At 50.1% G+C, this 69,043-nt stretch overlaps 3 protein-coding genes across 3 annotated transcripts in view; 2 read left to right on the top strand and 1 right to left on the bottom strand.

The window, feature by feature from the left end:
- Positions 1–5,942, top strand: part of P2RX1 (purinergic receptor P2X 1) — a 7,487-nt gene extending 1,545 nt beyond the window's left edge. Inside the window, exons 3-12 of the mRNA XM_026050191.1 lie at positions 227–298; positions 783–852; positions 1,350–1,446; positions 1,782–1,862; positions 3,141–3,282; positions 3,948–4,078; positions 4,300–4,390; positions 4,767–4,832; positions 5,468–5,560; positions 5,898–5,942. Of these exons, the coding sequence (XP_025905976.1) occupies positions 227–298; positions 783–852; positions 1,350–1,446; positions 1,782–1,862; positions 3,141–3,282; positions 3,948–4,078; positions 4,300–4,390; positions 4,767–4,832; positions 5,468–5,560; positions 5,898–5,942 (888 nt within the window). The remainder of the gene's footprint in view (positions 1–226; positions 299–782; positions 853–1,349; positions 1,447–1,781; positions 1,863–3,140; positions 3,283–3,947; positions 4,079–4,299; positions 4,391–4,766; positions 4,833–5,467; positions 5,561–5,897) is intronic.
- Positions 5,943–8,665: 2,723 nt separating this feature from the next.
- On the top strand, positions 8,666–58,005 carry CAMKK1 (calcium/calmodulin dependent protein kinase kinase 1). The gene is made up of 16 exons (XM_026050177.1): positions 8,666–8,706; positions 30,103–30,650; positions 34,320–34,367; positions 34,990–35,043; positions 37,258–37,309; positions 38,034–38,167; positions 38,869–38,905; positions 39,736–39,757; positions 39,939–40,027; positions 46,305–46,504; positions 46,850–46,903; positions 48,028–48,101; positions 51,874–51,961; positions 52,930–53,058; positions 53,479–53,582; positions 57,833–58,005. The coding sequence occupies exons 2-16, from the start codon at positions 30,204–30,206 to the stop codon at positions 57,903–57,905; spliced, it is 1,605 nt and encodes a 534-aa protein (XP_025905962.1). The 5' UTR covers positions 8,666–8,706; positions 30,103–30,203; the 3' UTR covers positions 57,906–58,005.
- Positions 58,006–67,127: 9,122 nt separating this feature from the next.
- Positions 67,128–68,732, bottom strand: MIS12 (MIS12, kinetochore complex component). The gene has a single exon (XM_026050192.1). The coding sequence runs from the start codon at positions 68,634–68,636 to the stop codon at positions 68,004–68,006; it is 633 nt and encodes a 210-aa protein (XP_025905977.1). The 5' UTR covers positions 68,637–68,732; the 3' UTR covers positions 67,128–68,003.
- Positions 68,733–69,043: the final 311 nt, after the last annotated feature.

Genomic DNA, 69,043 nt, shown 5'->3' with positions numbered 1-69,043 from the left:
TGTCCCTGTGGCCGCGAGCGGGTCGGGTCCACAGCCACATCTCAGGGCCAGGGTGGTGGGTGCCTGCAGAGACCATCCTTGTCCTTGGGAGCTGTTGATGCGTCTCCCGCTGCTCAGGGACAGCTCCCTAGGGCCACCTGCCAGCGGCTTTCGGAGCTGCACCCAAAGGCAGGCGGGAGAGGAAAAGCCCGTGCCAGGTCCCAGCTGGGCCCGTTTGTCTCTGCAGGGCGACAACTCTTTTGTGGTGATGACCAACTTCATTATCACCCCTGGACAGAAGCAAGGAACATGCCCTGAGGTAGCTGCCGTTACTTCCATCCTAGGTCTCAGCTTCCTGTGCTTGCGGTCAGGCAGTGGCGTGGAGGAAGGAGCTGGCTTCACTGCTCTTATTCTCAACAAGAAGTTTAGGGAGGGTCTGAGCCAGGCACCATGCTGCTGGTTGTGGCTGGAAAGTGCAATGTGTCGGCGTCTGTTCTGCTGAGAATGGCCAGAATCCACTTTCATTTCCCTCCGTTCTGGAGATGAAGGAGCAGGGCAGGCTCAAGGCCATGGCCAACCTGGAAAAAGGCATCCTCCAGGGCATTAAAAAAAAAAAACACCTTTTCCTTAGTCAGTGTGGCCTTGGGAAGCCGAGCACAGACATGGCTCTGGCTGCAGCCAAGCAAGGTTTCCCCTGGGTGCTGGTGGTGAGCGGCCAGCCATGCTGTGGGGTTGGGGTGGGAGGCAGAGCCCCAGCGAACGTGGGCCGATGGGGAGCCACGTCTGCTTGCTTGTCCCCACAGCTGCCGGAGGCTGGGCTCTGCGAGCGGGACAGCGACTGCAGCCAGGGCAAGTACAGCCGCCAGGGACAAGGTAGGTGGCCACATCTCAGCAGGGTCCCCGCGTCTCTGGTCTTGGAGGCCTGGGGTCAGTAGCTGATGGAGTTTACTCAGCATCCCCGGTGTGGATCGTACCTGGCTGGCCTTGCTTTTTTCTTCCTAAAGATATCTAATCTGAAAAACCTCTTCCCAATAAAAAAATTAAGCCAGACTAAATCCACATTCGCACAAAGCTGGTATAATTCTAATGGCAAAGCATTTTTGAGGTGTTTTCTAGCAAGAAACATGTCCAGTTGCTCCCATGTACAATGATGGTGCAAGAGAAGTTCCTGCTCCAAATCAAGAGGGCAGAATTAGATACCCTTCTTATGAAAGGGTGCCAAAACACCAGGTACTTTGTGCCTTGATGTCTGTGATGGGGTTAGTACTGCAACCATAAATCCCATGAATCCCACATTTGACCCGTTAAAAGGTATTACATTGGGATTTTCCAGTATCCAGAGTGTGAGCAGTTGCCTGTCTTCTCTGCAGGGCTCATGACTGGCAAGTGTGTGAGTTTCAACAACTCTGTGAAGACCTGCGAGATCTTTGGCTGGTGTCCTGTCGAAGTAGACTATCACGTTCCTAAGTAAGAAATTATGTAGTTGCCTCCTATTTTCCAGCCCAGAGATGGCACCAGCAGCACATACCATAGGGCAGAGCAAAGTCAGACCTTTTCCTTTGCTCACCGTGCATTTGGGGTTTCTCAACCCCACCAAAATTCCTCTCTGTCCTCCAGCAGGCACTTCTGTCCTTTTTGGGTGTCTCTCAGGGGATCTTCTACTTAGAAATGGCAGAAGCAAGATCACCAGTTTTGCTGGGTTCTGCCTGCCCTGGTTTTTTAATATATCTCCACCAAATAGGCCCTTTCCTAGAGGCTGGAGAGATGGGTGATGGACATGTGTCAACGCTTGTGTTTTTCAGCCCTGCCTTGCTGATGGAAGCAGAAAATTTCACCTTATTCATCAAGAACAGCATCACCTTCCCCAAGTTTAAGGTGTCCAGGTAAGGGGAGATTTGGGAGGCACAGCTTCTGCCCCAGCTGTAGCCCTAGGAGGAAAACCACAGAATCACACAATGGTTGAGGTTGGAAGTGACCTCTAGAGATCATCTAGTCCAACCCCCCTGCTCAAGCAGGGATACCTAAAATGGCTCAGGTAGTTGGGAGATGCAGTGCCTTATCAGCAAACTCAGGAGCCAAACCAGCTGATAGAAACTGAGATATTCCCTCAGTGCCCTCTCCCTGAAACCCATCCTACTTTAGTTGGTGGCTGCGCCTACAAGAAACAGAGTTTGTGTCATTATGTTCCCTTGAGTTTCCTCATATGATACACACAATAATACAGTTTTTCTCCTACTTTTCTTCTCCTTTCTCCCCTACCGAAAATAGTAAAATACCCAATATGACAGTGGGAGAGAGCAGACTTGGTTTGCATGGGTCAGCTGGAGAGTTGGGCTGCAAATTCCTGCGCTCTGGGGCCTCTTTGCACCAGGCTGAGCACCCACCCATCAGGACCAGGGGAAACTTCCTGCTTTTGATCACAGCTGCTAATTAACTGCTGAGCACAAATGATGGGATGGGGCTGACTGAGGCACAAGGCTTTCATTGAGGCCAGGGAGGCTTCACAGAGGACTATTTTTAGGTGAAAGTGCAGAAGAGGGCAGCTGGCAAGAAACTATCCTTTCCTTTTCATCTTTTCTGGACAAGATAGCGAAAAAATTCTACAAGTTGAAGCTCTAAGATGCATTATCTTTGAGCCGTTCCAAATTAAAACAATTTGTATATGAAGCAACATATGGCAGATCCCATGGAGGAGCCGACAGACAAACCAGTGATGCAGCTGGAAAGGATGGCAGAGGCCACAGGAGGGCTTGCAGACTTGGGGGAGGAAAGGGGATCTGTGAGAATCAGAATGCAGACATGGGCAGCAGCCAAAATAGCAAGCTGAAAGCAGGAAGAGAGACTTAGGGGAGGGAAAACTCAGTAGCGACGTTTTCTCTGCATGAGGACATTCAGGAAGGTTTCAAGATGCTGGTGACACAGGAGAAATCAGAGAAGAGCAGGGTGTCCCACCCAGAGGAGATAGACTCGCATGGATGGAGACCCTGCTGTTCACTTGAGCAATGTCCAAACCACAAGGACAGAGCAATCTCACCCAGCTGTGACGTTGCCCTGCTTTGAGCCATAGGCTGGACTGGAGACCTCCAGATGCTCTTTCTGACCCAAAATACTCCGCTGGTCTGTGATTCAGACTCACTCTCTCACACTATTTTCCTTCACAGGCGCAACTTAGTTGAGAGCGTCACCAAGCAGTACCTGAAGAAATGCACATACCACAAAGTCACGGACTCCTTATGTCCCGTGTTTGACCTGGGATACATAGTGAAAGAATCGGGGCAAAATTTCACCCTCCTGGCTGTTAAGGTACTCACATTTCAGTGGATGTTTCTTGCTGACATGGGAAAGGGCTAGTGGAGGAATCACCCCTGGGCTGCTGAGCTGAGAGGGATCTGGCTGTTCAGGGATTTGTGTGGCAATGTCTGAATTAAGTTTTAAAGATAATGAATTTCCTTGGACATGCCTAATATTTAAGCCTTTCTGGGAAACTCCCCTGTTAGACTGATAGATCTGGCCTGCTGACAGGAAATCCAGGATTTGGTTTGTTTTAATTTGTGTAACTAATGAGTAGAGTTGCCTGGCCAAATCCTCTTTGTTTGAATTCTGAGATCTCAGCCAAAAAGTCAAATATCGGTCATGGCACGGCGCGAGCTCCACAGCATCCCTCCAGGCTCAAAACCGAAACTCTGCCCGACATTTCTCATGCATTTCTCCTATATGCAAGAACAGCAGCTTCTCACAACCTTAAGCCCACTCTGTCAAACATTAAACTATATCAGAGACTTGCATGGATTAAAGATACATAAGGAAAACCTCCACGGTGTAGTTAGTACCTACAGCAGTTCATGCATATGCCTGGACATGGGAAGATGAGCCAGGAGCAAGAGGGTGGGATTCGGAGGTCCATGCGGGAGCAAGCCTGGCCACTCGGGGACAAAGCTGGGATGTGATGTGGCCTCTCTTCACTGCAGGGAGGCGTTGTGGGCATCACCATAGACTGGAACTGTGACCTCGACTGGCCCATCCGCCACTGCAAGCCCATCTATCAGTTCCACGGCCTCTACAACGACGACAGCAACGTCTCTCCTGGCTTCAACTTCAGGTCAGGGATTGTCTTTCCAGCCAGGAGGTGACAACTTGATGGGGTGTAAACAGATTTGCCACGGGAAATGCGTCTCCAAGTGCCAGTGGAGGCATGGGAGGATGACGTGCCTGCAGCCAAGGCTCCTTGGAGGGCATGGAAGGGGACAGGACTGTGGGTACTGGGGTCCTGTCCTGCTCCATGGCCAGCAAGCTTGTAAAACTGCTTGTCCAATTGGGTAGATACGCCAAATACTACAAGGAGGATGGAATGGACAAGAGGACTCTGTACAAGGTCTTCGGGATCCGCTTTGACATCCTGGTGAACGGCAAGGTGAGGGTGGGGGCACGGGTGCCGGTGAGGACCTTGTGTGGGTGCCTGCACCCTTAGGGCTCTTGATGGCCACTAGGGAGGAGGGAGAGGGGAGTCCTGTTTTATGGGTCACATTGACCTGCAGTTTGGTCTGCAGTTCTGCCCCAGGATAGGGAGGAACTGTTGGGGTCTGCCCAAAACCCAGACAATCTAAACTTTTCTATTAGATCAACAAGCTCCAAACCAGCCCTCCACTAGCTCCGGTCCATCTCTGTGCAGTGGTTGATTTTGTGGTGTGAGCTGCTCTTTAGCTGAGCTCCCATCTGCACCTATTGGCACATTTCATTTTCCTTGGCTGATTCTGACATATCGCCTCTTTCCTCTGGCTTTTTTTCAGGCAGGAAAATTTGATATTATCCCAACCATGACCACAATCGGCTCTGGAATTGGTATTTTTGGAGTGGTAAGTTCAGATATTTCCAGACTCAAAAAAGGAAACTTATTAAGAATTTTTAATGTGACGTGTCCCTGAATCCATCAAAATACCAGTTCTTGCTCAGGCAGCAAGGGACATGAAAAGTAACAAGGGAACTGCTCTTTCATCTTGTGTTGCTCAGGGCAATAGGTGTCCACTGATGACAGTCCCATATGAAGTCTGCTTAGCATGAGCTGCTTGAGCTTGAAGGCTTTCACGGGAGAGCCATGTTTTGGTACATACTCAATGGCTTCTGAGGTATTGGGGTGCTTTGAATGATTTTTGGAGGTGAGGGACAGCATTTTACACCAGACAAAAACCAAGGTACAGTTATGGCTACTGAAGACAAAAGACCAAAGTGTGCTGGGCTCTGGATAGACCTAAAGTTGACCTAAATCTCCTGGCGTTGAATCCATCATGCTTCCCTCTGTACACGCTCTCGGCACTTGGCTGTACCATTGGGCTCTTGGGCTGTGCATGCCCAAGCAGTGCCCAAGCCAGGGGTCTTAAGCAGAAACACTCAAATTTCAGGGACAAATTGGAATTTTGGGAATGAGGCTGGGAGGCATAAGATAAGACCAGCCCTAACCTATGCTTTGATTTGTGCCCTGCTTCAATTTAAGGCCTCTGTCCTCTGCGACCTGCTGCTGTTGCATTTCCTGCAAGGACGGGATTACTACAAGCAGAAGAAATTCAAATATGCAGAAAAGGAGCCGGTGAGTAACAATTCAGGCCGCCTGTGTGTGTCGATGCGCAGCGGCCAGGATGCCACAACAGGCACAATGTTTACCCTGAGGGGGACTGGGCACCATCTCCAAGCTAGATGTCCCCTGCGATTGCCAGGGGCTGGAACCCATGAACCTCCTGTCCAGAATTACACAGACCTTCCACATGAGCTGGTATTAATTGCAACAGCTCCTGCGTTTTCATCCAAAACGATGCATAGACCCTGTGGATTAGAAGTGGCTCCTCTGTGGCCATTTTCACTGCTGATAGTAAAAGAAAGGAAAAAAAAAATAAAAGAAATTAATATTTTCTCTCATTTGATCCCAGTCAAAGTCACATAAGAAGGAGAAGCAGCTGGACAACCAGCAGTGAGAGCTGAGCAGAGCTGCCCTTGCCCTGTCACCCACCGTGGGACATTATGGCCCCTGGCGGACCCTCCTCCTCCTCTCCCAAACTCATCATCCCCTTCGGCAGCACCGGAGCCCCCGCAGGGAGAGCGTTGCGGGTGCCTGGGACAGCTCTGACCTGAGGAAAAGTGGAAAACGACGCGGCCAGAGCCGCCCGCTGAGTCGGCTGCCGGCCAGAGCCCCTCAGAGCCACCGCGCGTGGCCACTCACCATGTGGACGTGTCACCTCCTGGGCATCCGCTGCGCCGGCTGCCGCTGCGCCTCCTCCTCCTGGCGCGGCCGTGAAAAAAGAGTATTTTGTAAGAGCGTATTTTACTAAAAAATAAATAAACTTTTAATTTTTCTACAACGTGCCCCTGGGGCGTGGTGCTTGTCGCGGGTGCCAGCGGTGCCGGGCGCTGCAGCACAGGACGTGCCAAGCGTCCGGCTTCCCCGTGCGCTGCCTCTGCCACCACCCACCGCCCGCCTCCGCGCCTGCCTCCGCACCCTCCGGAGGAAACTTTGCCACTTGGGAACTGGCTTGTTCCCACCCTCGAGAGGTCGGAGAAGAGGCTGCAGGGGCTGCATTGCTGTCACCAAAATGCAGGTGATGCTGGTGGGGAGCTGGAACCGTGGTACCCGTGTGCAGGTGCGGCAGGGAGGACACCTGCACCATGCACCCGTGCGGGCGGAATTCAGAGGGGCGTCCAGAAAGCGACCTGGAGCTCAGCCAGCCGGTTTTGTGCCACCTTTGCGGTCACGCAAGAGGCCTGCAGTGCCAAGGAGCAGTGGCCATGCGGAGGGAAGGCTCCCTGCGGCCACCAGAGGGGACTGGAAGACCGCAGCTCTCGTCCTCCGTTCAAAACCGCTGCCCGGAGCAGAGGCAGCAGGGCCAGAGGTTGAGGGATCCCTTGGCCTCCACTTAAACCGCTCCAGGAACAGCGCTGGGGTTGCTGCCTCCCGCTTAATCCTTCAAGCTGCTTGTAGTGCAAAGCCCCCCTTCCCTCCTGGGAGAGAATTAAAAGTAGGAATTTAGGAAAGACGCTATTTGAAAATGATCCTTTGTAGTTGTTATTCTAAACTGCTGAGCGGGAATCCCTAAAAATCCCTAGGGATGCTTAAAAAAAAAAAAAAAAAAAAAAAGAGGAAATAAAAAAGAAGGTTTATTTTCATTTTTTTCCCTGTTTTTCAAAATACCTAGTCTTTTGGTTTTCTGGTTTTCTTTTCATTCATCAACCATTTCTGCAGCCAGCAAAGAGCGAAGCGAGAGGATGTAATTTAATTCTTTAACCAGCAAAATCATCACCCTGTCCCTGCCCCAGGGCTGGGCATGCAGAGTGACACCATGCAGGGTGACAGCTTTTAGAGGCTACTCAGCAGCTGCCTGATTTTAATACCTGCTATCCCCTCCTCACCTAGTAAGAACATTTATTATTCAGCTGCACAACTGGCAGCTCTTGATTTATGCTCGTCTGTAAGGGTTACCACACTGCACCTTAAGTAAATACATCTTTTTGTCCCCTCAGGCTCAGTTACTCTGAAGGAAAGTGAGTGGTGCAGGTATTTTGGAAGAGCGATTGCAGGAAACCTTATTCTGCAGTAATTTGCTCTTTGTGCATAGTCCCCAGCACAAGGAGCCCTGGTTTCCACCTGGCACTTCCAGACACTGTAACAGTGCAAATTAAAAATTAATACGTTTGAAGAATTCTCAGCTCATTTTCACCCAGAAAGCACTCTGGAAATGTTAACAGCCAACTCTGCCTAGACAGAGGAATAGCAGGATCTTATGTGAATGTTGCTGCAGCATCATGGTCTAGGTGTCCAAGAGAAGCGTTCTCCAGGACTCGCCCTGCCCTCATCACAGTACTTTGTGGGATCATTACTCGTGTTTCATGGGAAAGGAACTTGGGACAATTTTGGTTTTTGATTTTTGGCCCAATTCTTACTCTGCATCCAGTGACTGTCTGTGCTGGAGGACGGTTCAGACCCTGGTCCCGTTGCTCATCCTGTGCCTTGTCCGAAACAATCCTTGTCCGAAACAAGCCCTGGAGTCTCCTGCCTCCTCCCATCAGTCATGCAAGATTTTTCATGGGAAAAAAAGTATATTTTACAGCTGCTGGTGGCTTCTCTTGTCAAAAAACATGTTTAGGGAGGGGATGTGAAGCAAAGTTTATGGTAAACTGCGAGCTGCAGCATTAATCTGAGTCCCCTTGAGATGTGGGAGCCACCCCCAACCTGCGCCTGCCGAGTGCCACGGGGTCCCCCCGGCCTGTCCCCAAAGCCCCTATTCCCGAAGCCCTGTCCCCAAAGCCCCTGTCCCCATAGCCAGGCCCATGACCCCCTGCCCAGCCAGCAGCCCTAGGCTGCCAACATCCCCCTGGTATAGTCAGCTATAAATTTTATTGATTTATTATTATTATTATTATTGGCATTATTAATAGGAGTATGTTGTTAATATAGTAATTAATATATGCAGTCCATATATAATAATAGCATTAATAATGATTGCAACAATAAGAATAACAATAACCCCCGGAGCGGGGCGGGGCTCGGGCGGCCGCAGCCAATGGGCGCGCGCGCGCGGGGGAATATTTACCCGCTGCGGAGCCGCTCCCTGCTCCGCCAATGGGGGCCGAGCTGGGCGGCGCGGGGCGCGCTGATAGGCCGAGGCCCGGGCAGTTTCGCCGGGAGCAGCGCCGGAGCGGAGCGGAGAATCCGGAGCAACCGGAGCCGGAGCAGCCCGAGCCCAGGTGAGCGCGGGCAGCTTGGGGCGCCCCCAGGGCCTCCTCCTCCCCGCCGGGCAGCGCCGGGGGAGCCCCCGTGGGAGCCGCTCGTAGCGCGGCACGAGGGTAAATACCGAGGGATTCAACTTGCCCCCGCAGGAGGGATGGGAGTTGCTGCGTGCGGAGCTCTGTGCATGGGGATTTGTGTATTTGTTGTGATGGCAGCAGCTCGTGGAGCTGGGAGAGAGCCTGGAGAGCTGGGTCACAGAGGCTGTTGGTGGTGCAGCTGCTCCGGATGCTGATCCAGGTGTCGTTTGCAGCCTCTCTGCTGCACTGCTGCAACCGGAGCATGGACCCTCCTAGGGAGCCTTCCAGCACCTGCGTGGCCTCCGCTCCCTTGTGGAGGGAACATCCTCCCATCCTGGCGTGCTCCGGGCCCGGGGAGGCTCCGGGGGGATGCGGCAGCGCTCTGGGCGCGGGAGGAAGGAGGTAACTCGCTGCAGGAGCTCGTGTGGCTCAGAGCTTGGCTGGCTGAGAGAGGTGGCAGCGTGTCCAGCTCATCACCCTGCACTTCAGCCAGGGCACAGTGTCCCCTCCACATGCTGCCCTTGAAGTTAAGGAAGGGAATGTGGAGCTGGTCACTTGTGCCAGCCCCTGTTGGACAGGGAGCATCCTGTCTGCAGGATGACTCTTCCCTGAAGCTTCAGTGCTGACCATGGAGGAGCCTTTGCAAACTCATCTCTCTAGTGGATCAGAGGCAGGAAGGAAGAACAAACCTCTTTTACAGGGGGTTTTAGGGAGCGTGTCTCTAAGGGGCTGAGGTGCTAGGGTGGTTTGGGGCTCCAGAGCACTTCTCAAGCTTGTGGAGGGGAAGGGATGTGCTGGTGGGGAGCTCTGTGTGAGGATGAGGTCTATGCTGGAGCTGTGGAGGCAGCTTGTCTGATACCAGCTGAAATCAATACCAGCAATTACTGTGCCTTGCTGAGAACCTGCCCTTTACACCTGAAAACCCAGATGAGGAACCATGGGCAGCATGTGTCCAGCAGCTCAAAACCCTGGGAAGCAGGACAGGGGAGGCAGGACCTGGTGTGAGCAGCGCCTGGCGTTGGGGTTGGAGGAGGAAACTAGATGTGTGTTTGTCCTCAGACTTCCTCCTCTTGGATCTTTCTGTTCATGGCTTCGACCCCCTCTTCTGCAGCTCTGATCTTCAGTCTCTGATTTTCTAGTGTTGGCTGCCACTTGCTGTGAGGAGCAGGTGCCCAACGGGCAGGAACGTGACCCAGTCCCCAGCAAACACGTGGTTAAGGGAACCCACGGGGACACCTGGCTGCAGAGGCAGTGAGGATGCTGGCAGCCAACAGAAGTAGCTATTGACTTAACCCAGGTCACATCTCCAGCTCAGCATTTAGTGATCTTTATGGTAGATAAGGCATGAAAGAATTGGGGACAGCAGATAAATGAATGGTATCAAATAATGCCAGGTAATCAAGTGAGTGCTTCAATTAAGTCAGCAGCCAAGCTTGGTGTGCTTGAGAAGGACAGCCTGGAATGCTCTAAACGGAAGGAATATTCCCAAGTGATAAATGGGGAGGGGGTACCAGCTCGAGAGAGAAAGATGGAAACTGCTGCGGCTTTGTGGATGTGTGGAAGAGGGGTGATTTGGGGTGATGTGTCCATATGTTCCTGCCTCACCCGTTTCCTGGTCTCTGGAAAGCTGGGTGTTTTTGATTTGTGTAGTTAAGCTACAGTGATGGTTTCGAGGCTTGTATCTTTGGACTGGAGGAATGAGGCATCTGCATCAACCAAGGAGGTCGGAGGTGTCGTGTGCTCGGAGGTGTGCAGGCTCAGTTCCCTGCTCACGTTTCCTCCTAGGCCAAGTCTTCAGAAACTCTTCTGTTCCAACTCGCTCTTCAGTTTTATTTTTGGCGTGGGTGATACGGGCAGAAACAGAGAGAGCAGTATAAATATTTGTCATGCATAGCACCAGGGAGCTTCTCATTATCCCAGAAACCTGCAGACATAGGGAGTGGACCTGCTCAGGAATGAATCCCTCTCTTTTATTTGTTGATGGCAACAGGCTCCTGGGCTGACTCATGCCTTATGATAAAGGTGCGGTTTGTCAAGAGCTTGTTTCTGTTGGGTTATTGCCCTGGGCAGGCCTTATTTTAGGATCAGTTCCTCTCAGGGAGATGTTCTTTTTGCTGGGAGGCCTGTGGGACTGACTTAGCAACTCTCTGGGGCTGCCTCGGCGCTTCCTGCAAATTGGTGGCTGCTTTCAGGGGAGGCTGTGAGGCCTCAGGGGAGGCTGTGAACTGCGGCATGATTAATTCTTCAGGATTGTTCAGAGTTTACAGTGGAGTTGTTAGCTAGTTAACAGTAACTGCTCTAATTACACGGGTGCGAGTGTAAACAGCGAGGCTGCGAGGTGCCGCTGCCCGCCGGAGACGCACGGGAATGTGCATCCTCCGGAGATGGAGGCAACGTTCCCCTTGCTCCTGTTCCCACGCTGCGCTCTGCAGAGCTTGCTGGGCAGCAGGAAAACCACTAAAGCCCAGCTCTCCTGCTTGCTGATCCCCGTGTCAAGTGGCAACCGCCAAATTACACATGAACTCAGTATTGCACTGAATTTTGTGCAGCCTCCTGCAATTGCTTGTCTCTACTCGCTCATGCCTTGCAGAGGGACCTTACAGGGACAAGGCTTGAATGGCAGTGCCTGGTGGCCCTGGAGGCTGCTGCAGGCTGAGACTCCCATCTCTGGGAGTATTAATAAATACTGCAATCTCTGCAGTATTTTCCTAACTGCAGAGGAAGAAATTCTTGGCGCTGGTGGTGTTGCTTTCCTTGCTCCTCGGAGCACGCTGATCAGGAGCGGTGCCTTTAGGGGAGAAGGATGACCCAGTGCCCAGGCTGCGCAATTAGCGCGAGGAAGAGCAATTCAGCTGCTTCCCCTGCTGCAGATTTCCTTGGTAACCTTGAACTGCTTGACCTCCAATTTACGGAGAGGCCCAGGCACTGAGAGTTTAGCAAGGGTGTTAAACTAGAAGCAGGCTTGGTCATAGTGGGAAAGGGAAGGAGAAAGTGCTGTGGGGATCCAGGCTGAATAACAGCTTCTGTGGGGATAACAGTTGGATTATCAACTGCTGGTGACTGGTGCTAATTTCTCCTGCCCATGAGTGTGAGGTTATACTCTGGTGATCTGGATTTTAGCACTAAACCGTGGCATGTAGGTGCTATAGTGGAACAGAGCTCCGCAGTGAGCTGCTGTCCTCCTCCTTTGGCTCGTTTCCACCCACCCTCTATTGCAGAGCCTGGCACAGATCCACTTGCAGCCTTGGGAATGCAGCAAAGGTTGGACCAGCCTCCTAAGGGGTCTGTGCACGCTGTGCAAATACAGGGCTAAAACACTTTAACACAAAGGCCTGTTTTCTGTTAATCTTCTTCTAAAGAAAAGACTTTAGTGTGGCTCTCTGTCATCCTCACCCCTCCACCTGCACATTATGTCTCAATTATGGAGTAGAAAGCAGTCCTAAAAACCCAAGAGCTGGAGATGCAGGGATTATTTTCATCCCAGTAGCTTGGGTGAGCTGCTGAAGCCCAAGTTAATCCTTGCCATGGTGCTGGCATCACTGCAGCTGCTTTTCCTGCCTCTGGAGCTCTTGATGTGCTCCATGCAGCTGGTGACTGGAAGCTGTGGGAGCTGCCTCCTTGCTAGGAGCCTGGGATGAATGTGAGCTCAGGGTGAATGAGGGAGGGCAGGACCTGGATGAGGCAAACTACAGTTTTGTTCCTGAAAATTGCTGCCATCCCCATAGGGATGCAGCATGGCTCTGTAGAGCCTGGGGAGACAGCAGTTGTAGTGCTACCTGGATGTGGAATCCCCTTTTGAGGAATTTCTCAAGCGTATCTGCCTTGTTCTGGTGTCTGTGCAATGAGGAAGCAAAAGCATCTTGGGCTGCTGCTTTTCCTACAGACTGTGGGTCTCTTGTGCTCTCAGGTCAGGCCAAACCACTTAAAGGTGCTGTTGAGGTTTGCCTGCCTTTATCCTGCAGTAATGTTCATGGGGCTGAATGCTTTCAGCTGCCCAAAATCAGGCCAAGTTACTACTTGGCCTCAACAAGTGAGTGCGTTCACTCAGTAGCAAGATCAGGCATCTCTTCCAGCATATTTCTATAATCAGGCTTCTGCTTTTTCCATTCTCATACAGTATTGATGTGAGCAGTGCTTGTAATTCGGCTTGAAGCAATAGTAAAAAGGCATGATTTATTCATAGCAGTTGCTGGGAGTCTATTCCTTAATGCCAGGTAGATTGATTTAAGTCAGACTGCTGAATGAAACTTGCCTTGTTTCATTAAGTGCTGGGTTTTCAGAGTTCGCTGTTCCCATGGAGCTGGAGAGTGGCAATTTTCAACCCAAATACCGTTGCATTTAGGAGCCAGCTGTCTGGAATAGCAACCCCAGGAGCATCAAGGAGAGCACAAGAGCATGTCCCACCTCTGATTCTTCTGGGGCACATCCTCCTGGAACCCAGATGATTAAATGAGCAAAGCCAGTGCTGTCTGCCCTGTGCTTTCCCAGGCATCTGTCTGCTGGTTCCGACACTTCTTGTGCTCAGAGCAAAGCCTTTCCTGCAGGAACTTCCTTCTTGCTGTGCAGCACCGAGTGCGCCTGGGTCTTGGGTGATAATTGAGGCTTGAAATGTCACAGCAATAGAAACTGCAAGCCACCAGATGTGCATCAGCGAAGTGCAAAGCCTCTGGGGACACAAGGCCGAAGGGCTCCTTTGCCTTTCAGCTGGGAGCTGGCTGACACCCGGACCCGGTGAAGGTTTGTGAAGGCTGCTGCTAATTGCCAAGGATCTTATTCCAGTGAGACCTCGTGAAAGGAAAAACACAAAGTCTCTAATATTCCATGTTCTTCATGTATGGAATGAATCCCTCCTTGCTCCCAAATGTTCCCATGCTGTGAAATGCAGCCTCTTTGCCCAAGACAGCGGCTGTCCTTCTCCTTCCTCCTGTGTCCCAGCTGTTAGTAACCTGAGATACGGTGATGCTCTGCTGTGGGGATGCCTCCTGGTGCTTTGGGGAGCTCTGCAGAGCTGTCAGGGTAGTTGTGCACGAGAGGAGGAGATGCTCCGAGTTCCTCATTGGCGAGGAGGAGCAAATACCCCAGGAGATGGCTCCGTGCAAAAGGATCTGACAGCAGCTCTGCCCAGGCGCACCCGGAGGGGCGTGCGGTGCGAGCAGTCGGCACGGAAGAAATTTCATTGTTTTTGATGTATTTTTTTGGCAGTGCTGGCTGCCTGGAGAGAGTTCCTATCCTGCTGCAAAACCAGCCTCGTTTGGGCTCCTTTGAAGGTGTCTGTGAGGCTGTGGGGAGCTGCGGGGGTTGCGAGGAGCTTCTGTGGCTGTGGCTCAACTCCCTTGGCAAGGAGCCCCCGGCTGAGGCTGGAGCCCCCTCCAGCTCTCCCCAGGAGGCTGGGTGTCTCGTGTGCCTTTCAAGCAGCCTTTTTGATAAGTGGATACTGGGAAACGCTGGTGTCCAGGCTGAGGTGCTTATCTGGCTGCCTTCAAGGCACAGATGCATCCCACCCTCCTGCTGCTTTCCAGCCTCCATGTCTCAGTGTCCGGCTCTTCCTGCCCTGCCCAGCTCCATCCTCAGGCTGGACATCTGCGCAGGGACCCACCAGACGGGAATGTGTCATGGTGCTCTGCTGAGCAGCTCCTGGATGTGGGCAGGGAGCCCAGACCAGAGGCTGCTGAACAGGAGCAGTCCAGGAGGGTCCCCACAGGTGCCCAGAAGCCTCTCGAGTCGGAACAGCTGGAGAAACCCTCTTGGTTGATGCGCCCAAGGCTAGGATATCCAAAGCGTCCCTGGGCTCTGGCTCCCTTCACTTTAGACCCTTCTGGTAACTGCAACTATAATCTTCTTGGGCATGTGGAGGTGACATTCGTGCAAGGAGGTTTCTTCCATTCTGCACTAAAACCAGCCAAACTGCGGTCATGTTTCGCATGCACAGGGAAGCGGTGGGGCCTGCAGCCTCCCTTGGAGATGCTGTGGAGCAGTTGTCCATGCCCTGCAAGCCGGGCAGCCTGCGCCTGCCTCCGCAGAGCCCTAAACCAGGCAAGTGGCTGGTAATTAGGGAGGGCAGACTGCTGGGAGGCTGCTTGTTCTGCCTGCAGTTTTGTCTCTCTCCTGGAAACTTGTGATTTTTCTAGTCTTTCAAGCCCACCTCCCAGAGAGAGTCTGGGAGTTTTGAGTATTTAGACATATAATAAGAATGATGTAATTAAAATCCTTTATTTTTCTTGTTTGATGAGAATTGTTTTCTTTAATTCCTTTGATTTAAAAGGGTACTACTAGCTAATTGGATTCTGGGCCAGACTGGCAGAGTTATCCGGGGGGTGGGGAAGGACCACAAATGAGCCTAGCCAGGAAATTGCGCATTTAAATATAGTTCTCAGTAGGGTCAGCGCATCACCCAAGGGGGGAATTAAGAACAAATATTCTGTTGTAATGCGTTTGGGCTGCAGACATCATCTTAATGGGAGCAAAAAGCTTGGAAATGAGGAGAGCGAGCTGGAGGAGGGATGTTCCTTCTGCTACGTGTTTGTGAACGATGGCCGTCTGACTGCAGCATCCTTCTCTGTCAGCTTTTTGCCCTAGTAGGGAAAAGACTTAACAACAGCTGTGTCTCTGCAAAGGGAAGGGGGAGCTGGGCACCCCAACTTGCCTGCAGCTTTTTGGAGCACTTTCACTCTGTGCTGCTCCAGGGGCAGGTTTCCTGGAGCTGGATGAAGTGCTCGATGTGTGGCTGGTGCCTCCAGCTTGGCTGTGACTGGTATGAAGTGCACGATGTTTGGGTGTCTTTAAGACCTGGAGTCCTGTATCTCAGTGGGATCCTTGTTCCTTCATTTAAGGAGGATTTGCAAGAAATGCCTCCGTCACTGGGACCTCTTGGAAACCTTGAACTTGAAAGGCTCCAAGCCTGGAAGACATGAAAGGAAGAGCAAGACTTCCAGCTTTGATTTTTCACAGCTAGTTGTATAATCCACCTATTGAATGGCCAGCTTCTATTTGAGAATCTAGTAGTCCGATCCACCTATTGATGCAATGCCAAGCAACTGGATGCTCAAGCTTCTGAAAACTTGCACCTCAAACTGAAGTCCTCATCATTCCATAGGATGTTCTTGCTGTTTTTCCATAAGCCTCCTACAAACCCTGCTGAGGGCTGCTGATGTGGGTACCAAATGGGGGAGACTTCCAAGGGGGTCCAGTTTAAAAGCACTAACTCTTTGGGAATCGCTCTTTAAAGCCCTTTCTAATGCTGGCTTTGATTGGAGGCTTTTTGGAGCACTAGTCCACCTCCTGGTGTGTTTTGCAGCACTGAGCGCAGTGAGCTCTCAGTTGGTACTGTTGAACCATTGTAATAACCTGGTCATATTTTCAAGTGCTGGACGAGGCTCTTTGCCTGGCTATCAAAAAAGGAAAGCTAATTACAGTGTGAATCAAGGAGAACAGATGGGCCTAGAGGAAAAAGTGTCAGCGGGGCTCTGCTCAGGTCCCAGGTCAGCCAGTGTCAAGCTGCAGCAACCTCTTTATTTCTTGCTATTTTCAATTTAAATTGCAACTGAGTGGTTTCTTGCCAGCGTAACTGTCAGTTATACCTGAGAAAAATCTGTCTGTTTTCTCTCACTTGAGAGCACCTAGGGACTTGTGACGTTCTAGATGCTAAGACAAGGCAAAGCAGGGCTGCATAAGGAGAAGATTGCTTTTGTGCAGCCTGCATCAAACTGCACATCTTGCTTCCTTGCTGTGCTGGGAATGCACGTGAATGCAAAGCTTCATCAGCATTGCTTACCTGAGATGGGAGATCCTGGTGGTGTTGGGGCTGGGAGGTAGGACTAGGAGTGTGTAAAGTGGAGCTTCTTTAAAGACAGAGCAAGACAGGGGGAGAGTTCATGTTTTTTTAGCCTAATTTCCTCTTGGATGTGGACTCCTTGTAAAAGGCAAGCTGTACATCTGCTGTCCCTCACCCTGTCACCCATGGTCAAGTTTGCATGGACATGGATGAGGGGTAGGAGGCTGTGGCGTAGAAGGATGCAATGGGGAGAGGAAGGTGGGAAGCTGCCCCTGGTTCATTAGCCCTCCTGTTCTCAGCCCCCAACACATTGGAGGTTCAGGTAGCCAACCTGACTGGGGCTTAGTGCAGAAATTCAGCTTTTAGAAGACCCTGGGGTCTTCAGAGTTACAGAGTGGGTGATTTCAAGTGGGCTTGGGCGCTGGCTAATGAAGAGCGTAGCAAAGGAGAAAGCATAATTCTTGCATGAGATTTAATAACTGGGAAGAATAATTAGGAAGTGCTTCAGAATATTAACTAATGGCTGAATGTGTTTAATTAGCTTAATGAAGCTGGGTTGGTGCGTTCTTTTTTAATCAAACAGATGCGTAAAACATTATGCACCAAAAAATGAGATCTGAATACAATAAATGCCTTTAATTGGCAAATAAAAGGCCGAGAAAGGGTTTGTTTTTCAACTTGAGGAGGAAGAGATTCTTTTTTTGCTAAAGACTTAAATTCCATAGTTTCTCAGAAGTCTCAGATTGTTAATAATTATCATTTGCAGAGGTTTGGGTGGTTAAGAGCCTGTGTATGTGTGCTGCTGATTTCCCTGGCCCTGGTGCAGGGCTGTCTCCTGTCCCAAATGATGCCTTCCTACAACGCAGGACCCATCTCCCAGCCCTGTTGGAGACGCAGACCTGGAGTCTCCCTGCTCCTTGCCAAGGCTGGCGGCGTTTACTCCAGTGTAATGTTGCAGGCTGAGTGAACCATTTTGATATTAAACCTGTAATAGTAATAATAGCTTGTAGTTAAGAGTGTGCTTTCCCCACCAGTACATTAGTCAGCTCTGTTCTTTTGAGGCGGTGTTTAACAAAAGCAGAGACTTTCCCAGACTATATTTAATTAAATAGAGCTCGGATTGCTTCGGTTTCCCTTCTGTGCAGTGACTGGTGCTCCGCAGAGGTGACCGGAGCAGCCTCCCGGTCTGAGTAGATGGTTGGCTTGAACTGTGTGACCTGGTTAAACGATGTGCATTTAATTCCAATGCTGTGATTTAAGACCCTAAATTCTGTCTGTCTCCTTTTTTTGTGACTAATTTACTATAAGAGCATTTGGAATATAAGAGCTGGGTTATCACCAGTTAGATACAAAGTGAAGGCTTTAATACGAGGGCTCCTTATTTCCATCTTAGGAGGCATCTGCGAGCAGATGGTGATGCGCTCTGGTTTTGCTTATTATTGCAGATTATTTGCCAGATATTTTTTTTTCTGACTAATCCTTTGGCCTGTAGACTATTTAAAATTCTGCAGCGAGGTTTCGGGTAGAAGCACTTGTGTTTGCAAATTTTAAAATCTGCTCCTGTGCCGGTTGGCTGACGTCGGTGGCAGCAGAAGGTTCCTCTGGCTTCAGCAGATGCCCCCCTGCTCAGCAGGAGTGAGCAGGCGCCCGGGGCAGTGGGGTGGGACCCAGCACCTCCACGTCCAGCTCCTGTGGAGCACCTCACGTCTGCAGTCCCAGTCTCCCTGTGACCACATTGCCATTTTGCACGGCATGGCAAGGAGGCTGGCGTGCGTTTTGCGCAGGTGGGGCAGCTTGGTCTTTGCAGATCAGCTTCGGGGTCGTTTGCCTGCGTGCAGCTGGGTGCAATGGTGTTAGCAGAAGCAGTGCCCACCTCTCCTCTGGAGGTACCACAACCATCTGCACTGGAAGGTGCCCGAGAGCCTTATTTGTTTTTATTTTGCCACTCTTATTAACTCTTTTTTTTGTTTTCTTATTTTTTTTTTAAATTGTGCACGTGTCTCTGAAGAGCTGGTTACGGTAGCTGCCTCGCCGATTTATTCTAGCTTTTTAACATTTACTGCATTTACATAACAGCCAAACAATCTGTTTCAGGAGTTTATATTAAACCCAGCTCTAGTGAATCACATCCATGCGAGCAAGAGTCTGAAGAGGCAGCTGGGGGAGAGAGGGGTGACTTTTTCTTGCCTTTCTGCATGGTAATATGGGGCTGCCTGAAATCTCTCTGATGCTCTGGAGGTGAGTGAAACACCCGGCCCTCCTTGGTGACCCTGTCCTGAATCAGGACCAGGCTTGGGAGCTTTTTTGAAGGTAGTGATGTGTGTCCTGAGCCTCCCGGAGTGCTACCTCTAGCCACTGCATACATGCTTGAAAGGGAGGTGTTAGATTAGGTGCAGGGGACACTTGCTGGAGACATCCCTGCCCTTGCAGTGTCATTGGCCATCTGCACTAGCCCTGTGCAGGGGCAGGAGGCATTAGAGCCCAGTGCTAAGCACGGGGATGCACTGATCCTGTGCATCCATGATGCCCATCCCGGCACAGGCTTGTGATGTGGCCAAGCTGCTTGAGTCTCCAGACCATGCAGTCCTCGAGGAAGAGCGTGAGGAAGAGCAGAGTAGCTGGTTGCTGCCTCCTTGTGCTGGAGATAGCCGTGAGCCCAGCAAGCCCCTCACCCTTGTGCTGCAGAGGGCTTGCTTGAATCCTTGTCTTCAGGGTGGCCAATAAGTGCTGGCTGAACAGATTCGTTGCAACACTAATTTTAGAGCGTGCCAACTGCTTGGAAATGTGTTTTCAGCCCTCAGACTTGCTTTTTTATTTTCCCCTTGCTTCCTTCTTGTAAAAGCTACCTCTGTGGTTCTTCCAAGTGCCTGGAGCGTCTCCCGCAGCCTCCTCACTGTCCTCTTTCAATGCACCTTCACATCTTGCGCTCGTAAGAGCTGTCTCCAGGGCTGCAGCAGCTTAGAGTTTCCTATCCTGGATGTTCAAGGCTTCAACAGTCTTTCCAGCCACCCCCCGGCCCTCTTTAAGAGCAACAGGGAAAACATGAGCTCCCCTCATAGTTGCCAAGTTTAGGAAGAGGATCCAAAACAGGAGCGTTTCACCCTGGCGCTGATGAGAACCCAAGAGGTTGCTCCAGAGGCTGGAGCAGGCAGCTGGGGAAGTTTTAGTTAGGACTGGAAACACAAGCGAGGCTTAAAGCAGGATTGGTTTTATGTGACTGGAAGTAGCTGGTGGGGACAATGTAATGGGGGTCTCCCCTGGGACGGGAGTGTCCCCACCCTGAGCCGTGGTCGCTGTTACTGGCGCTCGGGCTCCCAAGACTGCAGGGTTGGGAAGCGCGTGGCTTGAGCGGAGCTAAACCCTTTACGGAACTAAAAGCGGCAGCAGCTAATCCCTTGGAAACGGTCACCTGGGCACCGCGGCGCAGAAAGAGGCTTTGCGGCTCCGCGCCGCAGCCGGGCAGGAACGCGAGCTCGCTCCTCTGTGGAAATGAGCAGTACCCCTCTGCGCGGGGTTAAGGGATTGGGTGCCAGCCGCAATATTAAGGTAGGGTGGGGTTTTTTTTGCCACTTCCTTTTATCAGGACTGGGGAGCTGATTGTTGAGCTTGGCCATGGGGACAGTGGGGTGCTGGGGATGTGGCTCTGGGAGCATCCCTGCAAGGAAGAGCATTGGCAAGGCACGTGTCTCGGCACAAACACGAGGATCAAGCCCTGGGAGTTCAGAACACCTCTGAGCTTTCAGATTCCCATTACCTCCCAACCTGTGTTTCTGCTGCTGGATTTTCTATTTTAAGTAAATAGCACAGAGTCATCTTTGAACTTGCATCTTTCCCTTTCTAAGCATGCTTTACTGGTTGGATATTTATGCAAGACGTTCAGGAAACGAGCAAACATTTGCAATCACTTACATTATTTATTGTTATAGCTGATGAATTACTGCTTGAAACCTTCAGACCAGTGCCATGGTTCTGCAAACTTCCCCCAGGCCAGGTGTATAGGCTGGCACTGGACCCGGTTGAGCCCTGGAGGAGCCATTGGTGGTTTATGGAAGTTGGGAGATGAAGCAAAGGCTAAGGACCGCTCTGTGCTTCCTTGGAAGCTGGTGGGAGCTGGCCCCAGGGCAAGGAGCTGATGGCCCCGTTTTGGCCAGAGGCACAAGGGATGCTTCACTTGTCTGACTTGTGGTGAAGTGACATCAGTCGGGAGCGCGGCTTGTCCCTCCAGGAGTGGGATGCCGTGTGCCAGGGGGTCGGCTGGTGGGTTTTGTGATGCTGTTGGGTTGTTCGGTTGCAGTGGGGACATCTCCTTCCCCACCTAGTGCTGCAGTTATCTGAGCTGGGCCACCTGCGCCGGTGCCAGCCAGGAGGCTGAGCGGTGACCTGGAGAGACAGTCCTTAGGAACTGAAGTTCCCCACTTTGTCTTCATAAAATGCTGCAATTAGGGGCAAAAAAGTCCTTAAGTGACTGCTCTCACAGGGGGCGAGGAGTGAGGAGACTTGGAAAGGCAGGTGGAGTCCATGAGAAGACGTAGGAAAATACTTTTTGTGGAATTAATAACTTTTGGTGCAGAGGCGGCAGCAGCAGTATGTTTAACTGAAATTGGGGTTTTTTTTAGGAATGTGATTGACACCCAATGAGGAGCACAAGGCGTTGTTTACTGTCACGCTGTCACTCCTGCTCCCCGCTTAGCTACCAGCGTTCCTGTGGAGACTTGTCCCTGTGTGTGCCGTGAGCCCCTTGCCCACGAGCCTTCCTCTTGGTCTCCCTGGGCCACCGTGGCTTGCAGGGGCTGGCATGAGCCTTCCAAGAGCCCCAACAATCTGTTTGAAACTGGATCAGAGGGTTTGTTTTGGTCTCTTTCTGTGAGTGTTAATTTTTTTGTGCCTTTCATAGTGGCTGTGGATGGTGTAAGCACAAGCTGTACTGCTTTTCTAATTGCCTTCAGGTTTATCTGTGTCTGTTATGTTAAGGTTTTGCAAGAGCATCCGTCACCATGGCATCAGAGTGCTGCTTATGCCACTAGCACTCAATAAATACGAATATACATTAATATACATAGGCACACACATAGACTTTTTGGGTTGGTGGCACATGCAAAGATGTTCTGCTTTGTCTCCGTGTTCCCCAAATAGCTAGCTTTGCAAATAGCTCTTTTCTGCTTGTGCCAATATTAGGGCTTTCTGTTTGCCCATGGAGAGAGATGTCTGCTGAGCCTCGCAGCAGACCTTGCACAGGATGGATCCTGCATCTAAGAGCTCCTACTTGGGGATCACCAAGGCGAGGTGGAGGTACAGTCTGTGAAAGACCCCAACTTGAAGATCTTGTTGCCTCAGTGACAAACTGTAGTAAGGGGAAGGGAGAAATCAGCAGCTGGAAGCAAGGGCAAGAGCCCAAGTCTTTAGCCAGGCCAATGCATCTCCTGTGTGGACCACAAGTGCTCTGGCTGCCTGAGGTTTTCTGGGAATGCGATGAGTACCAGCATGGGAAGGGCAGATCATCAAAGTGAAGGTGCAGAGGATGGAGGTAGCAGGATTTAAAGGTGGCACAAAATGCAGGGCAGCACAGAGCTGCATGAACCAGGCTGAAAAACACCTGCCCGCGCACGGACAAACGATCCACTGCTTACAGCCAAAGATTCCTCCTCCCTTCTTGATCTCAGCTTTTCTCAAACATGCATGGTGACTGCTTTACACGTATGAAGGCTTGTATGTAAAAAGGCTCCCTCAGCAGCCATGAAATGTTAGAAGTTAATGCCTTGCAAGGGCTCTTGTTTAAAAAGTGAGTGCGAGGAAGGTGCCTTGGCTGCATCCCGCAGTGCTCTGAGCAGCAGGTCCAGGGGCAGGTGGCACTTTTGGACAGCTCAGCCCTTGAGGGGTTTGTTCTTAACTTTGCAGCCGGGGGCTTGGGGCAGGAGCCTTTCTTCATTCCAAGCAAACCCCTAGAACCCCTGGATCACCTTCCTCCAGCTCTGAGATGGAATGTTTCCCATATCCATGGGGTCCTTTAGTGGTAAAAGCGTAGCTTTGGGGTTGGAAGGAGCTGGTGTCCCAACCTGGAGCTGACTGTTAACTGGCTGCTGCATTGATGCCCAAAATGGATGAGTGATTTTTTTTTTTGCCAAGACAGGGCTCTGGATTTCCTCATGGACTGAGGGAGCCTCCTGGAGCTGCCGTGCTTATTCATCATATGACTCATGTCTTAGTCACCCGTGGAATCAGCTGCTCTCTGGGCGCTTCCAGAGCGGCATGGGTAGAGATGTGCTTAAAATTCCCACCTCCCCGCCTTTGCTAATGTTTTGGAAAGTGCCTAAAAAAAGGAATGAACGTGGGAGGGAAGATAATGCAGCGGAATTGAGGGCACGGGGAAGAAGGTGATGGGCTGGGTTCGGGGATGGAAGATGAACTAGCTCCATCTGGCTGCTCAGGTGCATCCCAGGAGCTCAGCCTGGGTTTTGCAAATTAATTCATTAATTCTACTTTTTGCTTCCTGGTCAGGCTCGATGATCTCATGCTTCCAATCAGACTGCCCAAGTTTTGCTCTTTGGTTACTTCAGGGAATCTGTGATTAGGTGCAAGTATGAGGTGACTCTTACAACAGGATTTCTCCACCACCAACAGCTCATGAAAGCATCCTCAGATGGAGCCTGAACCTCTCGAGTCTGCTGTGCAAACAAAACCCCACTGTTCTCATCTTTAACTGATTTGTAAGTGTATTTTCCCTCACCGAAGCTACCTTAAAACCTGATGGTTCGGAAATGTGCACCTGGTTAAGCAAGTGGACAGTATTGGAGAACTAGGGAAAAGCAAACATTGCGCTGTACAAACTCTCCCAGGTCTGGCATTGGTCTCTCCCTTGCAAAAGGCAAGGTGCCAGGGCAGGATCGCTGCACGCTTTGGAGCTGTTCCTGCTCCAGTGTGTCCCTGAGAAGCTGTGGGGCCACACGGTGAAGCATTTTGCTGGCAAGGAGCTGAGCAGTGAGCCCGGGGACACAGAGGAATTGCTCTAAGCCGGGTCTTGCAGGTGCTGGCACTTGGGCTGGGAGCCAACAACGCTTTCACATGGGCCCTGGTAGCAAAACCTGCCCCCACAGCTGGCCCTGCACACAAGGTTTAGACTTTCTCTTCCCCTTTGCCGTGTTCTGTGGCCAGACATGTGAGTAATGCACAGGGGACACTTGGAAACCACATCCCCATTCCCAGATGTAGGGTGTTCGTTCCTTCCTGCTCCCTACCCTTGTAGCAGGCCCTTGAAAGCTCAGAGACTCCATCACAGTGGGGCCAATAGGGTGTCTGGAGGAGGTTTTCCCACCCACTTTTCCAAGCACAGCTGTCCCTGGAAGCTCTGCCCCAAAGCTTTTCCTAGGCGCTGCCCCTGGAAACTCTGCCCCAAAGCTTTTCCTAGGCGCTGCCCCGACAGCGCGTGGTCCTCAGTCCCTTCGCTGCAAGAGCATCGCAGCCACGTGGCGGAGCCGCTCTCGCCCCGGTGCAGCCGCAGCAGTGATCCCCGCTGCCGACCTTGCAGCTTTGCGAGCGCAGCTTGGCCTCGAGAGCTCACGGCTTCAAAGAGGCCGAGGGGCAGCGCGCGGGGCCGCGCGGCTCCTGCCTGCGCATGCCGGGTGAGCCCGGGGACAGGCTCCGGCGGGATCGCCACTGCTCCGATCCGCTCCTGCTGTGCCCGTGGCCTTGCCGGCGCCGTCTCTGACTTGTGTGCGGGTCAACCGAGGTCTTGACGCAAAGTCCGTGGGCTTTTCAAGATGTGAGGAAGGCAGAGGCTGGGGTTATCCATGTGCAAGCAGCTCACTGCTTTGAAGGCAGAAGTTCGAGTCGCTCTGTCTTCCCTGATGGCTCTGAGTGCTCCCAGAGAGGCGCTGGGGCTTCGTATGGACCAAGAGAGGTGCAGGAATGCTTCCCTGAAACGCCATCCCTGAAACACCTCCAGATCATTCAAAGGCAACTAAAGCTGGGGGTTTTTTGCTTCTTTATCTGGGAGGTAGATAAGCCACTAAGGTTAATGTTTATCAATGTGAGCTTGTGAGAGGCCGCCGAGGGAAATGCTGCCAGGCTGCACTGCGTGCGCTTGCTTCCCTTCCCTCCTCCCAAGCTCACGCATTTGAACCATGTCCATCGCAGCCACTGCTCGGGCTTGCTGCAGAGCAGAAACCGGAGGAAAAAGCAGTAGTTTGCGGAGTGAGCAATGGGGAGGTTTTGCAGCTCTGCAACTGGGAGCCCCTTGTTGGGTGGGCTGCAAGCAACGCCGTGTGACTGCTGTGCACCAGCAAACCTGTTCTTTGCTGCGCGGCTCCTGCAGGCTCACCTGGCAGGAGGCAAGCGGAGGTTTGCTGCCTCCTGGCAGTCTGGGCATCCCCGTGCCTGCAGGAGGAGACCCCAGATGTTTGAGGCTCGTGGAGGTGGCTGCAGGGAGGCCGCAGCAGAGCCCAGACCCTGCCCGAAGCCTCAGCCGCCCTGGGCTGGTGTCCAGCCACTGAGGTGAGGCAGGAGCGTGTGGGCAGCCACGTGTCCTTGGGCACTGCACTTGCACAACACCTCCTTTGTGTGTCTTTCTCTTGAAATCTGGCCACGCTGAGCTCATCAGAGCAAGCTCAGCCTGCTAAGAGGGAAGCTCCGGTGTCCTCGTGCTGCCCAACTTGTCCCTCTCCTATGTGGTGATATGAGCAGAAAGTCTCTTTTGGAGGACACTCTTGCTGTGAGGATGGTTGGACATGGGAGCAGCTTGCCCGGAGAGGCTGCGAGCCTCCATCCTTGAAGATGTTCAGAGCTCCACAGCCCAGCTCTGCGTGGGAGATTGGACTGGGCAACCTCCAGAGGTGCCTTCAGCCTCCGACCTCTCTGAGCGTGCTGGGGTGGGCTGTGGCAGTCACTGCTAGCACAGTGCCAGACGTTGTCCGGTGAGGAAATGCACTGCTGTGTCTCGGGGTTGCTTTAAGACAACCTGAGCCTTGCAGTTACAAGGTTATGTTGCAGACAAGGACATCCATCCCTGTGCAAGGCGCTCTGTGGCGGGCGGCTGTTGTGCCTGCCGTGGATTTGCCTTGCAAAGGAGCAGGATGTGCTGGCTCGATGGCAGAGCACTGGAGGCCGCGTTTGCTCATGCAAACACAGCACGCGCTGCCGTGTTCCTGCAGGGCAGGCATTTCTTCATGTTTCTCTTCTGCTTTCCGTGCTCCGTGAGGCTCCCCGTGCTCCGGGCTGGCTTGGTGCCGTGTCCTGTTTTGCAGGTGCCCAGGAGCTGCAAGGAACAGAGCTGCCCTTGAGCTCCTCCTAACTCTCGTTTCAGCCTGTTTCCAGTTGCATCACCCTCCGGGCAGCATCGTTAGGGACTGTGGCAGATGCTGGTTCATCCACAAGGAGACCCTTTCCCTTGGAGCAGCTCCAAAGCCCTTGCCCCTTTAACCTGCCATTTGCCTTCCTGCAGCTCAGACTTGTGAAAAACTCTATTGCAACAAAGACCTCAACTATTAAAGACTCCCTATCTCCCAATGACTTATTTTGCTCGTGAATCAACAGGGTCCATCTTCTGCCTTGCTCATTAATGTTTTAAAAACAACACCAGCCTCTCCAACTTGGTGCCTTTGCGGTTATTTTCTGATGTGCCCCCTCGCCAGCTGTCAAAACGCTCCCCCTGGCAAGCTGTGCTCTCTGTGGCCCCCTCGCCCTGCCGCTTGCGAGGATGATTCCTCTTCCTCCTCTTCCCTGCTCAGGTTCAGCCTTGAGAGCCTCTGCCCCCTGCACTGATCCAATTCTGCACCCACTGCCCATGTAGTCCAGGTCCTGCCGTCCTTGCCCTGCAAGACTTGCATGTCCCTTGTCCCAAGGCTAAATGGGATTTGTTATAATCAGTGCTTGGGGCGTTGCGGAGGGCAGGGGCAGGGTCCTAGCAGGGTGTTGTGGTGATGGGGTGACAGTGCAGGGTCAAGTGGGTGCGCTTGGCGTTGCCGGAGGTGACACCAATGGGACACATGGGACACCTCTCCTTGATCCTTCCCTGGAATGGCCTGCAAGGTAAAACTAACTCCAGCACCCATTCCCTGAGAAAGCAGCTTTAAAAGACCTAAACAGAAGTGACCAACCCAGCCGCTCCCACAGATAACCTGCGTCTGCTGCAAAGTGTGCCCCAAAGCTGCTGTGCAGAGGTAGTTTGTAGCCAGGACGTGAGGACAAACGGACAGGACGGCTCCTCGGTTCCTCAGGGCCGTCCTTGCATGGTTAAGAGAAGAGGTGGCTGCGCCCTGGCAAGCGACGTCCTGGAGCCCTTAATGGCAATAGCGCTTGGCGTCAGCAGCACCAATGTTTTCTCCTTAAAGGAATTTCCTTAAGCAGAAACTTTCTCTTCAGAGTAATTTTTTTAGTTGATTATTGCTTATATATGCAATTAGTGTAATTGCATCTGATTATGCAAATGGGTTTAACCATATAATTAGAAGGTGGCGTGACGAGCTATAACGCAGTTGTGAAATCTTTTGTGAAACTTCCCAAACTCGGGGCTTTACGCCCGAGTAGTTGCCGAGCTCTTGTGCTGTGGGCTCTTAGGCTGGGTTCAGCATCCTGGCTAGTGTTTCAAAGCGTATTTAAAACATGCTGTTAATTACCCTTGAAGTGGTTTCATGGTGTAAAGGAGCAAGATGACTGCTTGGCCCCTTGCCATAGAAATGCTCCTTGTAATTATTTATCATCATTTATTTTGCTGTAAAGAGCATTAGTCTATAAAGCGGGCAAACAAAGCTGGAGACAAAGCAGAGCAAGGTGTCCTCAGGGCTTTTAACCTCCCCATCCTCCTCCTCAAGTCTGTTTCCAGTTGACCAAGTTGATGGGCAAAGGCAGTGAACTAGATTTACAGTTCTTCATTTTTCCAACAATGCTTTAATGAGCAGCAGAATTGAATACAGCCGCTCGCCTCCCGCTCCCACCCTCGATGTGGAGCTTTTTTCCAATCATATCCTGTCCAAAAGCATGTTTTGTACCGGGAAACGTGCAGCCGGGTGATAAATGCGGTGCGGAAAATGCTCTTGAAGTGGCAGCCCGCCCGCGGCAGAGGAATAGCTGATGTGAAAAATGGCAAATAAGAGGCGTGTAAGTAAATTATGTTCATAGAAGCCGGTCTCCAGCGCTCGCTCATGCCTGTAGCCTAATCCTCTCATCCAAAGCAGGTGTTTAGTGTTCCCTGAGATCAGCCTGGTGACAACAGGGAGGAGCGTCGGGCCCAAAGATGCAGCCGGAGCGTTTGCAAAGTGGCCCCGGAGTCTCCGCTCGGCGATTTCCCATCGGGATACAGAGCAGTTGTGCTGCAGCCTGGCAAAAAACTGCAAATCTGCCGTAGATCTTGACTTGCAGAAATAAATAACTACTTTTGGTAATGAGTTTTATGTACCATGAGGAGAGCCGGCACATAACGAACCCACGCTGAGCCCTGCTGCACACGTGAGCGCTTATTTTCTTTAAATCTTGCAGGATTTTTTATAATACTTTTAGCTGCACTGTATCTCCTGTGATGCTTTAGAATATATTTATCTTGATCTAGTGAGTTACTTGTGCCTGTGGTGATACCTTTAAAAAGGAGAGATTTGGGTGTTTGGATGTGTGGATTTTTTCTACACACATAGAACAGGTTGAGGGTGGGAGAGAAGCCAGAAATGAGGTGGAAGTGCTTGTGATGGCTGCGTAGCCAGGGGCTGTGGATGTCTTAAGTGGCAGAGTGGGAAGCTTATCCCGGGGTCCTCCCTGGTGGGAAAGCCCTTCCTGTCCCCCGGGTTGCTCAGAGCATCCTCTTCTCCACATCCCTGATTTACGGGTTTTATCTGTGCTTTGGCAGTTATCTCCAGACTTATTTTCCAGCATTGCTCCTGGGAGGACATGCAGGTTGCTGATGTAGTGGTTCTACCTGTGGCAGCACGGAGAGCATCCCATGCTCTGTTTGTGCAAGCGTTTGTGCACCGAGCGTGAGCGTTGCCAGCTGCAGTACTCCCAGAGGCTCTCTCTAACGCTTCCTTTTCTTTTTTTCCCATTTTTTTTTTCCCCTCTCCCTGCTGGCGGGGAAGGCCTGGTGGCTGCAGCACCCACCAGCTTGCTGCGGGTGCTGGATTCGGGCGCTTCAGCTGCAGCCGTGTCGCAGCAGAGGCAACCGCAGCCCTTCCCTCCCTGCCGCCTGTGCGGAAAATCCCTGGAGCTGGAGCCGGGAGCAGGCGGCTTTGGAGGCTCCACCGCAGCCTAACTATGATCTTGGTCACAGGTTATTTTAAATCACTGTTTTTGATCAAAATTGAAATTACCCTGTGGGAAGCAGGGGTTTAAATGAGCAGTTTTAGCTCTGTGTTGTGTTTTAGTGTTTTGTAGGTCTTTTCCAAATTGCAAGCTGATCCCCATGTGCGGGTTGTTGTTAGGCTGTGTTCCTTTGACTTTTATGTTCTCCATGCATTTATATTTAAATATTTACATTGCTTCTGAAAAACACAAGGTTTTCTATTTTTTTGTGAGTGAAAATAACAAATGATACTTGTTTTCTAATGGATTTTGCGTGTGTGTGATGTGTGTCAAACTGCGTAGGAGGCAAAATGCAGTAAAATGCATTGGCTTTTATTTTTATCTTGTGCCACCAGAGTACAACGCCTTAAACGTGCTGGATGCCTAAAGGAAAAAGTATTTTTCTCGAATTGCATTTAGCATTTAAAAGGGTGAAATCTCCCGAGGAAGCATTTGCCCTTGTTAGGAGGTGACCTCAATCGCTTGGTCACCAAGTCCTCCAAGGCTCTAGGGTTACTAGGTCACTTCTGTGGTTATACCTACTTCACTAGAACAGATTGAAAGGATGGAAATGTGTTTTACAGCAGCCAGCTGGTCTCCTAGCTTGGAATAAGCTAGGCATTGAATGAAAATACTGGGATGAACTAAAAACTCCTGTTCTTGGCCCCTCCAAATTAAGGGAACATCTGCCAGGTGCAGCACAGCCTGATAGGACTGGTTGATGCTTCCACTCATTGGCAATTTACTCGTCTCCAGTGCAAGTATGTCTGCTTATGTATGTTGCAATTAAGTTTGCTTATTTGTTTGTTTTACCCTTGTAACTCTGCGATGAATTAGGAGTTTGCAAGGCACAAGCCATGGCTTGGCTTCATGGCCGTTGTGGTGGTGTCCCCAGGACAACCACGTTGTGCGTGTTGGATTTGGGTGGGTAGCAGAAGCTGGTTTACCCTGGAGAGCTGGAGAGGCCAAATTTTGACATTTTACCCTACCTCTCTTTACGAAGCCGGTCGTCTCCCTTTTACCATAAATGCTATTTCACTGCTAGGCTAGCTACAGAAAGCAGAAGCTCTTTTCATCCGTGTGACTTCTTGCTCATCAGATAAAACCTCCTCCTTATCGCTTGTACAAGTTTCCTATCTAGCTCGGTGGTTCATTTTGCCTTTCCTTCTTGGTGTTTGCAGTTTATTCACAGCCTGCCAGGACGCTGCTTCCACATTCTTCTGTGTCATAGGGGGAGTTAGACTGGCGCCTTGCTTGCTTTCTGCGGAGCTGATACCATCACTGAGCGACTTCTTTGTGTTTACTCTTAGATATTCCATGGAGAGTTTCTTTCGTGCCGTGTGTCGTCCATGAGCGCTGGTTTCACAACTCGCTGCAGTGTCAACTGAGACTCGGGGAGCCGGTCATAGTCATGGGGGACTCTCCTGCTGACACTTTGGATGGAAACACGTGCAAAGACCCACGGAACGAACTGGCAGAGCGGGTGGCAGCCATAGAAGTGGCTGTTGGCTCGGACAGAGGTGACCCAAATGGTGAAGACACCACTGAGGAAAATGACACTGTTTTTTCTGATAATGTAAAAGACATCCAAAGAAACGGAGTTAACAGCGACTTGGGAATGAGTGAATGCCTCCCTTCCCAAGGGCCTGAAGATGCTCACTGGCAGCACGTTCCCAAGCGACCTCCGAATAGACCTGTCCTATCGAGTAGGAAGCTGTCTCTTCAGGAAAGACCAACGGGAAGTTACTTGGCTTCTAGCAACACTCCAAGTTATGGCCCCTATGCCACGGGGCCATCGCCGCGTATAATGAGACGACCAACGATAGAGTCAAATCGGGTCTCTATCTCGGATGCAGAGGTAGGCTTGTTCTCTGCTGTAATCACAGTTGGTGGGGGGTTTCTTTAGTATTTTCAAGACAGTAAATCTGAACACACTGTTCTTTCAAAGGGTGGTGGTAGGGAAATGCCTGGAAATAGTCGTCACTTATAAGCTTATATGTTTGGAGCGGGTGGACAGCTTTACGTCCAACACCAAAACCACTGCTGAGTATTGTCCAGGCCTGATACAGCCCCTCAGCCTTCACCTGCCTGCAATCAGCCTGGTAAGGGGCTGAAGACTCTGTCTTTGCTTAGGCTGGCTGCATGAGCACAGCATGCACGTGGTCTGCTTGAAGAAAGGGCTGTGGACAAGTAGCTTTGCGCGCTGTGTCCCTGCAGCGTGTGTCCTTTGGAGGTTTTAGCAGCCCCAGCAGCTTTTCTGCTGGCGTTTATGGATTTAAGCTTCTGGAGATTATGCATCTCCTATTGTGTTTTGCCATTATTAAAGCACAATTTAATTTCGTAAAGAGCTTAAACACACTGATGTTTCCCTGTTCTTCTCGGTACTTTGTTTAGAGCATATGTGTGGGTTTGTAGAAGCCGTGGGGACTGAGGGCCTCGGTCCTCCCCTCCTTCAGAGGAGTTTGTCCAGGCCAGATGAAGGAGGTCCTGCCTTGGGGCTGCTGCCCCAGTGCCACAGCTGGGTTCACCCCTGCCCCATTGGTGTCACATGCAGGGTGACCTGGACCCAAACATCCATGTGGCTTAGTGCTTCCCTCCGGAGATGTGCGTGTTTCCCTCCTTGTCCATCGGAGAGGAAGGATGGTGTGCAAACGGTGCTCTGGGTATTCCTGCAAGTCCCGTTAGCTGTGAGTTGAGATCATGGTTGTCCTGCTTATAAATAAGATAAAGTGAGGCTTGTTAGCGATGGGGTGGCTTCATGGTGAGAGTTTGGTCCCACAGGGGATGAAATAATTCCATGAAGATGGGATACGTACGTGTACATGGTGTACATAGCAGCAGTTGTGGTTGTGTTTCTGGAGGCTGATAAATCACTCGGACAAAATCCACCCCAGCAGATGCAGCATTGCCCCAGGTCTATCTGCAAACGACTTTTTGAAGCACCTTTTCTAGGCAAATAACCCATCTGTGCTCGAATCTGGGTTCTCATCTGCTCAGAGCCCCTGGGTACTCATCTGCTCAAAGCCCTTCTGAAGCTGCTCTTTCCTCCTTGCACTGAGCACCTGGCACTGCCAGTCCGTGCCTTTCCTGTGCCAGTGCATCCGTCTCTCCAGCTGGCAGTCGCTACCAAAGGAAGTTAAAGGCTTTGCAGAAGTGAAGTTCACAAACACTTCCGCTTTATCAGCCGTACACGAGCCGGGGCATCGCTTGGAAACCAAGTGGACGGGATCACTGCGGAGCCAAGTTTCCTGCGTTATGTCCATAGCGACAGACCCAGTGCTGGGCTCCTGTCTTGCCATCTCCACTCCCCTTTAGGCAGTCAGGAAAAATGCCTCCTAGAGAATGGGATCACTGGTGAAATTGTTCCACCTCCCTGGCTTTCTGCATGGATTTCTCCCCCTTCTTCTGTGTACCACCTTCTGCACCCTCACAAACAGGGCATCTTGTTTCTCGTCTGGAGCAGCAGCCTCGTTTGCTGACAGCTTTTCATTAAGGATCGTGCTGAGGTTCTGCACGCTGCATTTATCAGCCGTGGCAAATACTTTGCGTGATGGAATCGAGAGGATTCAACAATGTTATCTTTCAGTAGCACTTGGTCCAGTGATAGGTGTTTCTCCTTGATAAACTCTCCCACTTTTTGCAGGAGAAGCAAATAATAACGTAACGATCCTGCCAACCTCGGTGCAGGACCTTTCTGCAAGAAGTGGGCAAAAGAAAGGATAAAAAGCGCATATAATCTTTGGTTTTGGTTGTGTTGACCTCGAGTACTTGGACCATCACAAAATCTCAGCTTTTACCAGTCGCTGTTTGACTGTAGAACAGTGCTGGTGGGAATTGGATGGAGGAAACTAAGATGCAAAAAAGATGCTGCAATCTGGACCTGTCGGGCAGCCTTGTCCTGGCATCGCCTTCCCTTGGACCTGTCCTTGGTTTTGATCCCACATCCCATTCCATTTATTATCCCTTTGCTCCGTATTACTGTAACTCTGCTCTGCCTTCACCACTTCGGATGACTGGATGGGCGAAGCTGTCCATGAGGGCTGGGGTCCTAGCATCTCTTGTGAGATGTATTGAGCCAGGCGATGGGAATCGGGCTGGAAGGGTCTGCATAGACCTTCTGGAAAGAAAGAAGTAGAAAAGGGCAGCATGTTCTAGTGAGGAAGAAGAGGTGCTGTGGGAAGGTGACAGAGCCGAAGGTGTCACTGCCCAGACACGCAGAGCAGGCATGGACCTCCACATTCGTGCTAAATATAAAGACTTCATAAGAGGATTTGCTCAGCTGGGTGGATTACGTCCCTCAAGAAGGACCCTGCTGTGATGGGAGAGGGGAAAAACACCGCTGTGTCTCTGGGGACAGGCTCCGGGCTGCTGTGGGTGCCCAGGGCTGGCGAGGGGCAGTGTGACAGGAGCCAGCAGCAGAAACCTTCACTCCTGCCTCATTTGTCAAATTTATTGTGCTGCAAAGCACAGCCTGCGGCAGGAGCGGATCTGCTGACGTGGCGTTTGTGCAGGGAATTTGTCCTTGCTGCATCCGTAGCCTGGGTTTTCCTACACTTGGATGCTCCCTGCTCCTCTTGGGGAACATTGCAGGGTTTTCCCTTTTTCTCCTTTCCTCCCTGCTGTTTTGTAGGGCTGCGCATGGTGCAAGGCTGATTGAGGAAGGCTGGGCAACCCCAAACTCCTCAGGCCACAGTTAAAAACTCCCTTAACCATAAAGTTAACCCATGTGTGTGCACTTTGCAAGCTTGAAATCAAAGAGCCTCTTCACCTTTCCTTATGCCCTGTGTGCCTGATGAGGTTTGCAGAGCTCGAAGTAGAAATGGAGAGAATCATTGCTTCTATCCATGCATGCTGCTGCTTTGAAATCTCTCCCTATTTAAGATGCTTATTGCTTCCTTGATAATGAAAAATAAGGTATTAAACCCCAGTCCTGTTCTGTAACATTCTGGGAGGTTTTCCTGTCCAACCATTCTGATGCTTTACGGTTTCTTCTTCTGCGTCGCAGTTGCTCCGTCTGCTCCTCGTAGTGCTGATGGATGGGCTTTTGCCTTTGGAAAGATATTCCACGCCTTGCTAGCAGCAGAGTTAATGTGCTTCTGCGGCTGCATTACTCACAGTTGGCTCTTTCTCCCTGTCAGGGCAGTGGAAAAAAGCTTCCTTCGCAGGGAACAAGATCGAGATTTAAATCACTCCGTGTATTCCTGGCAAGCCAGTGCTTGCAAGCTTAAAAGGTCATAAATTCCCCATTCCTTTACCCTCCTTCGTTGCGACGGCTCCTGTTGGGGGAAGCAGCATCGTCGTCGCCCATGTCGGAGCTCTGATGTGCCCTGCAATGCAGCAGCATGACTTGCAATAGGGATACCACAAGACTGGGGTTGTAACACTTAAAAATTCTCCTAATGATGGGCCAAGCTTAAATACCATTTAGTCTTTTTCTGTTTGGCACTTTGCCTCAACTTGGGGCTGATTTTAGCTCCAGCATTTCTTTCTACCAATCCTCTAATTCTGGTCTCCTCTCACCCTGCAGGACTGTGTGCAGCTGAACCAGTACAAGCTGCAGAGCGAGATAGGCAAGGTACGTGGTGGGAAACTGTGGGGATTTAGGAAAGAACCTGCATGCGTGCACAGAAACACTGAGGAAAATGGTGTGGCATCCCAAGGCATCTAGATGGCCAACTGGGAAAAAGATGTTTGTTTTGATTTGCTGGGGTTTTTTTTGGTTCTTGCCCTATAAGTATGACTAAGCCTTGCTCAAGGTCAAAGCAGAACTGCTTCCTCAGAAGGCTGTTTCCTCCCCTCCCAAGGTAGACGAGTTGGCTTCTTTTCAAGGTGCTCCTTGCCAAGCTAATGCCTCCGATGTGCTAATGTGAGCTGACAGGGAAAGGAAAGCACAGAAAGAAAAAGCTCAGGGCAAGTGCTGTGTCCCCCCATCGGGACTAGTTAAGGTTTTCCATCCATGCCCGAGCTGCTAGGTCGGGTCTAGTTCTGTTATCTCCTCTCATCTGCCAGGGAAGCACCACCAGGTGCTCCGGGTGGTGCTTGGCTGGCTGGTACTGTGTATGCATCCACTATAAGGGTCTGCTGCCACGAGTGGGCAGAATCTGGGGGGTTTCCTGCCCCCAGTGTTCTTGCCCGGACCCTCAGGGCTTTCCTGCTCCCCCAGCACTGAGCTGACCGTGGCTTGTGCTCCTTCGCAGGGCTCCTACGGCGTTGTGAAGCTGGCCTACAACGAGGACGACGACAAGCACTACGTGAGTGTCACCCTGCGTCCCGGCCACCCGCATGCCCGTTCCCATTGGAGGCAGGGGGATGGTGGCACTCGGGGCAGGTGCGTCTGCAGGGAGGGGAGTCATCGGGAATACGCCAGAAACCCACCCCGCTGGAGGGCACAGCCCCCCTTGCAGGATGTGACCCCCGTTTCCAGCACATCTCCCCACAGTCCAAGCTACGATGCAAGGATTGGGGTCAACCCAGGGGCAGTCAGCAGGAAAACCCAAGGCAGCAGTGAAAGCCCGCGGTCAGGTTAGCCTGCTGCATGCTTGCTAATGCTGCCTTAATCTCCCCTTCTCGCCCTAATCCAGCCAAGCCCTCAAGGAGCATAGCAGGGAGAGCGTGGCTCCTGCAGCAAGGTGCTCTGTGGGGCCATAGAGCTGACATGCAGCCGTGCTCGTGGTGTTATTTTGTTTTATCTTGCTCTGTATTCAAGTGCAATAACAGAGAAGTGGAGGAAATGAGACCCCGCTCACTCTTGAGTGCAGTTTGGAGCGTTGCTCTTGCTTCTGGCCAAAGTGCAGGGCCCAGTGCCAGCTGTGCTGAGTTTTGCACTTGGCGTAGCATTAGGGAAAACTCCTGAAACAAGGAGAGAAGAGAAAAAGATGGTTACCGCATCTGGAAAAAATATAAAGGGCTTGTGTTTGTTTCCTGGCGTTTACTTTCTGTGAAAGAGGAGAAAGTGCCTGCACAGCCTTATCCACCGAGCTGTGCCCAGCTGGAGGGCTGTGAATCCCAGGCGCCAGGAGCATCTCAGGGACACGGACCTTGCAGCACCACACGTGGTCCTGGGCGCCTTGCAAGGACCCTGTGGCTGCGGATGCTCATGATGCCCTGCCAGGGTCCCTGCGCTCCTGCCTCAGTGCCCCGTTTGCAGTGAGTAGAAGGGGAAACAAAAAACAGCTCTGTGTTGGAGCAGCAAAGAAAAAGTGAAGGTCAACATTTCCAGGAGGGATATTGGTCTGGAGGCACTGTTCCAATGGGATTTGATTCTGTGATGCCTCAGGTCATGGTTCCATCCTGCTTTCAGTCTCTAAATCAGCTTGCAGAGAAAAGGGGTTATGATGGGTGTTTGGTATACAGCTTTCAAAAGTGCTTGCGTTGTGGCTGTCTCTTCTCCTTTAATCTGGTTTCCTGAAAAACAAGATTTGTGTGATTGCATGCTCAGCCCATCCATTCCTACCTAGTTCTCTTAGCACTGAGGGCTGATTTCTACTGAGTCCTGAGGGGAGAAGTTTCCCAGAGGTTACGACAAGAGGCTGCTGAATTGAGTGCTGCTACACAGTAAAACATGGCAGCAGCGAGCCTGAGCCCTACCAGCCCCTGGAGAATCCACAGAGCTGAGGGCTGTTGCAAGTGCGTTGGGAGCTTTGAGTGGCACTTGAGCCCTTCCACAGGTTTGGATCCGTTGCGGTCGAGGTCCCTGTAGGCAAGGAAGGTGACATCCTACGTGCATGGATGTCTTGGAGTAAGGGATGCTTTGTCGTGGTCAGCGGAAGCAGGATGAGGACTTGAGGGCTCGCTGCCATGCCTTGAGACCGTTGTGTCTAAGTTGTCTTCTAAGTTGTCTTCCCAATTACACCATGCAAATCCAGAGGGTTTCACCGGATCGATACCAGAAATAGGAGTCATTTGGTGAGCTGTGAGCCTGGCTGGAGGAGTGGGATCCTGGGAGCGCATCATGGCCCTGCTGCCAGCACAAAGGGCTGGAGAAGGAGCCTGCTGGGGTGGTCTCGGTGACCCGTCCCTGCTCTGTGCGTTAGTAACAGGTCCAGAGGCTGCCTCCAACACGATAATGCAAAATGTCACGTGTTGGCCTCTGTCTTGCAGGAGCCTTTGATTATATTTCACAGGGGTTATTCCTGTGTGAATGGCAAATAACATTGTTTAATTAAATAGAAGTAATAATTCAGTGTAGGGGAAGGAGAGAGTGACTGTCCCCACCCTTGGAGCACAGACTATTTTTTCCTAAGTAAATTGTACTGGGGGTGGTTGCTAATGAAATATTTATCTGCTGGGCTGCTTGGAGATATTGGAGTGGCCCTCAGAAAGGGGACCTGCAGCACCCATCTTGACCAAGGAAACCTCTTCCCTAGGTTGAGGGCAGACCTGAGCACATCCCTGATGCCCAGCATACTGCAAGGTCACCACAATGCTGCACTTTTAACGCTGCTTTATCTTCTTCCATCCTTTAGGCTATGAAAGTCCTCTCCAAAAAGAAGCTCCTGAAGCAGTATGGATTCCCACGTGGGTATCTTGTGCCAGAGGTGCTGTCCTCAGCCAGGCAGATCTCCCCATAGGAACATTGTCCCCACGCAGGCTGTGGCACACAGCCGCGTTTGAAAGGGGGGCGCGTTAAAACGCCGTGGGTATCGAAAGGACAGACACCAACACAGGGAAATTCAAAGTACTTGGTAATTAAGTTCCCAGCTTTGATTTGCTGAGTCTCTTTGAAGTGCCGTCTTTCCTGCCCACTATCTGGGAAGCCTAATTAAATACTAGAAGTTAGGTAGGGCAGACCCCTTCTCCTTCTCCTGGGGGCATTTCTACTCTCTCAAATGGCACCCGGCTCTGGTGGCAGGGGCAAGGGGTGTGGGAGATGGCCAGGCTAGAAGCCATCAGAAGCTGGCCTGGACTTGGAAAATTCTGCTCAGGATGGAGCACTTTGGCATGGTGAGAAGGGGATGAGAAGGAGGAATCTCACAGGGACTGTCTCTGCCACCCCTTGGAGTCTTGGATCTCCAGTGTTGTGAGGTTAGGAGTTAGTGAGAGCCTCGAAGTCAGGCTCGAGGAGTGCTGTGAGGATGGAGAAGGTCAGGGTGCCTTGTCCAGGTACCTCCATCCCTACATGCAGGGTCGGGCTCTGGAGGCTGTGGGCTCACTCGTTGCCCACATAGTAGCCACCTGCTCCTGTATGCCAGGTGCTGCAGAGATGGAAACTCTTACCCATTCCATGTTGTTGTGGTTGCAGGTCGACCTCCTCCTAGAGGGTCAAAATCAGCCTCTGGAGAGCAGCCGAAGCCGATGGCACCATTAGACAGAGTCTATCAGGAAATTGCCATCTTAAAGAAGTTGGACCATGTCAACATCGTTAAACTGATAGAGGTGAGGCAAGGAAGTGGATGGATGCCATAACCATGAAGGAAAGGTGATAGGAGCTGGGAGACCCTAGAGATCCTAAAGATATCTGAAAATTCCAGCCTATATGCTTGCTCTGAGGGCATCACGCTTCCTGTGGGCCATGCAGGAGGGTATGCAGCGGGGGGAGTAGGGCCATGTGTGTCCATGAGTGTCTCCACCCCAAATTCCACTGAAGTTAATCTCATCTATATTAAAAGAGATTCTTCAGCTGGCCCAGTTTCAGCCAGCTGAATTGGTTTAAAACCAGGGATTCAGCATCAAGGCTGGTAACCCCAAGCAGGGCCACAAATTGCATGTGACGAGCAGATGTGCTGGCCCTGCTCCTGAGGGTGGTGGCATCACAGGAAAGGAGCAGCTGGGTGCACGGGTGGCTTTGATCAGTGATGCTTGTGCCTAGACAAGACCTGAGACAGTGCAAAAGTGCTTGGCTTCAGAGCCATTTTCAGGGGGGTCAGGCTAGGATGAAAAATGCTGTTATTTGTAAACAGTTTCTCCAAATAAGCTCAGAAGTTTAATCTTTTTTTTTTTTTTTTTCTGGAGATAGGAAGTCATTCTTCATGCTCTGCAGTTCAACATGGCATGCAGGGAGCTGCAGAATGTTTTTGATGGAAAAAATGTCCTTTTCCTTCCTTCTCATCCCTCTCTTCTTATCTCTGTTATCACAGGTCCTGGATGATCCTGCAGAGGACAACTTGTACATGGGTAATTATCCACCAACAGAACCGTAGGGTTTCTCCTCCTGGTGCTGCTCTCTGCATTTCTCCTGTAGCCTGTGGATAAAGGTGGTGACCCAAAGTCATCTAGAGGAGCCCCTAGTGACATCTCTGGACATGCTAACCTTCCTGCTAAGACAGCTGTGCTGTTGTGTTGGGCATCTTGGCCCACAGTTACTGCTGTGTGTCCACCCTAGAGGTGACCCATGCTTTCGTGCACAGAGTGAGGAATTTCCACCACCCTTGTCTTCCTCCCGCATAAGTCTTGAAGCACCAGCCATGGTCCATCGATTTGGGCAAAACCGGGCTGTTCAGGCCTCAGAACCACTGAGATGGGCTGGAGGAGGAAGCATCCAACCCTTTACATCTCCATTGCCTCTGACATTTCTTGTCGAGATGCGCTCAAAGGCTGTGCTGCTTGTCCTGCTGTAGCTACAGGATGCTTGTGAAGATAATGCAGACTAGGTTTTTGCAGCGTTTCTCTTGGCATTGGTGGTGTGGCAGAAATCTCACAGCCAGCCCCGTTGTGGCCATACAGAGCCGGGCAGCAGCGTGTCAGCAGGAACTGCAGTTTAGCTGTTGAATGAGCCCCCGCTGTCTCTTCACTCAGAGTTGGTGGGAGGCAGAGATGGATGTCCTTGCTAGAGAGAGGAATATTCTCATTTTGCATCCCCTGGCGCCCACATCACAGGGGAGGAAAAGAGGCAAGTGGAAAGAGATTGATTTTGTAGTTGTGGGAAGAAGTGTTTTTCTGTAGGCGCTAAAATGCTTGAGTCCAGTTCTCTGACTCATTCACACTCTGATTTTCTTCTCTTGCAGTGTTTGACCTGCTGAGGAAGGGGTGAGTAGCCTTGTTGGGATCTTGTGTTGAAATTATTGGTGTTTTTCATCAGGGTGGGAAGGCAGGGGCAGAAAAACGCACGCAGGAAGCAAAGGCCAGGAGTGAGACCCGGTGAGGTGAAGTCCTCCGCTCCTGCCGCCTTGCAGGGCACTTGCTGACATTGTCCCCTTGTCCCTTGTAGGCCCGTCATGGAGGTGCCCTGCGAGCAGCCCTTCGGGGAGGAGCAGGCCCGCCTCTACTTCCGAGACATCGTCTTGGGCATCGAGTACTGTGAGTACCGGGAAGCTCCCGATGCCGGCACGCGCTCAGCCAAGGGTGCAGATCCCATCACCACCTGTGACAGCCTTAACGGCTGGTTGGACAATCGATAAAGGACACGGTTTCGTGATGGAGAAAGGTCACAGGTTAAGCAGGAATGCAGAATGGGGCCTGGGTTGTTCAGTGTTTTCCTAAGTGACCAGGGAAAGGATAGGGTGAACTAAGAAAGGTTGATGGTGACATTTCATGTTGGGATAGTCATGGTCACAACTGGCTGCAGTGGTGGGCAGAAAGATCCCGTGGTGGTGAGTGACAGAATGATAAAATGGCAGGTAAAATTCCATGTTGCTGAACGTGGGGGAATGAGTGAGGGGGAGAAACAATGCTAAAAATACACATGTCGTGACGGGCTCTAAATTAGCTCTTCTTGCTCAGGCTTTGCTCTAGATGATTCTCCTGAAAATGCCAGCTGATTGCTTAGCGACAGTCAACAAGGCTAACAGGATTTGAGGTGTTCCTGGGAACTGAATAGAGGCTAAAACAAAAAAAGTCATTGCGCTTTTGTTGGAACCTGTGGTGTGCTCCTAGATGCATTGGGAATATCCTGACTCCGTTGTGCAGCTGCCCATCCTGTCCCCAGAAAACTTCAGAACTTGAAGTCCAGAGAAAGATGATGAGGATGGATCTGGAGTATCTTCTGTATGGAAGGATTAGACCAAAACTCTCCAGTGTGGAAAATTGTTACGAGAAGGGGTGATGTGTCAGAGACTTAACAACACAAGAGCTGAGGGGGGAGCGAGTAAAATAATTGGCTAGCATGTTTAAAACAGAAGGAATTACTCTTTCATGTAGCATGTAATTAAACAGTGACATTCATTACTGGAGGAGATAGCGAATGCTGGAATTAAATGAGCTCAGAAGTGATTAGATAAATCTGTGGAAGAACAGAGCACTGAGGATTATTAAATACAAGCGTATGGGGGAGTTTCCCATAGGGCTGCCTAAAGCAGGGAACGGATATGCTATGGATGTTGTGTAGCCTAAGGCTTTTTCCAAAGCGATTGACTTGACAAGAGATGTGAAACCAGAGGACAGATAAGATGAGCCCGATGTCCAAGTATTTGACTCCTCTTACACCTGTGGTGCTCTTCCAGCTCCTCGTCCAACCTGGGTATGGCAGAGGAGACTGTGGGTTCTGCAAAGCTCATCTTGGTCAATGTAACACATATTAGGCACTGCCACCTTTTAGCAATGTCAGTTATAACTGTCTTATTTTTATATGTCCAGGTGCAGAGTTATGGTGGCAAATCTGAAGGCAGAGCAGTGAGTAAGAAGTGAAAGTAAGTAGTGAAAGCAGAGAGGTCAATGGCAGGAGATCTTTGGGAGAGAGAAAGCCAGTGTGGATGGGAGGCTTTGAGCTGTTTTAACTATAGGAAATACCTGTTTCTCTCCCAAACCAGAGGATATTGTTCCAAATGTGCTTTCAAAGAGCAGCTATGTCCTGCTGAAATCAGTCTCGTGCTGCCACAGGGGCTCAGGTCATGTCTGCCTTCGTCTTGCTGAATCTCCAACAGCCCTCACCATCTCTGTGGCCCCTTGCAGAGCACAAGCCCTCGCTTCCACTGAAAATGTTCTCCTGCTTTTGAATGCTCACAGGGAACTATCTCTGCAGGACCTGCTGGACCTTACTGAGGCTGGGAAGGAGGTTTGCAGTGCTCGAGTCCAGCTCCACACTGAAGTGCAGTGTTAGCTCTTAATCTGTCTGAAATCAGCGGGGAGGCACCAGCCTCCAGGTGTGAATGAAATCGATATTTGCAAATCTGTGGCAATGCAGCAGCTTCCAGGTGCTGAAAGCTGCCAAAATCCTTCAGGTTACTGCAGAAAGTCAGGGGAAACATATATACGAATGAGAACAGCAAGCATAAGCCTGTTCGATAGACTCTAAAGGACGCAAAGACTGCGGCTTTTTTTGTTCTCATTAGCATTCAAATTATAGCAGACCCTGCATGCTTTATCCGAGAGATCCAAGCTTGGTTGTGCTGGCTGCTGCTGGTGCCTGCATGACAATTCTGGTTCAGAAGAAACTTTTAGGATAGATTATAGTCAAAAAAGGTGCATATCCCAGGCAGGGGGAATAAAATTGGGCAATTGCCCTAGCAGTCTGAACAGCAGCATCAATAGGATGCTTTATTTTGGGCTACCGAGTAACTACTTATTTTATTAGCGAATGAAAGTTTAAAAAATAGTGTTCTCTCAGAACTGCTGGGTAAATGCATGGCAATTATTATGTAATTACAGAGGAAAAGTGCATCCTTCATGTAAGCTGAAGCAAAAGTGTTGCCAGGCAATCTGTAGATTGCAAGGTAATTTTAATGTAAGCGTCCATGATTGTTATGTAATTTGGGAGACTTGATAACCACGCAGCTGCTTTGAGCTCGTGGGCTTCACAACTGCAAATGCGTCGTTGCTGGTTGAGTTTGATTAAATGAGGGGTTGGAAAGTGGAGCACAGAGGGTGTTAGTGCAGGGCCACGTGCTGCCCTCGGTGCAGAAGGTCCGTGTGAAACGGGATGCCGTAGCCACGCAGGTGGGGACGTGGGCTGACCTTTTAGCGGTGGTGACACCTTGGTCGCTTGGTGCCCATGGTGACTGGGCTGCGCTCGCAGGACACATTCCTGCCCTGGCAAGCATCACCAGCGAGAGAGGGGAGACCATGGCCACGGGGGTGGCAGCAGCAGGCAAAGTCCAGCTGAGAAGCGGCGATGGAGAGGCTGGGATGGGTGTCCTGGGGAGGACAGGCCACCTTGTGCAGGAAGCGGGACGTGCTGTCACTGTGTTTTATTGACTGCCTTTCTATTTTAGTAATCTTAATACCAGGTAGTGCCCTTTGATACATGTGAGATGTCGGGCTCATTCCTGAAAGCAAAGGCAGAGTGTGAGAGCAGACGTGGCCGGGTTGGAGCATCCCTTCTCCGCGTCCAGCACCATGCTCAGCCTGCTACCGTTGTTGCAAGGCCACATTTCCTTCCATCCCTGCAAGCCTTCTTGCTATCATCGTTAGGAAAAGCGAGCAGTCCTGGAGCCCCTAAGCCTTATTGAGGAGGGCACAGCAGTATTTCAGGCATAAGCTGTCTTCTACAGAATGTTTGGCTGAAAATATTTTGGGATTAGCTGATTCCCTCCCTTCAAAAAGGGGTTTGCAGGACAGATGCAGAAGTGCTGATGAGCTCTCCTTTCTGCTTAACTTCGAATGTCTCGGGTGTGATGACATGCGAAATACAGGTTTGTCTTTCTGAAGACAGGAAGATTTCCTTCTGGATTGATTTGCCAGTGACTTCTATTTAATAACTGAACGGTAAATTGGTTTGCTGGGAAGATGGGCTTGGCTTTATGCCAGTTTGCTCTTGTGATGAGCATGGAACGGGAGGATTTTCTTTGACAGCGTTGGACTGACGTCTGCTGGCAAGGGAAACTTTCTCCCTGCTGCGAGTAGATGTTTGGCCCAACAAAAGTCTCTCGACTGCATTGCTGTCCAAGGCTGGGGTCTCTCGAGGCTAAGTGACAGTAGTGGCACCACCAGGACAAGGGGCTGGCGTGGTTTTCCTCACTGGCCAAGAGGCTGTTGGTGTTTGAGTTGGCTGTGTGGATGTCTGAAAACTGGCAACAAAAAGCTTTCATGTAGCAGCACATGTTGTCTTGAAGTGGTCTGTGAGGGCCATTCACAAGATGCTGTCTCCATTAAGTCCATTAAAGCTGGGAGTAAGTAGCTGGTGGAGCAGATCAGACTGAGGTGGTTGAGCCTTTTAAGTTTTGTTTTGTTAACCCCTTTGACCCTTTGCTGCTAAACTTTAGACTGGTTTTCTCTGGGGTACCCAAAGTCCCCACCATAACACCAAGAGCCAGCACCTATCCCACACCAAGGACCCTGGCCAGGAAACCGGCTGCTCTCCGGGCTCCCTGCTATTCTCTTGGGGATCTCAGGGTCCTTCCCCAGCCCCTCACACAGCCCCAGACTGCAGGGGGGCAGAGGGAAGTGCTGATCTTGCCCAGCCTGCGACAACCGTCTCTCTGGTTGCTCCTGGTGGAGCAGAGCAAGCAGGAGTTGCCTCCAAAGTGCAGCCCCGGCTCACGGTGCAGCAGTTTCCTTGGGAGGATGTTCAAGCCGTGCTACGGCAGCGACGTGAGAGCAGTGCTGAGCAGGCTCCGCAGTTGGGTATGGATTGCTTTTGCTCTGTATGGATTGCTTTTGCCCTTGCATAGGAACGGGATTCTGGTTTTAATCAGATATAATTGAGCACCAGCCACACTAAACAGCCCGGCGTGGCAGCTCATCACAAAATACTGTGCATATAATATTTTTAATGGGGTTTCAGCATGCTGGTAATAACCTGTGGAGGCTCCAGGATTTTCAGAAGGGGATGCAGTGAAATGAGCCCTTTCCAAAAGGGTCAGGAAACAGCCTCATTCCTCTTCTCCCAGTGCTGCTCTCTGCTCCCAAACGATGTGATCCTCAATGAACGTTTATCTGCATAGAAGCTTCCCAGGTGTTTACTTCCGAATGACAGGGAAACCCCACTTAATCTCTGAATAACCGAAGGCATTCAGAAACCCGGAGTGGTTGTCAAATGATCTACATGTTGCAGAAAAAGCTGCCTCATCCCTCCAAAGGCAACAGAGGGCTAACTGGGACCAAACAATGTGCTTTGCAGGGATTCACACCAAGCCCTTAAGGATCTGGGGAGGAGAGTAGTTGGAGAGACCCCCCATATTTGCAACCTGCATTCTGGGGAGAGACAAGCACTGTCTTGGGTGGCTTTCACGCAGCTCCCTGCACAAGAGGCAGCTATTCCCTTCCCAAAGGGAAACATCCCCCAGCTTCTCTTGGCTCTCCATTACCATGATGAAAGGCCAGCTTGCACAGTCTTGGCTGCAGAGCAGATGTCACGGCACAGTTGCTGCTGCTCCAGGGTTTATTTACCCCATCTGGCCCAGCTGCTGTGCTTTTAGCTGATCACATCACGCGTGGCCGTGCACATCTGGCCTGCCCCAGCACATCTGGCAGGCTCCAAGCACGCTTTTGTTTGCAACGTCTCCCCATCAGCTCTTGGGAATGGATCTGCTCGCTTAACCTGCGACGTGTGCGGCGGTCGCGAGTCAGCGAGCTGTGTCGGGCTCTTACACAGCCCGTTTGGAAGCTCTTTGCCAGGCAGCCCTCATGGGTGGTGAGGAGGTGATCCTAGAGGGCTGCACGTGGTTGAGGTGCTGCTTAACATGCATCCATCAGCAGTGCCTTAAACTAAGGAGAGGTCCTTGCCCAGATGCTCTCCAGAAGCATGGCTTTGGCACACTGGAAAGTTGGCTTTAAAAGAGCAGTTATGTGATGTTGGCTCTTTCTGGGCACTGTTGTGCAGGATGGTGAGCATCTTTGGGCACTCCACTTTGGTGGGGACTTGATGGAGACCATGTTGACCAGGTTGGTAATCAGGATGGATCAGACCAGCATTTTTCCCCACCCTGCCATGCACTTCCTAGGAGATATGTGAACCACTTGCAGGAAGGAGTGAAAAGGGACGTGCTCTGTTTGCAGACCATGGGAAGATGTAAATAGGGCCAGGTGGTCACAGTCTCCTGGGATGGGGTGGGAAGGCTAGAGAATTTCCTTTCCGCTTTGGTGAAGTCTCTGGGGTTTGCTACGATTCTGCTGTTGCTGCCACTTCCTGCTCCAGTGATTGCTCCTGGCCACAGAGGCATCTTTTGCATTGGAAATATCTGCTGATATCCAAGCTCTTGGCTGGCCTTGCTGTTCATCTGCTGCATCTGTCATTTTGCCTAAACGCCTCCTCGGATCAGTTTCAACCTGCATGTCCTTCCACTCCTTTTGATTAGTTTTATGCCACAGCAGTTTTAAAATAAGCCAATGTGAAATTAACTTCTTTATTTGGATCCCGCAAACCTTCAACGCCACCAGCTGCCTGGTGACTCAGCTGGTCTGATGAGGCCAAGCCAATCTGCAGGACTGGAACGAGTCCCCTTTCCCAACAGCTCGGCACCGTACCGTACGTGTTCATCATGTAGTTACTGCTGATGGTTGCACATTTCCCAAAGTGAAGTGTGCTGCACTCCCTACAATGAACAAGCTACAGGCTTTTGCCATGTTGGATTTGCCAGTCTGAGTGGGGTGTGTGAGGCAGCACCGTTCCTTTGCATCCTCCTGGAAGGATATTCTGGGATTTTCTGTAGGTGAGTCGGCTATTGTTACGCACTGCACTCCTGTCCTGTTTGTGTTTTAGTGCACTACCAGAAGATCGTTCATCGGGACATCAAGCCTTCCAACCTGCTCTTAGGAGATGACGGGCACGTCAAGATAGCTGATTTTGGAGTCAGCAATCAGTTTGAAGGCAACGATGCGCAGCTTTCCAGCACAGCAGGGACACCAGCCTTCATGGCACCAGAGGCCATTTCGGACACTGGCAAAAGTTTCAGTGGAAAGGTGGGTTTTTGGTCACAGCGGACCAGCCGAGGCACAAAGGGCAGCACCACCCTGGCCTCCTTGGCAAGCTGCTCCCATGGAAGGAGCTGCTCACTCTGCTCATACCCTCCTTGGCAGCAGAGACATGGGTGGCAGCAGCACCTGGTCCAGTGCCATTCAAATTCTCCGGTGTGCAACGGATGCTTTTAGGAGCCCAACCTCAGAGACGCTCTGCACAATGCAATTCAACATGGAAAATGTTAAATGCAATTAAAAATAAAAGCTCTGAGTCAGTAGGAAAATCTCACTCATTTGGACCTTCGCAGAGTTGCCTCTAATTTATTGCCTGCACTTGCTTTCTTTCAGGCGCTTGATGTTTGGGCCATGGGGATCACCCTGTACTGCTTTGTTTATGGGAAGGTAAGCTGCTCTCGGGCGCTGCTGCCGTGCTTGGAGGGCCCTCTTGCCTGTATTTTGACTCATACCTTTCCAGCAAATGGAAAACATCAGAAACTAAGAACTACTTCCTGCAAGCTTCTCTTTTTCCAAATAACACTGCGGATGGGATCAACAGTGTCCCCAGATTTGGGGGACACTTGCCCAGATTTGGGCAAGGGGTGATTTCTAGCATTGGCCTCTGCACTTGGACCATCTTTCAGCTCTTCCAGCCCAGAGGGGCATTGGCAGCACCACCAACAGCTTGTCGGGGGTGTCTCTGTTGCCTAGATTTAGAAACAAGCCAGATGGAGTGCGTGGAGGGAAGCATAGGTTGGATCCCCAGCCCTGCACAGCACTTTAGCAAACCAGATATTGGGAAGCCTTGCCTGAGAAAATAAAGAAAGAAGAAATAAAACCAAGCCCAGGGACACATCCTCCTATTCCCCCTGCCCCTCTACAGCAATGCTGTGCTGTAGGTTTTGTACTTTCCCTGGACCAGGGCCAGGCAGCAGCTGCAGCCCACCAGAACAGGAGGTGCTGCCTTGGGTTCTTGCAGGGCCTGACCCGTCCTCCCTGCAGTGTTCACGTGGCTCGGTTAAAGGTCTGTCAGTTCTGCCTCTCCTGCCGGGTAGGAAGAGCCAGAATTTGAGTCTAAATGATAATCTGTTATTAGCAGACCATCCTGAAGAGAATTGTGCTCTGAATCAGTGTAGCCAAGATGCTTGTGTTGAAAAAAAGGTTTTTTAATATTTATACCTAGCTCCAAATGATGCCACGCAGAGACCTCAAAGCACTGAAACAAGACAGCCAGTATCAGCATTTCCTTTTTACCAGCAGAAAAAGTAGAGCAGGGAGAAGGAAATGAGCAGCTCACAGTCACCTGTTAGGCTGTCCCAATCTGCTAGGTCCCCATGCTCTTCTGCATTTATTTATTAATGAGAAATCAGTCTGTTCACTGTGTGCGAGGAGTGTTGCAGGGTCATGTTTTTTTCTTCAAATCAAGCCAGTGCACAGGGAATTATGCATTATGTCTTTTATGTGAATAACAAATGCCTAACCAGTGTTGAGATCTCTGACATCTGGAAAACCTTTGGTTTATTTTACAGTGCCCTTTTATAGATGAATACATTCTGGGTCTTCATAACAGGATCAAGAACAAGCCGGTGGAGTTCCCAGAAGAGTAAGTAAACTTTACTGAGCTACTGCAGAAAAAAATCAGTCTTCAGTGTTGTTCCCTGAGCAACATTAATGCCGATAGGTCGCTGCACAGGGACAGATGAACATGGGCGAGATGTTTTGCCTTTTTTGCCTGTGTCCTTCATGTGGGTTTTGTCGTGGTGATGTTTTCAAAGCATTCCAACTGCCTCGGGTGTTCCTATGCCCATCTGCATTGTGCGGATGGGGATGGGACAAAATTGCCATTGGTGTCTGCGGTGGAAGTGGAGGGAGGTGAATACGAGTCTAGCAAGTCTTGCTTGGAGATGCTGGAAACAGGGTGTAGTTGAGATTGTGGTGTCTATCACCCCAAATGATTCACTGTTAATTTGTAAAAATAATGTGGTTTATAGAGCTCAGTGTCTAAGGAAGTGCATGTGTCTTGCACTGACTTCTGTTGGAGCTGGATGAAATGTCCAGTAGAGAGATTTTGCCCAGAGAGGTATAAACACAGCCCCAGGCTGCTGCATCTGCACTCCTGTGTCCGCTGCAGCACTCAGGGGAAACATGGGTTTGTCCTACAGCCCGTGGCACCCAAGGACAGCCCTTGTTCTCAGCAGAGCCTCGTGTTAGGTGTCCCTGGGTGGTGCTTTTGAATGAAGGAGCCAGAGGGCGGCTTCTTTTCCTTCCCAAATCAGCATGGTAGCCGAGCAAAGAATTCGACCTGCTTGATTTAATCCATCCTTCTAAGGAAAATCTAGAGATAAAATTACTTCATTTAAAATGAGCATTAAAAACAAACAAACAAAAACTCTAATGAAAGTCAAATCTAGTAATAGAGAGGAAGGGAGGCAGGCAGGCATGTCAGACAGCTTTGGATAAGGGCATGTATCACTATTGCATGAATTATTTGTGTGATGCTTGCTGAATTTTTCACCTCCAGTGGAGGACTGGGACTTTGCCGCAACAGTCCTAGGCTTCCTCGGGATTCTGCAGTGAGAAATGGGTACTTAGACTGTCCTATTTTAGACATCTGCTTTGGGTGGGATGACTCATGGCCCAGGCTCTGCGGGCTGCATTAATCACGGCTCCATCGGCGCAAGCGCAGCCACTGCAGATGGAGCTGCCTCCACTCGGGCTGGTGGAGCTGTGGACCGTGTCCAGGATGTGGGAGCCATCTCTGCTCCATGGGACACGGGGCCACCAGCATCTGGCTCTGCTTACCTAGTGGCAGAGCGGCCTCAGCTGCAGGTACAGGGCAATTCTGGTAAGACAGTGTCATGCTCTTGGGGATGTTTTCCAGGTGCCTGGTCTCCAGAGCATGGAGGCTGCTTGTGCCATGCTGCCACATTCCCCCCGGCTGCTGTGCTGGTGGGGCAGGACTTTCTCTTAAAAGAACTGCAGCAAAAAGAAGGTGTTTATGTTTCCCTGGCAGTCATCTCTCTACTCGCTCGGGGCCTGGCAAAACGCCCCCTCTCTGCCATCGTATATTTGGGTTAGCAGTCAGCGCACAAGCGACTGTTCCCATCTGTCTGTGCACAAAGTTGTTAACAAGTAATGGGAAGCTGAGGAGCTTCTCTTCTTTCAGACATTTCCTTCAGTGATAGGTCAGGCTGTGTGATGTATTTGGATTTTCTGGTGCGCTGCTCTCCCCATCTGAAAAAATGCAGCACCTCTAATTAGGTTGCTGTGGAGCAGAGAGCTCCTGGTTCTTGACTGCTGTCTACATGACAGCTGTTAATGAATTGGGGAAAGTCAGTAATGAAGATGCACATGAGGCCGGAGCACAGAGTGCACCCAGTTCCACCCTGACCTCCCACAGAATTAGCATCTCGCTCTAGTCGGGAATATTTTGGTTTCAATTTACTTTACCATGGCTACAAAGGCACAGCCTCCTCTTTGCACACAGAAACTCGCTGCCTGTTTCCTGACAAGCTCTAGAATGGAGATGGAGCCGCCTGTACTCACGTCGCCTTCCCTTTCCTTGGAGACTCCATGATAAATATTTACTATCCCTCCGCAGCTCTCATTCATGTCAATGAGACCTGGGCATGACACGAGATAAACGTGGTGCCCAGCACTGCAGCTCACACCCGATGATCGTGAGGCATGATTGAAAGCAGGCCAGGAAAAATTTCTGCCCAGGCAGGTATCGGAAGAGCCAGAAGCTCTGCGTGGTCCTTGGGGTGCTCAGGACATCGCCTTGGTGTGTGGGCGCTGGTAAGATAATTTGTGGTGCTGGCAGCCTTCCCGGCTCCGTCAGCGCTGGGCGATGCTCTGTGTTTCCCTGGAAGCCGCCGCAGAGCCACAGCACTGAGAAATTCCAGATCCACAGGCTTTTCAACTGAAAAATGTCGCCAGGTACAGCATGTGCCCGGTCAGGAAAGAGAGAAGGAAAAACAGATGGGGTGATTCATGTTGTTACCTAGCTGTAATTCACCAAAAACTTTGTGAACCTCTTTGCTCTTTTTTTTTTTTAATCCCCGAGAGGTTAATTCTTGCTGCCTAGAGATCACTCTGGTTCCCAGAAATATCACGTGAGGGTATATTCTATTTTATTTTGAATTCTGCTGTTGTCATTTTTGCACAGCTCTGACGTTAGGTATTTTGGGAAGCAGCATCTCGCTGTTATCCCAGGCTGCCGTTCAGACCTGCCAAAGACCCTGCAGCTCCGCAGAGCTGCTGCCCCACATTAGAGACCATCAGAGAGCATGTGGGTCCTGCCTGCAAGGTACCACAAAATGCAGCCGAGGGAATGGGAGATCTCAGAGGACTCATCCTGCTATTCCCTTTGCTCAGGGCAAATTTGATGTGCTGTTGACCCTGGACACAACTAAGTGTTCAGGAGCTTTAAGCTGTGCCCGCTTTCTACCCCTTCCCACTGAGCAAATGTCCCTTCCCCGCGTTTGCTCATTTTAAACATCCCCTAACCAAGTCCACATAAAGTATTTTGAAATTATTAAATGGCAGCTCTGATTTCAGCAGCCGAAAACATCCCTTGCTGCCGTTTGAGCTTTATTTAGCTGCATGAGGGTTTCTTCCTCCCTGCTCCTGAGGAGGCAGCAGCAGTGGCGGGGGCAGCACCTGGTTCCCATCAGTGGCTTGACTCTGTCCTTAGCCCTGCTGGGAGGGTGACATTTGCGGCTGCCAGATCGCATCTCTGTGCGGATGTGTGCTCGTCAAGAGTCATCTGTGGCACAGGCTCTCAGCTGACAGACACATTCCTGTCATAGGCTGGCATTTTATTTCAGGAGCGCTTTGAATGCACAAACCGAGCACGTTTGAAAAGCAACAGCAATCACTGAAGCCTTTGAGCTTGGAGGACAGACCACAGCGGGACCCGGGGCGCTCTGAATGAGGTTTCTGGGCTTGGGCACTCTATTTTATCTTGGAAACAGTGTTTTCTCTAGCATGAGTTTGTTCATAATTCAGTTTCTGCAAACCAAGTTATGCCCTTTTATTGCACAGAGAGCCCAGAGCAAGTTCTGCCCTCAAAAGCACCTTGTCATCGCAGAGTCATTCCCATACAATGAGGATCTCAGTTGTCTTCAAATATCTCCTTAGACCTGTCTGCCTGATCCCTGTGTTGGAGAGTGGGCAGCCCAGGAGGAGAAGACCCCTTAGCAGCAGCCATAATGTTTAAGAAGGCACCAAGCCAACCAGCCTTTCCTTCTCAAGCTGGGTTTGCAGAGAAAATACCTTCAGACCTGAGCTAATAACAAGCAAGAATTATGCATTTAAGCCTTTATCACTTATAATTCCCTGGTTAACTGTACACTGCTCTTTTCTTTGCTTAGACCCCAGAGAAGCAAAGAGCTCAAGGAACTGATTCTCCGCATGCTCGATAAAAATCCAGAAACAAGGATAACAGTCCCTGAAATTAAGGTAAATCTACATGGATGGGCACTGATGCTGTAGCGATCATCTCAGTCGATTTTGTCACTTCTTTGGTACCTTGTAGTGAGGCGGATTTGTTCCGAGTGCTTGTTTTGGGAGCTTTCGGCAACAAGCTAATTCCAAGGAGGGGAATGCTCATTTTGCAATGTGAATGCTTCTGTTGCTGCCGCCTGCTTGGGGAACACTAACTAAGGTTTTTCTGTTCACTTGTTTAAGTTAAAATTACTCCAGATCAGGCTGGAGGATGGCACTGTTGTGGGCACTGCTGGCTGTGCAGCCCAGCCTGTTGGCACCTGAGATCTGTGGACTGGGAGCGTGAGCCTGCCTGGTGGGGTGACATGAGGGTCTTAAGGCATCATGTTTTTTACATTTTTTGGGTGACGCTCATTTACTCACAGGAACAAATCGACCCAATGGAGAAGAAACCTTCTTCTAAAGATCTCCACGTGGCTCTGCTTTGTTTTGCTTTTGCTTGGGCTTTCTGTTCTTCTGTCACTCCAGAGGTTGTGTCAAACAGAATTTGGGTTAGAAACCTCATTCCTCAGCAAGGTACTTTTGCTTTCATGAGACATGGTCTCCTGCCCTTGCTGTTTCTCCTGTCACTGCCCTACAGGTTGTTTAGATCCTTATTTATGCGGGTGCTTAAGTGATGGTGATTCTCACAGGCAGTAAGTGTGCATAAACTGGAATATACATATATTGGACTGTATCTCATATATTAGAATATATCTGTATATGAGAGGGAAAAAATGGAGAGCATATGCAGAAGACTATGGATAACTCAGGCTTTTAAAGCATTTCAAACTTGATTCGGAGAGTGTCAGGTTGCAGCATTTCCCCAGGGAACCCATGCTTGGTTCATGGCCCCCATAAGTGAAATTTGGAGCCTCTATTTGCCAGCATCCCTACTGTAGAAGGGAGACCTGTAGCTTTCTTTCTGCTCCTTCTCCATGTAGCTGCATCCATGGCTAACCAGGAATGGTGAGGAGCCCCTGCCCCTGGAGGATGAGCACTGCACTATGGTGGAGGTAACGGAGGAGGAGGTGAAGAACTCTGTTAAGACGATCCCAAGTTTGCCAGCTGTGGTACGTATAGATCTCAGCCCTTCCTCTGCTCTTACCGAGAGGCTGCCCTGAAGTCTTTGAGGAAGGTTTGGAGGGCATGTGTGCTTCTGGCATGGGAAACCCGTCCTCTTAACCCAGAAAAGTGCTGATTCCCCCTTCTGGGGGCTTGGACCACTGCGAGCAGCAGGCAGTTGTCAGCAGCACCCACTTGTATTTTGTCAGCACCAGCCAGCACCCAGGAGCTGAGCACACCACGCACAGAAGCAATGCCAGGCCTGTCTGCAGGGCAAATAGTTAGCCCAGGGCTTTCTCCAGCTCATGCTTTAGCTGCAATGCTGTTAAACATCTGCTTGAATTATTAAAGAGCTGTTGTTTGATTCCTTTAGACTAGCTTCAGGGAGGTGATATGTCAGCTCTGCTGTCCTGTTTTTCTTTTCAAAGATCCTAGTGAAGGCCATGCTAAGAAAGCGCTCCTTTGGAAATCCATTTGAGGTTCAGACCAGACGGGAGGAGAGGTCCATGTCTGCTCCTGGAAACTTGCTCATGTAGGTATATACAGCCTTGCCTGGCTCTGCCGGAAGGTGCAGAATAAAGGTACAAGGAGAATAAGAGAAAGTGTTTGTAAATATTTCCTTTACAAAAATGTGCCAGATGCTTCCCCTGGGGTTTCTGAGCATGCTTTACTCTGTGTGTCAAGCACCCCACGGACGCTGTCTGCATGCACACAGAGGCACTGGTGTCACCTCTGATTCCTCCTGCCAGTCGCACGAGTTTGGCTTTTCAGCAGCTAGAAGTGACAGTTTTCAATCCAGGCAGGCAAGAGAGATGTGAGCCAAGGTGTGCTCCAGCAAACACCCTGTACATCATGTGCTGCTGTAGGGGCAGGTCTGAGGAGTGCTGCAGCCTCAGCTCCTTTGCCAGCTTAGCACAAGGAATTTGTCTCCACTAAGTTTCTCCTGGCCCGCTGCCCTCCTAATTAGCCCTCACTAATTGGACACGTGTCTGGGTCTGTAAATTCACTGTCTTTCCTGGTCAGTGCGTTACATTGCCCAAAGATGGGGAACATTTTAATAAGCCTGAAGAAAAATATAGAGCGTGTCTTGCAGTGTTCAGGAAAGCTGTCTCCCAAACTCTCCGGAGTTTCTCCTTTTCAAATTGTGCCTGTGTTGATATTTCAAGGTGGTCTCTTGTTCTAGTGCTTTGAATCTCTTTACCAAAGGGACCTGCTTCAAGTATCTGAGATGAATGTGGAAGGAAAGCTGATCAGTCACTACAAGCCAGCAAGAAAACTCCTCCTTGACCCTGACACATTGTGGCTCATTCCTGCCTGGAACAGGATGCTTCATTATCCGTGCAAAACAACAAAAATGCATTTGATCTGATGTAGCTGTGAAGTTTCTGATTAGCCACATAATCAATGTCTAAATTCCCTTTTTAGTCTTTTTAAGCCTTGGAGACAAGCTGTATGCCTCCATCCCCTCTTTTATTTGTGTCTTTTCTAAGGTTTGTAGCCCAGTTCTTTTCAGCTTCCTCTCAAGGAACCTGTATCAAAAGATTTCTGTTCAAAAGAAGCACGTAAGCTAGGTCTCTTCCATCAAATGTTGTATATTAAGCACTACAACAGGGATAATCTTTTAAGGACTTGAGATTGTTATTTCAAACTTTAAAAAATACAAGGCTGGTTGAATCTAATACACGTTGCTTCAGGCACTTAATACTGGAAGGCAAAGCTCTTTGAAGGGCTCCTCTCCCAAGGTAAGAAGTTCACTGTTCTGCAAGTTATTTTCTTTATTATAATATTTACCTCCACCAAAGCAAACTGAACTCCATATTAAGCTGCTGGTGGTCACCTACCAGGAGCCAAGGGATAAAGAAGCTGCTCTGAGCTTCTACTTTTCAGGTGCTTAGTTCTGGGATGTTTAGATCAAATGGCCACAAGGTCAACGTAAAGGATATCAGCATTGGATCTATTTATGTTCCTGGGGTTGAAGAGCTTTTGGCAGCACCCAGGAATGGTGCCAGCATCTTGGAAGCAAACTGAGCCAATGCTGTGATGTTGTACCAAGGGCAGCAGCCTGAAAACACAAACTGCCCCACAGAGCTTCTCCCCACTAGTGGTAGATCAGCTCGTGTAACGTTGCATCTCCTTCCACTTATAGCTAGAAAATGACTTTTTTGTGTTCCTATAGAAGGAAAAAGAAGAGCAATTAGAAAATTTTTACTATTTCACATTCAATTCAATTAGACTGCACGTGCTGTGGATAGAGCCCTGCTTGCTGCTGCTTCAAGACCTGGCATCTGTGCCCATACCGAGAATACATTTTGCAGGAAATCCTCTGACAGCTGAGTCTGCTTTCTTGTGTTTCATGTCTCATTGACGTTTCTTAAAATGGACCTGTCCTTTAAGAAAATAGGAGGAGAAAGGAGGCAGCTTCCTCTGGAATTTGGAGAGGAGGAGGCTGGAAGTCACTTGGCTGATTTTTTCTCAGTTTCTGTCCGTTCCTCACATTTGTCAGTCCGCAAACCCAACCATTGGTCTGTGTCCACAGAAAGACTCCAAAGGTGTATGGGCAGAAGTCTTTGCAACAGCAGGAGGCCTTCCAGGTTTGTGGAAGGTTTTTGCCCTTAGAGGACATGGTTTCGACATCGCTAATTTGAAATCATTCTAAAATTTGCACTTAGTGGAGAGAGATGTGGGAATTTTTTTGTGTGCTTTTAAGCTTCAGGAGTAGTAGTTCTTTCCTGGGCACTGTGTATCAATATTGGTTAGTGCCATAAAATGAAAAAGTAGCTATGGGAATGGTAGAAATATAAGTTGGAAGGGAACTAAAGTGAAACTTAGTGAACTTTTGTGCAGGATTCCCCCGAGGACAAGGGATTCACGGAGCCTTGCAGATCCCACGTGCTGCGGCCAGGTTCCTCCCTTTTCTTTACATTAGAACCTGTCACTTTTAACTCTCCCAGTTGCAGAAAGGAGGTTGTTCTTTAAGCCAAAGCCCTGAGCGTTTGCAGCCAAGTCTTGGCTTTCTCCTCAGTGTTTCTACGTCTCCTCTGCCTGCTCCACATTTCTCCTAAGTGAGTCAGCGCGGGCTTCGCCACCTCGTATCGCTCTCATCTGTTGGAGTGCTGCCTATCACATTAATTGCTGTGTTTTGACAGACCCCATTTACTCTGTTACAGCTGCTGTTGCTAGTGGTGAAATGGGGTTGTCAGCTCCCGTTTGGGGCAGAGCCCTGTTTTGGGAAAGTCTTCCTCTGCTCCAAGATAGCAGAGCAGGCAGCGCTGCCTGAGGGCCTGCATCAGCTAGAGTAGGAATAAGGAATTTGGAAGGGAGGGAGGACTTTGGCTCAGTCAGGGCAAGTCAGGAAAAGGCTCAAAATCTGTGTGATGGCCACAGGTAGGGTTGGATGTTTGCACTGCAGTGGGTCCATCGTCGGCAGCGGGAGCGGGTCCATCTCTGCCTCCTGCCATCACCTTCACCATCGTTTTCTTCCTTTGTCTCGTTGTTCTGCTCTCAGGGACAGGTTCCTCTTAAACACATCTGTATATTTGCATCCATCTTTAAGGTAATTCAGTGTTCGTGTTCCCCCTGTCCCCGGCACTGTAGTGTCCTCTCCTTGGCCTCCCTGATTTGTGTGGTGCAGTAGGTCCGTGTGTCCATCTGTCCATCCTTCCCCTAGGAGCAATCCCAGTGCAGCTCTGTGTGTGTGCGGTGCCGCTGCCAGGCTCCTTTCCTGCTACTTAAAGCACTTAGGGGTGGGAGGATTAGCGGGGCCAGGTGGGTTTTGGCAGGGAAAGCTGTTCAGCCCTGTGTTGGTGGAGGAATAACTGCAAGATTGGAGAAATCCTGAGCCTGGATGGGGTCCCATGGGCTGCTTCAGTATTTAGTGGTTAAGAAGAAGATAAGAGCTGGAGCCTAGGGCCACCTGCTGAGGTCTGAGGACCTCAACTCCCATCTACTTCTTCATCTCGAGCTCATCTTCTGCGCAGCGTCAGGGAGATGAGATCTGCTCTCTGATTACAATTTGGGGACCACGGAGCATCTTTCCCTCCCTCTGTCCCTCTCTCCCTTCAAGTCTAAGGCCACGCGAAGCACCAGGCACCTGCTGCAAGGCCCCCAAATGGCCCTGGAGCTGCGCTGGGCTCCTTGTGATGCCCGCTCAGGCCCAGGGCAGCTCCGGGTGCTCAGCACTGCTCCCTATTCCCTGCCTTCCTGACAAAGATGGAGGAGAGACACACAGCTGAAGCTTGGGGGTACTTGCTGAGCAATTCAAGGGGCCCTGGAAGCGCGTGGGTCTGAGTGCTGTGCTTTGGCTTTGTGCAGGCCCACTCCTTCCTTTCCCATGCCCTGTTGGCTCTTTTTAGGCTAGAAGCGCTGTCGCAGACACCGGCGCTGCGGGCTGGCAGCTCCTGTCGATAGCAAGGCCGTGCAGCGCCGCAGGGCAGGCCATGGAGGCCATGGAGATGCAAGGCCGCGTGCGGCCGCATCCAGCTCTGCCGGCCTCCGGCTTTGTCAGAGGGGCCAGGGAACCACGAGAGAGGTCTGTGGCCCCTAGAGCTCTGGACAAAACCATAATCTTCAGAAATGCGTAATGAAAAGGAGGAGAGTGAAGGGAGGAGGTGACTGCCTTTTGCATTTGGGCTTTGGAGAAGCGGCAAGTGTCGGCACAGCAGAGCTGCCCAAACCCAAAGCAGAGTGTTGGGAAAGGCTGCTGCTCTGCGTGACGGTGTCTGAGAGCTGTTTGGTCCTGTGCGCACCTGTAACCTCCCCGTTTCCATTCCTTGGTTGCTGCAGAAAGCAAGGGAGCAGAGACGGCGCCAGGGACACGGAGCTGCCGGACGTGTGCGAGGATGAAGCTGCTCCTTGAGCTCGTTGCGCCGTCCCGGGCCGGCATCGTGACCGTTGTGGTGGCATCTGGCGCCTGTCCGCCCTCGTCGCCCGGAGTGTGGTGAAGTCAAAGCCGAGCGGAGCAGGCCGGGACACCCGGGGAGCAGCAGCATGCGGAGCAGAACCCGCACCGGCAAAGCGGCACGGTCCCCGGCGCTCCTCTCGCCCGGCACTTTGCAGCTGGGTGTCCGGACCGAGGAACGTGTTTTTATTCACAATGCATCAAAGCCAACGCTCTCTCTGGGGCTGCCTGTCCTGGAGACTTTTGTCTCTTCCCTCTGCTTTTTGCGTTCTCAGTTTGAAGCATCCGGCACAAAGTGATGCCAGTGCTGGGTCTGGGGTCGGTCAGCAGGCTGGGCCGGGTCTCATTCCTCACGGAGCGAGTGGCAAATTTTCCATTGGCACCAGTTAAGTGAGGGTGAAGAGGGAGATTTCCCGGGATGTGCACTGAGCCTTTGGGTGCTCCGAGCCCCTGGGCTAGTGGAGTGTGTTGTTCCCAAAAACCTGGATTTGGCCCTGTTGGCTGGACACAGTCCCATGCAGGTGGATGTTGTACTCGGCCCTGGAGAGAGGCGATGGGCTTGGGGCTATGTCATTTAGAAAATGGTTTCCTTTCCCTCGCTGAGCCCCTTGCAAAGAAGGGGTCTGACACCCTCAAATTTCAATTTAATGCTAAAATGGCTCAAACCCGGCAAGCTCCTTAGTCCAGAGAGAGCTGGTGGAGGGTTTTTAGATTTCAGAAAACAGTAGAACATGAATGAGGCTGAATCAAAACTCGAGCTTTTGTTTTTTAATACTTTTAAAATTTTATTTTAAGATGTTAATTTTTCTTGATGTACTTGCTGATGCTGCTATTTTACTCGTTGGCTGCTTTTAAGCTGGGGATCAGAAGCTTCATCTCCTCATCTTGCCATCAGGTGAGAGATCGCACCCAAAGGGCAGTCACTGGCGGCTCTATGCAGAGTTGGGAAGTTGGCCCTTGCACTCAGTATAAACCTGTGATATCTGTCAAAAAAAGTGTTGATATTTTCCCCATAGCTTTATGGGGCCTGAGCATGTCCTCGGGGAGCTAAAGGGAATGAGATTGAATCCTTATTTTATAGCGCTTAAATGCAGGATGTGACCGAGCTTGGTTCCTACGCAACCATCTCACTGTTGTCTTGGAGGGCTGTGGGTGCCCCTCTGTTTTGTGCAATGGGTGCTAGAGGTGCCATGAGGGCAGCAGGGTCCTGAGGTTGCAGTGCCCCAAGGGCTCAGCCTCAGGCTGCAAGCGCAGATTTATTTACTGCAGATTTAATACAGGGTAATGATGGCTTGGGGATCTAGCATTAACTTCCTTAATTCTGGATGGGACAGGATGATGGAGGAGAAGGGCTATATGTGTCATTTTTTCAAAACCTACCTAGGAAAAAAAGATGTGCTCTGTGCCAAAAGCAGTGCTTTGCTGCATGTTTCTACAAATCTGGAAAACTATAAGAACTGGGCTATAGAGATTTTTTTTGTACCCCATTTCTCCGGAAAATCTGCCAGCCTTTGGGCTGTTGCAAAACCCTGCTCCCCTGAAAGGAAAGTGATTTTACGCACAAAAGGGCAGCCCAGAGCAGTGCTGGATTGTACGAAAGATGGGACCTGGCTTCAGTGGGAGGGTTTATTTACAATTAAAATGTGTTTTTTCAGCCATCCCTTCACAGGGACACCTGCAAATGGCTCTTGTCCTTAGCAAGGCGCTGGGCTCTGGCGTTTTGGGAGCTCCAGAGTAGTAGGGATTGCTGATGGAGGTGGTCCCTGCTGCTTCCATGCTTGCCCTGTATTCCTCCCCTCCGGATGCTTGTGCAACAGTGACCTTCCCTGGGCAGGGCCATCCCTGACAGCGGCTCCCTGTGCCTTCTCTTGCTTCGGAGGCTTGGGAAGAGCTCCCTGGCTGCCGACTTGTGGCATCCTCCCAATTTGAGGGGTGCCCGGCTGGAGAAAACTCGAAAGAAATCTCTCTTGCAGCAAGCACGTGTCCTCTGATTTCCAGGAGGCAGATTTCTCTTTTTCTCAATTAATATAAATAGATCTAGGTCTTCTGCTAGAGGTTTAAGCAGGAGTTTTGCACAGGGTGCCCACTCTGCGAGAGGTTTTATTTTTCAGTGCCTTGAGATACAAGAAGTAAACTGCAGAGCAAAATAATGTGTGAATCTTTGAGAGACTGAGTGCCAAAATTATCTTCAAATAGGGTCTCCTTGATCGTGATTTTGAGAGTGGGTAGCAGTCAGGCTGGCCTGTGCATGGCATTGGTGGCATCATTTGGTGTCTTCATGGCTCATCTGGGGCCGACATCTCTGGTCCAGTTGGTGTTTCATGTATTGCATCTTCCAAGTTGCAGGTTAGAGAAATTTAAGCATCCCAGAAATGAAGCAGACTATGAAAGTGAATAGAAATTTGGCTCATTCATGGCTCTGAGCCAGCTGTGGCGAGAGCTGTGCCCAGAACCAGCTCCTGTGCTTGATGACATTCTGCACAGGCCCTGCAGGTCACAGCTGTGTCTGGCTCAACTGTAAATAAATGTGCCTGTTTTTTGGGTTAATTGCAATATTTTGCAAGTGCAAAACTTCTAGAGTGGGATTGAGTCCCATAAGAGCATCCAGACCTTTGTCGCAGCGCGGCGTTTCCGTGACGCAGTCCGGGGATCACAGTGGCATGAGGAGCTGGTCAGACAGGTCTCCCTGGATGCCGTTTGATGTTTCCTTGAGGAGGCCTCACTCTCTTCCAAACAAACTGGGGGGAGAGGGCAGCACGCAGGGATTCAAGGCTGCACTGCACGGGAGAGGGGATTCACCAGCCTGTGGATTATGGATTTTTGTTTCAATTCTTTAAGATCAGGTGCTTTCCAGATTAAAAGCAACTGAGAAAACAGATTGAGAGTTGGTGGATTGGCAGCCGTGACTGCAGAGTAGCTCCTTGCTGGGCTTGCCCAAACGCAGGCAGCTTGTGCCTCAAAGCAGGGAGCAGGAGCTGAGCGCTCACACGGGGATCTGGTCCCCGTGGGCTGCAATAGCTGCATCCCTCACCGAAACCTCCCTCCTGGGCTGGCCATGTAAGTGGAAAGGCTCATTCCTGGGCTTAAAGTTAAGCACTTTGCCTCCATCTTCAGCATCTTTCCTCTGCTTCGTGTCTCCTGGCTGTTCTGCTAGCAGAAAGCAGGACCCTCCTTTGGGGCAGATCTCAGCCTCGAGCACCAGCAGAAAAGGGAGATGTGGTGACAAAACAGCTGAAAAATAATGCTGAAAAATGGCTTTTATATATATATAGCATATATATATTTATATATTGTCTATATATTTATATATAGCATATAGAATGTAGTTTGGGTACCAAACTTCTCCATTTTCACCTGGACACATTCATGGTGTTGCTTGTGAATAGGAGAGTAAAAATCGAAGTAGAGGAAGGAACTTCTTTTCCAGCCCGGAGCGTCCTGCAGGGAACAGGACCGGAGCCTTCTAACCCAAAGTCCCCTGAATTATCCTCTGATCTTCACAGCTCCCCGTTTCTCTAAATGCAGCTTTTTGCAGGGTGTGAAAGAAGCTGGCAGGTTGGTTTCTATATTTCGTTCCCCAAATAAGTCATTCATGCTTCAGTGTGCTGCAAGCAGATGCACAGGCCATTGTGTGGTAACCGTAAGACTTTCAAAGTCCCTCCCCGAAAAATGATGTAAATTCGAGAAGAACAAAGTGCAACTTTTCAGGAGACAATTCTGATGCTCCGTGCCGTACTCTTGCTGCTGTGTATCCGATTTATATGCCTGTTCTGTTAGTATTTGAGTCTCCTGTTCTACTCGATGTTAAATCTATTGGCCTACCTGTACTCTGCTAGGGCTCGAGCATGATGTATATGCGCTCAGCATCGTAATGGCATGTGGCCGTTACCCTGTAAATATGTACCATTAATAGAGAGGCTATTTTTTGCATGCTTTTGTACTCTAGAACTGAAAAGGAAAAGAAAATGACAATAAAGTCCCTAGAACTGACTTGGCCCAAGTGTGTTTCCTAGCGCAGCGGCTCATGCTTTGCTGCCACGTCTCGTGTGCTCTCTGCTCCTGAAGATTTCTCTGCACTGTTACCTGTGGCTGAGGTGCTGAGCATTTCCCTGGTTCTGATCCAAATTTCGCCCTTCCAGGTTTGTTGGGCTTTTCCCTGAAGTGAGAGCATCAGTGTGCTCAGATCTCGTGTTGCTGATGGCCATGGCAGCTTGCTTGAAAGTCAGGCCAGGTTTCCACAAAGGTCTTGTCTGTAGCCCCAGTTATTTGAGGATGGGAGGAGATCTCAAATATTTATACCTATGAGGGGGCACATGCTAGGACATGTTTTCCTTGGCTCTTTCCCAAGTTCTTAGCTGTTGTTCAGACTCCCTTCTGCATTTCTAGGGGATTTAATGTCCTGTGGGAGGATTGGATGAGTCTGGGTTTGGAGTGGGCTTATTCCTCACCTTGGAAAGGCCAGGGTTTTTTCCCGAGCTGGAGTGGAGCAGACGGTCTGCAGGGAGCAAAGCAGCTGCATCTGGACCAGCTATGGAGCCGCAGGAGGGGAGGCCAGTGATGGGAGCGAAGGGGACTCAACCTCCCACCTCCACCAGCGGCTTCACCTCTGGCTCTGCAGCTGGGGACAGGAACGGGACACCAGAACCTTTTGGGCCAGGGACTGTCTCTTCCCAGGGAAAAGATCCATGATGGAGGCTGCCAGGTCCGGCCTCAGCAGGGAGCTGCTCTGCCGCCGGGGCGCGGGCTCTGGATGACATTGCTGCATAGGAGAAGAAGAAACCCAAAGCCAGGCTGTCCTTAGGAGGGCTTCTCAGGTAGGTCTGGGCACAGGGGTGTCCAGGAGATGCGGCTGGTGGTACCTGTGTGGGGACACGCTGGGTTCGGCCACATGCTCTGCTCTTGTGACTGCTTGGCAAGGCCTCCAGGCTGGTGCAAACGTCGGCGCTGCTGCAGTGATGGCTCGGGGGCTGCCAGGGAGCCCAGCTTGGCAAAGGCAGGGGTGGGGTGTTTATGTGGTATGGGAGAGGGGAACAGGGTTTTTACTCCGTGTTGGGAGGAGGGATGTGTTTACTTCCTATTGGAAAGAAGGGTATGGGAGGGGTGCATTTACTTGGTATTGGAAAGGGAGATGCATTAGTTAACATTAGAAAAGGGGGGACATAATTTTTACCAGAAAGGAATATATATATATATATATATATATATATGTATATATATATACACACACACACACACACGTGGGATTGGAAAAGGAGGACTTATCTGCTTGCTCACTGATCCTGCAGGTTCAAGACAGCCGCTGAGCGTGACTGTGTCTACGTGTGTAGGCATGAAAATGGTGAAATCAAGATGCCTGATTAATGCACGAGCAGTCGAGGTGGGTTAATGCACCACGGCCCCTTCCTGGTGCGTCGGCAGCACACGAGGTTCCCTGTTAACGTTTCACCCGAGTTTGCCTTTAGTCAGACCAGTTCAGCCACTTGAAAACAGCTCCCCTTCATTTTCTCCAAAATGAACTGCCTTTCAAAATGGATTTCTTGAGCAAGAGGTTATTATTTAGTGCTTATTATAATATTCACTTATTATAATATTCACTAAGAACTGACTTCTGCTCCAGCATTATCCCCTGTGCTAATTAGTAGAGAGCAAGTGCCACAAGGGGTAAGACTCCCGGAAGCTTAAGCAGAAGTAGCAGTAGCCTGCAGGGATGAGCTGGTGAGCAGGAGGATTTTCCCTGTGCAGGGACAGAGGAGGTGACAAAATCTCTGTGACCAGTTGTGACCCTTTGAGCCCAGGTTGCTGTGGCGGCCACAGATGTGCGGCGGTGCTATAGTAAAAGCCTGAATCCTTAGGTGTAAAGGTGCATTTAACTCCAAATTTGGGAAATACTGCAAATTTGGCCTTGCAAAGCTCTGCTGCTGCTGGAGATTTGCTGAGGAGGTGATCCTATGGGTATCTGGTACAGCGGTTTCCAGAAGATCCAAACTGTACTGCCGTGGCAGGGCCCTCCCAGCAGATCAGCAGGAATATTTGTGTCATGGGCATCACAGGAAAGCCAGCTTTCCTGTGGGGAAAGCCTTCCCCTCGGGGAAGCCAGGGCAGGGGGGAGCGGGGAGTTGCCTGGTGAGGAAAACGCCTATCAGAGCATTTTCCCAGGAAACGAGAAATTTCCTTGGGAGTCCCAGGAATTTTCCTGACTTTTCCCAGGCAGCTGCTCCAAGTCTTACCTCAAACGTTATTTAAAGACAAGCTGCTTTTCCTGTGGTTTATAGGGGGAAAATAGTTTCAAGGTGTGAAAATGTTTCCTTTTTTACCAGACATTTCAAGACATTTGAAACTTGTCTTTTCCTTTAATGCACTTGTGCAGTGCAGAAAAAGGAAAAAGCCAGTTATCATTTGCTTCCATAAAGCCATTTCCACATGAGGAATCGCAGCCAAGCAGCAAACCAGAGGAGCAGCCCCCAGCAACCGAGCCCTGACCGTGTTTCTTTGCTCAAGGAAATCAAATGCTTTGGCACTAATGTAATCTGAATGTGCATTTTCCATGCCCAATTTATCTGAGCACTCTGAGGAGGGATGGCAGGGCAGGAGGCTGGCAGGGGAAGCAGCTTCCCAAGGATCCTGGTTGGGCGCATGGGGGTGTCCCAGCCTGCTGGTTTCCCTGTACTGGATGTGTGTGTTGTGAAGGAAGTCTCTGTTGGAAAGGATTGAGAGAGACGTGAGGGAGGGAGGTACGGAGTCGTTTCTGCCTCACCACGTGTGGCTGAGGAGGTCTCGGGTGTCTGTGTCGCCGCTGTCCTGTGGGGTCACGTCTCCCACTCAAAAACTGGCACCCAGGCAGCAATCGTGACGAACGGACTGGGTATCTCTGCGTTGTATGAGCTGTCTGGTCAAGAGGAGAGAAATGGGTGAAAACTTCATCAAAAGGGAAAATAACACATTCTAGTGGAATAACTCATCAAAAGGGAAAATATATCATTAGGAGGCAGCAATATGAAACTTTTTGATCTAGCTTTCTGCAAACACAGATGTGTTCTCTCATGTCACGTAATTCCCAAGTAAAAGGAAAATAGTCTCCTCCTCAATAGAAGGACAAAGAAATGTTTTAGCTTAGGAGACATTCACCATCTTTGGGGGAAAACCAAAGATACAGAGCAAAAAGAAACATTTTTCGCTGGTTGAAGTCTTGGGACGATCTCCTGGTGCCCTCTGCCGTCCATGTTCTTCATTCAAAAAAGCACAATTTTGACATTTTGACATGCTTATTTTAAGACATTAAAATGTTGCCATCCTGACCTGATTCTTGCTGCTAGGCTAAATAATTTTGCTTCATTCCTGCCGTTTCAGCTACAATAGCAGCTTGCTGAAGGCAGTTATCTGTGATTTTGTTTAAAGCACACTAGAGAACCTGTAGCTTAGAACATGTGAGGAGAACTCAGCTTATTTCTGAAAATACTTGTATTTGCCTTTAAAATGACAGGAAAAAACTATAGCCTAAAAACATGCTGAAGTGCAACTTTGAGCTGTAAAAGTAAAATTAATTCCTCTATGATGCATCTGCTGAAAACGTTAATTTGCTACTTTCAATTTATGTTACCTGTGTCCCCAAATCTCGTGTCAGGTAGTTTCTCCCAATTCCAAACACTCTCTGCTAATCTGTAATTGATAGTGTAGAAATACACAAGTGAAACTTCCCTTTTCTTTCTTTTCTTATGTGTTTACGTGTTTCCTTTGACTGGAACAATCACTCAGTGCAATTTAGACAGACAGCCTGTGTAAATCATCTTTTCCTAGTCCATGTCTAACGTGCACTGACATTCCTGCTGCAGGAGAGGCCTCCTGGTGCACGGTAGAGCATTGCCAGGGCTCAGTCTCACCAGCAGGATGCAAAGAACAAAGCGAAAGGGAGGAAAACTGCTTTACAGGAAGATGAAACCACAAAACCAGCAGTTTGGACAAGGCTGGGGAATGTCCTCCCCAGGCAAATGCACCTTTTGCAAATGCAAATGCACCCCAGGCAAATGCACCATAAAAAAATATGAAAAACGCTGTTGTGGTTATTTAGAAATATTATATAAATTATATACGCTTGTCTGATCTTGAGAGAACTGGTAATTGTATTTTAGAATGACAAAATATTCAGATGCTTATGTAAGTTTCTGGAGGCTTTACATGACATCCTGCAAATAATTAGTATTGTCAGATTCTCTTTAAAGCTTTTGGATTTGATTTCACCCTATGTGAGTAACATAACATTTACATAGGACAACTTGACCTCCAACAAAATTTTCCTCTCCCTCCACTGAAACCTCCATGGACACATATAGTTCATTACACATTTTATTTAAAATGTTATTTAAAAGTATTTTTTCTAAATCATTTGAATTTCTTAGGTAACCATTTTAAAATGGTTACCTAATGGTTACCTAAACAAAATAGCATTGTTTTCTTTCAGGAAATGGTTTGTTCCTCAATTGCTTAAATGGAATATGGTGGAACTCCTGATGAGGACTTTTGTTACTCTTTGGGAAGGGATTATATTTGGCAACAGCCTTCACACAGTATTTGCCCCCCACTGCCATTAAAGACTCATACTCCTAGAAGTGATTTTATGAACAAAAGGAAGAGAAATCAAGTTAATGAAATCTTAAAAACAGGTGAATTTATGTAGCTGGTGTCTCCAGATGGCTTATGGCAAGTCTCCTTTTTGCTTTACAGGTGTGATTTTGTCCCTATGCCATATATTTGGACTAAATGGTTTTGTCATCAGCCATCATTTAATCTCACTTAGAGAGCCCTAAAAAAGGAAGAAAAGAAAGTTTTCACTGTAATGAATCTCTTGTTGAGCATCCCCATTGGCTAGTAAATGGTTATTTTCCCTGATCATTTTAATGAATGATTGATGCACCAAAAATAAATATCTTAAAAGAATAAATTAAACAAGATGTCTGGCCTTATTAAACTGATTGTATATGAACTCTTCAGCTATTTGGAAAGAATTGAAGGAAAATTTATCATGTTTTTAGTATGGTTTTATTGCAAAGACTCCTAAATTACACAGAATTTCAATATATTTCAAACAACTCTGCCTACTGAAGTACAAATGAGGATTAACACCTAATGGAAAAGAAGTGTGATCTGTACAGGAGATTCAAGGGATCTTTACAGGAGATTCACTGAAAAGATCCACGCTTGCTGTGTAAAACTTGAGTCGAGCACAGACAGAATAAGCTTAATTAAGTGACTTCAAAGAACTCATCAGTCAGTCTTCACAATTTCCACACAGAAAATATCTCATTATACATAAAGAAAATTAGCTATTATTTAGTAGAAAAAGGACCCTAGGCAATCCAAATAAGGCAATATAAGCTAGAAAAGTGATCTAATTGCTTTCTGACTTTATTCTTGCTCAATGAAAACACAATCCTTCTCCTTCCAGAACACCTGTGTTAAGCAGTAATAAACCTTTATATCTCAGAAACTGCTCCAAGGGCTTAAGTTTAATATTGATGTAAACAGATCTGTTTCTCATTAGAGGGCTGAGCAGTGTCTTTTTCTATCTTTCTCCTCTCTATGGTTTCCTGTTTGTTGAACAGGAACCTTAGCCTTTATAGCAGAGCTGCTTACAAAATCAGCATGAAGAGTTTATGTCATCACTGACAAAAGCACAGACTTTGTAATCTCAACTGGTACCAGTCTGGGATCTTGCTTGGACACTTTTTTTTTAACCTTAAAATACACAATGGTATTATTCTGTGTTAAAAGGCAATTTTCTTAAAGTCAGGAAATTACTTTCAGTCAGGTTCTCCAACACAAATTTTATTCCTGATCACCACTTTCCCTACACATTTCCCAGAAAAGCAAGGCTTTTTCCTCTCTATTTCCTAGCTAAGCTGATGCAAATGAACACACTCAACAAAACTCAGTACTGAGATTTCTGTCTTGTCTTTGCAGGCTTAGAGAAGAGACTTCTGGAAAGGCAATACATCTTTATTATTTTAAGTGAGCTTAAATAATAAGCTTGATGGTTTTCACGTTGCCTTTTCTGAATTCGCATTATGCCAACTGATCGCTAATCCGCAACTTTTTGCTTTTCTTTTCAACATCTTTTAGCACATCTTGGAGTTTCTTGGAGTTTTGCGTCAGGAATGTGAAGCTTTCTTTGAAGTTGCTGGTCCCGTGTGCTCTGCAGATGCTCTCAAGTCCTTCAAACCACTGCAAAATCTTTTCCAGTTCTGCCTGCACACGCTTCTGCTCCTCAATTTCGGCGAGAAGCGCCTGCTCGGCGGACGCCTCGGCCCTGTATTGCTGCTGCAGCTGATCGATCTCCTCCTGAAGCGCCTGGAACTGCTCTTTCGTGTAGGGATACTGCTCGTGGACCTTGTCCTCGGGAAGCAGCACGTTCTTGGGCACGTTCAGCACCAGCTGCAGCAGCACCTCTTCCATTTTACTGAAGAGCTGCTCAAAGCGCTCCTTCATGAAGAGGAGAAACTTCTCGGTGCCCTTCCGCACTTGGAGGGGGCTGATTTCGGCGTGGGGGAAGCCCTCCAGCTTCTTCAGGATGACGCCCTCCACCACCAGCATCACCTCGAAGAGGTAGTCCTGGAAGGCGGTGTAGACGCGCAGCATGCACGTCTGGGGCGTGAAGCCGAAGAACTGCGCCTCGTAGGCCATGGGGTTCACCGACATGTTGGTGAAGCCGAGGGGAGAAGAGGGCGGCGGCGCGGCAGGAGGACGACGAGGGCTTCAGGGGGGGGCCGGGCTTGTCGCTGCCGCCGGGGCTGGTCTCTTCCCTCAGCTGCGGGTACCGCGGGGCTATGGAACGGGAGCGAACCGAACCGAACCGGATCGGATTGGACTGGACTGAACCGGATTGGACCGGTCCGGACCGAGCTGCGCGACCGCCCCTCCCCCCCTCACCTCAGGCCGCCTCAGCGCTTCCCGCCTCGTTCGAACCCCGCTGGCTGGCTTCGCCGCCAGCCAATCAGCGAGCAAAGCGGAGCAGCGAGGAGCAACGGCGCCGGCCAATCAGCGAGCGCTCCGTCTTGAGAGGCGGGAAGAGGGAGGAGCGGCGTGCTCTGGCTCGGCCAATGAGA

The sequence above is a fragment of the Nothoprocta perdicaria genome, unplaced genomic scaffold (genome assembly GCF_003342845.1).
Source record: "Nothoprocta perdicaria isolate Ctin4 unplaced genomic scaffold, notPer1 scaffold_66, whole genome shotgun sequence".
Classification (NCBI taxonomy): domain Eukaryota; kingdom Metazoa; phylum Chordata; class Aves; order Tinamiformes; family Tinamidae; genus Nothoprocta; species Nothoprocta perdicaria.
Note: the sequence above shows the minus strand (reverse complement) of the source record. Positions and strands in the feature narration are given on the sequence as shown.

Bases quoted from the DNA above. Each gene is read 5' to 3' on its own strand.
- CAMKK1 (XM_026050177.1), top strand. From the start codon at position 30,204: ATGGGGGACTCTCCTGCTGACACTTTGGATGGAAACACGTGCAAAGAC. The intron at 35,044-37,257 runs GTGAGTGTCACC...TCCATCCTTTAG, and splicing joins AGGACGACGACAAGCACTAC to GCTATGAAAGTCCTCTCCAA. The intron at 38,168-38,868 runs GTGAGGCAAGGA...CTGTTATCACAG, and splicing joins ACATCGTTAAACTGATAGAG to GTCCTGGATGATCCTGCAGA.
- MIS12 (XM_026050192.1), bottom strand. From the start codon at position 68,636: ATGTCGGTGAACCCCATGGCCTACGAGGCGCAGTTCTTCGGCTTCACG.